This window comes from Styela clava, chromosome 15, assembly GCF_964204865.1.
Source record: "Styela clava chromosome 15, kaStyClav1.hap1.2, whole genome shotgun sequence".
Taxonomy (NCBI): domain Eukaryota; kingdom Metazoa; phylum Chordata; class Ascidiacea; order Stolidobranchia; family Styelidae; genus Styela; species Styela clava.
Genome location: NC_135264.1, coordinates 5957048 through 6029136, shown reverse-complemented (window position 1 = coordinate 6029136; position 72089 = coordinate 5957048). Strand labels below are relative to the sequence as shown.

At 35.2% G+C, this 72089-nt stretch overlaps 4 protein-coding genes, 2 long non-coding RNA genes and 1 pseudogene across 8 annotated transcripts in view; 2 read left to right on the top strand and 5 right to left on the bottom strand.

The window, feature by feature from the left end:
- Positions 1-8172, bottom strand: part of LOC144432429 (uncharacterized) — a 12882-nt gene extending 4710 nt beyond the window's left edge. The window contains exons 1-4 of one of the 2 annotated variants that reach the window (XR_013480638.1): positions 8099-8172; positions 7051-7166; positions 4326-4467; positions 2341-2450 (exon numbers count right to left, since the gene is read on the bottom strand). This is a non-coding gene — a long non-coding RNA (uncharacterized LOC144432429). Of the gene's footprint in view, positions 1-336; positions 2451-4325; positions 4468-7050; positions 7167-8098 lie in introns of those variants that run through there. The other variant, XR_013480637.1, reaches the window with a different exon arrangement.
- A 13903-nt stretch (positions 8173-22075) lies between these two features.
- LOC144432430 (microfibril-associated glycoprotein 4-like) lies at positions 22076-25280 on the bottom strand. The gene is made up of 6 exons (XM_078120565.1): positions 24981-25280; positions 24662-24718; positions 24060-24211; positions 23843-23939; positions 23460-23556; positions 22076-23377 (listed from the first exon to the last, which is right to left on the bottom strand). Exons 1-6 carry the CDS (start codon positions 25252-25254, stop codon positions 23053-23055), a joined length of 1002 nt encoding a protein of 333 aa, XP_077976691.1. The 5' UTR covers positions 25255-25280; the 3' UTR covers positions 22076-23052.
- A 5098-nt stretch (positions 25281-30378) lies between these two features.
- LOC144411821 (fibrinogen C domain-containing protein 1-like) lies at positions 30379-31718 on the bottom strand. Its single transcript, XM_078109424.1, has 5 exons — positions 31706-31718; positions 31476-31627; positions 31256-31352; positions 30666-30762; positions 30379-30589 (listed from the first exon to the last, which is right to left on the bottom strand). The coding sequence occupies exons 1-5, from the start codon at positions 31716-31718 to the stop codon at positions 30379-30381; spliced, it is 570 nt and encodes a 189-aa protein (XP_077965550.1).
- Positions 31719-34737: 3019 nt separating this feature from the next.
- LOC144411875 (uncharacterized) lies at positions 34738-38029 on the top strand. The gene is made up of 4 exons (XM_078109528.1): positions 34738-36684; positions 36873-36936; positions 37177-37342; positions 37536-38029. Exons 1-4 carry the CDS (start codon positions 36547-36549, stop codon positions 37636-37638), a joined length of 471 nt encoding a protein of 156 aa, XP_077965654.1. The 5' UTR covers positions 34738-36546; the 3' UTR covers positions 37639-38029.
- A 3450-nt stretch (positions 38030-41479) lies between these two features.
- LOC144411820 (ryncolin-1-like) lies at positions 41480-43451 on the bottom strand (annotated as a pseudogene).
- A 20-nt stretch (positions 43452-43471) lies between these two features.
- LOC144432441 (uncharacterized) lies at positions 43472-44279 on the bottom strand. The gene is made up of 2 exons (XR_013480672.1): positions 43976-44279; positions 43472-43579 (listed from the first exon to the last, which is right to left on the bottom strand). It is a non-coding gene; the product is annotated as an uncharacterized LOC144432441 (long non-coding RNA).
- Positions 44280-52796: 8517 nt separating this feature from the next.
- Positions 52797-55116, top strand: LOC144432353 (uncharacterized). 2 transcript variants are annotated; one of them, XM_078120351.1, is made up of 5 exons: positions 52797-52823; positions 52973-53055; positions 53468-53548; positions 54423-54506; positions 54586-55116. In XM_078120351.1, exons 2-5 carry the CDS (start codon positions 52992-52994, stop codon positions 54717-54719), a joined length of 363 nt encoding a protein of 120 aa, XP_077976477.1. In that variant the 5' UTR covers positions 52797-52823; positions 52973-52991; the 3' UTR covers positions 54720-55116. The 2 variants fall into 2 exon arrangements, with proteins under 2 accessions (XP_077976477.1, XP_077976478.1); XM_078120352.1 differs by lacking the exon at positions 52797-52823 and having other exon boundaries at positions 52859-53055.
- The last annotated feature ends 16973 nt before the right edge of the window (positions 55117-72089 follow it).

The window sequence follows — 72089 nt, the reverse complement described above, 5'->3', positions numbered from 1 at the left end:
ACTTAATTCAACAAAAACTTGCGGTGGCACAATGTGGTATTCGAAGATGGTAAATTTTACAAAAATTGATTGATTTCAGAAAAATATTAATTATTTCGATCTAATTTCGGCTTGGGGGTTGAAATTTGAATGTACCAAAAATTTTTCGAACTATGACATTATGTGAACGATATGAACTATGTCAAGTTTCGGGTTTATGAATGACCGAAAATGTAATTTGATAAATTAGATATGAATTAGATATATATTCAAACAAATCTATTTGTACCTGTCTGCAGTGGCGCAGCCATTCGGGGTCGAACCCCCCCCCCCTCCCTTTGGAATTTTTTCGAAAACAGAAAAAGTCGCCGATAACACGTGCAATTGCTTTCTGCTAAAATCGCCGTATATTTTCATCGAGGCGGCGTTATTTACGCCGTAAACGCCTTCTCGTTGGTATTTATTCTCTCTAAATCACAAATTTGTGCCAGGGGAACAATTATAATTATTTTATTTTTGTACTCGCACGGAATTGTGAAAACTGAAAAAGCGTGCAATTGCCTTCTGCTAAAATCGCCGATTGATTTCATCAGTGTGCTATTTAGGCGGTAAACCATTACTTTAAAATTGTCGTCGAAAATTTTAGTGTTATCATTAAACAAGGTTGAAAACGCGTTTTTGCCCCTGCTAGTGATGATATATAAGATAATTAATCTGAAGTATATCCATCAATTTTTATTCCACTGAAATAAATTTTACTACATGAGAATTTACAGCAGATTTACGGATTTTTCGAAAGCTTTTATCTTTAAAAATAATCGGAGTGGCAGCATTGCGATTGAACGGAGTCAATGTTACAAGCACATCTCAAATTTGTCGAATTCGCAAAATAGAAAAAATACGGATCAAAATAATACATAATAGGGCAGTTTACCACACAATTTTATGCGGAATTCCGTGATGTTTTAGAGTGGCTCTTGTTTTGTCGGCGCAACCGCAGGTTAAATTGAAGACAATTAAATTAATAAAGCAGGGCATTTTAAATATGCCCTTATCGGTCATGGATTGGTTACCTTGCGCAAGAGAAAAATCATTTTTCGTTAGAAAAGGCGGCTCTTTTAACAAGTGACGCAATCGCGGCGACTGTTCGGCGTGGATTTCGAGGCGGTGAATTAGTATTTTTGATTTACTGGTATACTTTATATCTATTTTCATTGTATGAAGTAAAATTGTACTACACGTGATTTTATATCAGATATCGAGATTTTACTAACGGCGATAACGAGGTCACAAGATTGCAAAAATACGTATCAAAATTAAATATATCAGGCAGCTTATCTCATTGTTTTATGTCCACGGCAGTAATGTTTTTATTTTGACGTAGAAAGTCGAGACCGCGAGTTGCGTTGGGGACAATAAAATTAATATATACGTAAGGACATTTTAGAATCTCGTGGTTGTCATGAATTGAATATTTTACGCGACAGAAGCTGAGAAGGCGGCTCTTAACGAGCGCGTGATCGCGGTGACTGCTACAGACGGCATTAGTAATTAGCAATAGCTAATTAGCCACTATCATATAAGCACAAACACCAAATCTCGCGACATCCTTGGAGATGACGGGTTCACTAAAACTTACAACTGCGCAACGCTATACAAACAGCAACGCTAATTTATAAGTTGTTGAAAGTGTAAGTTTAAATATCTGGGATGAATTGTAGTTAAATTTGCATAATTAGTAGACGCTGGGATAGAAATTCCCATAATAGAAAACTTGCTTTAATTTGAAGGAAGCTCATCGAACCCCTGTTACTCCAACAAAAAAACAAAAAGTCGATTGAACCCTGGTTAAAAACTACTCTTATAGACTATTGAATAGACTATTGAAAAACTAACAAAACGCTATGGCAACGAAATAAACCCATAAAGTACGAATACAAAAAATACTATAAAATGAGGCCCGACTAATTGTATTAATGCAGCCGCAATTGCCCCATTACCAGTAATATAACCCGATTGCTGGCGGACTGCCGCATACTTTGATACTTGTCAAACGATGGGAGAACGCCGAAAAGAAACATAACCCGCGGCTTTTCCGGGAATTGTGCATACGAAACTAACAAAGCAGGAACATTTATTGCATATCAGCTAAAAACTGCACACCTCTCGTGAACTAGCGGGTGGAAACCATTGCAATATATGACTTTACGAAATTATATAAATAAAATTGGGCGGAATATTATGGACATCTTGTGAGGATAATTCAAATATTTGCAGTTCTTCCTGACTAGCGGGATTTAACATGATATATCAGTTTATACCGGACAAAATATGAATTGAAAGATTTATAAGATTTCATACTTGCTCTTTACTCTTTACACTATATAGGCTTCCATCTCACTCCGTGAGGCACCAGACTAATAACAATGTCCGTTTGATGCAATGACTCTTTCAAGCAGTGACTTAGAAAACTGAAAATAAATATATAGTTTCATTATCAAGTTTTGGAGTTACAAATCACAAAAAATGCTTATTAACAGAGGTAAAGCAAAGATAAGCTTATATTAAAAATACATAAACAATATTATTTTAACCACGTGGAAATGCCATTATTGCCGATTCATTCATGGGTTAGTATCAATTAAAAAAGTGTTTTAACAATGTTGAGTTACGTGAACATTCAACAGTATTGTAGTGATTACCAATTTACGAAGTTCTTTAATTATTATTTAACACGAAAAGTAACACCGACTCGATCTAAAATTAAACGCATAGAAATGTCCAACTATCCGCTTCAAAAATATCGCACCCTGGGGTCAATAATGATGGTATTGTTCGCCTAAAATTGGGACCGTAATTTACTAACTGTGATAGAAATCCTACACAGAAGATAGAAATCATAATAAAATTAATTTGTGTTGTGAATGCACTTGTTGTACGTGATTGTGAACTCACAATCATGTCCGAAATATAAAAACTACGATATCAGCCGTGATAATTAATATTTACTAGTGGATAAAAAAGTGCTTTAAATATAGTCTAACAATATTAATTGGATTGTCGGCCGCCAAAAAGATCGCGGTGACAAATAATTCACTGAGGCCTTCGATTACGACAAAATTATGAAATAAAAATGCCACACTGTTCAAGTAAAATCCGAAAAAAAAAAGTATTGTCACGGCGATGGTTTCGGCGGCCGACATCCCAATTGATGTCGTTCAAAATGACAATACTGATTATTCGGTGTCCGTTAAAAATATTCGATTAACTCGATTAAAAAATACGATTTTGCCCGCCAGTGATCACGGCGCAAGTAAATAATCATTGAATGGAAATAAAACTTCAACTTCATAACAATAAATTCCAAGTAATAGTTTCATATTTCGTGCATTTGATCGGCGCTACATGCGAGCGTATTTTTGTACACATAAACCATTATGACACTACTGACATCTCTCTGAAATTAATTTTCCCGAATTTTTAATGTTTTATTTCCAAATGCGGGTACCCGCTGACTACGGATTAATAGTCGACGTTTAAAATACGACTTGTAAAATATTCACCAACACCATCAGGCAAAGAGAGACGGGCTACAACGTAACCTCCATTGAAAAATCCTGGCTGCATCCCTTGATGCGGCAATATTTAAAATGCGGTATTTATTGGCTTAATTGTGTTCAATGAAACCTGCAGTTGCGACGACTTACGTCTTACGACAATATAAAATCATTACAACTCAAAATTACCGCGTCAATCAGCGGACTTGAAATGAAGAACAATGAAACCAAGTGGAACAACACTGAATCCGCCCCGCCGCAGGCCTGTCACTCTGATTATTTTTAAGGTTTCACCGTTTGAAATATCCCAAGATATAGACAAAATACGAACGATTGTAATTTAAATTATTGCGAAAAAAAATCAATCGATAAATTTTGCATTAATTATTTTATATATCGTCACATACCGAGAAAACGTCGTATGCGGCTCCATAGGTAGTTAGTTGCAAAATAGACAAAAGGTACATCGCGTGAATAATTTACTGTGTTTCGATTTCAGTTACTATTATGGCATATATTTTGAAAAAATTCTAACATAACACCAAATTTTGTGATTTACAATGTCTAAAAAGCGTTTTCAATCTGCTGCAAAATTGCTAAAACAAAACTTATGGTGATATCTTCCGTTTTATATTTTAATTTTAATATTTTATAATGCCGCAATCAAGAAATTGGGTTGCGGATTCACCTCTATATCATTTATTTCTTCACCGATTTTTATAATATAGTATTCTAACTTGTTTGTGATTAATGTAAATTAGAAAGATTCAGAAGATTTTAAAAACATACCTGCTCTTTAGACTCGATGCATTCACCTCTCTCAGTGATGCATAATCGGACAAATAACTCCGCATGTCTTTTGATGTATAATGATAAACTGTCTTTTCCGCTTTCAAGTTTCAGAAAGCTGAACTTTATGCGAGATAATGAACTGCAAGTAAATTTTGTATAATATTGATTTGAATAAATATAGTTGTTCGAACTAAGTCATTATTAATTTTTAGATTTATAAGTTACGGAAAATGTAATTTGACAGGAGCACAGAGAAGCTATGCTTATACTTTGGATACATAAAATAAAAATATTAATTTCCAGTTCATTGACAAATTATTCAGAATTCCCCCTTATTTACTAACATTACTTTGGAATGATCTGTCAGTTTATAATATTGCAACACATAATATAAATCATATTTATATTCATTCAAAAGCACGTTGAAAATACGGCTATTAAGAAATGTAAATATAAAAAATAAGGCGGAAAAGATAAAATTTAACAAATATTTCTGTTTCTAATTACCTTTACGCCCCTCAAAAAATTGTCCACGCTCTTGTGAAAAGCTATGCTTATCCTAAAGATACAAGGACGACAACTTGTACTGATATTCATTTACGTTCATTCTATATTATTTGCAGATTTTCAATATTATAAATATTACTTATTCGGAATGATCTGTCAGTGTGCTATGTTGTATCTCATTATCTGAATCTTAACTAGTAAATTATTTATTAGTGTGTTATATTTTACCTTCAAGTTCTCTATAGTCTTTGATTCCCATCCCAGAGACCTGAAAATATACATCTATAAATAAATTGATGCCATCTATACATGCCAAAGACATTTTAGACATTATATATATAAATATAAGAACATGACAGATCATGACTAGGGAAGAAACGATAGCAAAATAAGGAATATATTCCCAGATTCAAACGCTTATGAACATAAGGCTACTAGCAATATAGATATAAGCTGACTATAGTAGATTTACAATTTGTGGGATCTCATGTATATAGTAACCTTCGAAATTTTAGTCTTCGACACAAATCCCATTGTTAACCAGTACTAAAGGGTGTACGATAACCGGTTATATTGATGCATATTGGTGCACTTGATTCTACTCACTCATATAATATCGTTATTGGAAACTTAATGCGATTTTAGTTCGAAACACATGTGAACACGAATGTCATGGTTAACTAGTACCAAAAGGGGGTAAGATACACGATTAATCAAGTCAAGACAAGTTTTTTTTTCCAACCAGTAATAAGTATCACAACCATAAAATACGACACGAAGAAAATTTACACCGTTTTACTGGGGAAGGGACGTAGCGGGGAACCAAACTGGTTATCGAGCAGCAACACCAAAGTTCCTAATATCTAATTAAAAAAGTAAGAATTCTAGAATTTTGAAACTACTATATCTTATATTGACGGGGAGTGACGTATATGAAAGAGACCATTCAGTAGAAATTATATAGGAGAGTTTATATTAATTAAGCTCTTTTCAATATACATGATTAGGCATAACATGACGTGACCCGCACTAACAATGGGGAAAATAGGACACGCATTTCTATTTCTCTATTTTTAAACAGACATGAACATGGTTGGTATGATAACATAAGACTTTTACCAAGGGGATAAGAACCAAAAAGGTGTTTACACTTGGTTGAATATACAGTATCGTTTTCGGAAAATTTAGTTGAAACGCGAGTTCTTTAAGGTGTAAGATTAACGGCTATCTTAATTCACATAGTATGACTCACTCTGATAATATCATTATTGGAAATTTGGGACGATTCCAGTTTGAACTAGTTGGGAACATCATTGGCATGAATATCAACTGTGAACTACCCGAGCGTACAGGTCACAATGAACCACAGTTACCTTTAAAAAATTAGCCTGATTACTTTATATAGTATGTTAGTTAGTGTCAACTACCATTTGTATTCATCAGATTAATGAAAAAGATCAGGACTACGATTTCAAAAATGTCAGACATACTAGTATATATAGGCATCCTATGATAAACAACAAGTTAAACAATAAGTTTTAATATTCGCATGGTTATTAAGTTGGGGTTGTGTTTTAACCGAATTGCACTTAACGAGGCATAGTTTTATTTATGCTGGCCTAATAACCTTTAAATAGACTGACTTTTCAAGATAGTAATTGGCCTTTTGGTTTGGACGATTAAACGAAACGACAGCAGATGGGACAACACAGCAGTTAGCCCCTGCGCTGTATTGACTATGTTATTATTCACCGGATATTGCTACAGTTAATTGTTAGGACAGAATATTTAATTCCGCGATTCTACGTAATGAGCATGGTTTGGTTTAACAGATTTTGCCATAAACAATTATGAGCGCGCATTGGTGGCCCAACTGACAAAAATAAGACCAATTTAATGCATTCCTGTATCTCGACTATTAGGCGGGAACGAAAACAAGCTTAATTTTTATTTCTAAAACATGGCCCTAGCCTTATTCACTCGGCCGACTCAATAGCCAGAATAAAACGGTAGTTGTGCGTATCATGTTATTATGAAATTTTGAGATTGTAATTTTTAGAAAATTTCATTTGACACACAAACCAAAAACTGAGCTCATACTCAATATATTGAACATAATATTTGTTTGTAGATTTCCCGAAAAAAATACAATATATCATTTATTTATACTATAGACATCTAAAATGAAAAGATTTCAAATGATTTGGTTACATACTTGCTTTTCAGACTTGATAGGCCTCCATCTCACTCAGTGATGAAAAGCTGGCTCTTGACGAATTTCTTTTGGTACAATGATAAATTGTCCTGTCAACTTTCAAGCAGTGTTTTAAGCTGAAAATCAATATATATGTCATGATTTTGTGCAAGCCAATTCTAAATTTGATTCAAACTAAATTTCGTTGAGCAAACTATGTCATTAGGTAGTTAATTCACACAAATGCTATTTGACAGAGACACTGCAAAGCAAAAAATATACGTTGGTTTCAATAAAATACGTAACGGGTAAATTTAGACGAATAAAATTTATTCAGGATTGCCATTAAATTTCAAATATTATAGATTACCATAGAAATTGCTTTTCATCGACTCTACAGTTACAGGTATTTGTAATCATTCAATTTTATAAATTCAGCTTAATATTTTATAACATATCAGGTGTAGTTTTTAAACTGCACGAGTTGCAAATATTACAATAACAGTAAAATACCCAATGAACTTTTATTACTGTTTCATGGAGTATATGACTAATTACCTCTGATCAGTAACTTGTAGAATTATCACATTGTTCACGGTGGGGATCGCAAACTGGGGATCGCTATCCATCAGAGAAGCGAGCAACGAATTTCAGGGGTCGCAAAGAGTACACCAATTTGATACAAGGTACTGTATTTATAGTACTATTTCGGACTTCTGCTTCAAAACACAATTATTAAAACTTGTGCAAAATCTAAATATTAAATTTCGATAGAATGCACAGGATAAAATAAGCGGCATAACAATGTTGGCTCGCATCGAACTATTTATCATTTTAAACGTGAACGTGGGTCTTACTTTTTTGGAATTTTGATTCGGAAGACAATTATTTAACTTTGTGAAAATATAAAACACACGATCAAATATGTGGCATGACTATGCCGACTTTGATCGCAAGACCCGAGACGCGGTGCGCTCGCATCTAATTGTTTAGCATTCTAAACGAAAACAGTGGTGTACAGGAATAAAATAGGCAAAAAATTCAAATAAAATGTTTAAATGATATTTACTTGTATTATTCCTCGTTCGTTACTTTGTGTCTTTGAATCTTCAACCTTTAATAGTTTTGCATCTGAAAAAAGTTGAAATATTGATAAATAAACTGTCGCAGAACTGTAGCTAGCATATTCAATGAACAGCGGGGCTGAATCTATCGGGTTTTCTGCACGAAGCTCCCGCCGCCTTTTAAAATGACATATTAGTAATTATCAATTTGGGGGTAGGAACGATTTATAAATTTGAATTTACAGCACAATCTGCATTCCTAACTTAAACTACCAAGATGGCGCACAACCTGAACCCTAACCAGGTACACATACTGTGTTCAGGTTGTGCGCCATCTCGGTAGTTTAAGTTAGGAATGCAGATCGTGCTGGAAATTCAAGATGACGCACAACTTGAACCCTAACCAGGTACACATACTGTGTTCAGGTTGTGCGCCATCTTGGTACGAATACTATGGGAGCACCCTATACACAATAAAATATGAAAGTGGAAAGGCTACGCGAATCTCTAATAAACCATTGATTTTGCGCTACATTTGCGAAAGTTTTGAAAGTTATGCAATACATTCATGTAAATCTTGTCCTGTTGAATGCAGCTTAGGTAGTGACGTAGATTAGTATATTACGTTTAAGTTTCTTAATATGATAAGTCTATGTATTGCCATATAGCTTTAAAGTTCGACCAGTTGTGAGGAAACGATTGAACCCGATGTTAGTGAGTTCGATGCAAAAGAGAATCACCCACCAATCAAGACTTCTGTAATAGGTTAATAATTCCAATTCGTATAGGCCCGAAAACCTCTAATTTACCACTTATACAATAGAAAAATGAAAGCAATAGAATAGCAATGAAAACAATAAATATAAATAACATTTAGCTCACCTGAATATTGTTTCGAACTCGCTGTCATAACCCAACAGTCAGCTTATCCATACATCCTACCAAAATCAGACCTTATCCTACGACAAACATTTGTGACTGCGATGTCGCTTGTGGCTTCCCGCGCACAAATATTTGACGAAAAAAGCTAACTGATTGTTGTAATCAAATATTTTTAACTGATTACTTTGATTACTCCAGATTGCCGTTACTAGCCGATCACGCTTCTAACGCATGATCTCAAAAATGCAGAATGAAGATGACGGTTGGGATTTGCTTCATACATTTTCTGATCGCATAATAAGGTATTTTCGGGGGTGTTTATCTCGGTGACCGTACATTTCAACCCACGTACATTTGAACCATGTACATTTGAACCCATGTGTATATCCGCGGGTTCAATCTATATGCGGGTGCTAAAACCCATGGGTTAGAGTTAGTATGGGTTCAGATAACCGTAAAACAAAAAAAAATCCTTAAGTGCAATAGTACGCAGGTGCAATTGTCGTAGGTTCAAATGTACACGGGTTCAAATGTAATGGAACCGTTCATCTCAGAGCTCACATTTTTACATCAGTGACGGGAGCTTAGTACAAAGAATCCAGCATTTCCATTATATTTGTCGTTTCATATTTGTCGAGTAAACGCGCACCTGGATGTCATCAAAAATGTAACCTTCCTTCCACTCAATGAAAGAAAAACGGCGTGTTTAGCGTTATATCAATGCATTCTCTAAATTGACGTACAAATCTTAGCTCATTGACTTTCGCAGACAAGAATGTTTTCATAAAATAACGTGCCGGCGATGTCCCTAAAGGTGGAGTCACAATGTGACGTTGTTTCGATGCCTACCCCTACAGTAAAGGTAATTTCTCCGCCCAAACCAAACGGCAGAGACATAACATCAGCAACAGCATTAATCACGGTTCTATGTGAAGTAAATACGGTAATTGACTGCTCAATACAAGTGCATACCGACGACAACGACTGATTCACATATTTGGTGTTATGGTGCTCGTGAAGAGATAGACTGTTATTTACGGAGCCCCACAATAAGAACGTAACAAAAACAATGTGTTACTTACCGATTAATATTAATGAGTGATTTGAAATTACTCTATTTTTATAACTCGGATGTATTTGATGCTTCTTAAATTTTATTAACGTCATTTTGAATAAACGAATAGTTAATGGAGACTCTAGTTCTGTATGAAGCACTTTGAGTCTGTCTCTACAGTAGACTTCTTGGTAAAAAGCGATCATGATACAGGTATGTACGGCCATAAAGAACAAACCTGAGATTTTGTCATCCAGCGTAAGGGTATAGACGTATATTAATGTGTTTAGTATCTATGTCAGTGCACTGCAGTTGACTACGTTCGCGTTGAGTGGCGCATTGTGCTAAGCCTTAGGACTGCGCTTGATTTCTAACCTAAGATTACCCCGCTTGGATTTGCAGGTTCAAATCTAGTAGGGGATAATTTAGTACCAGATGATTGCTGGCGGCTTCCTCCCGCTATCCCTACCCTAAGCTAGCGCTTTCCAAACTTTTTTTTGCCACGGAATATTAATACTTTTCACGATGTAATTTCAGTTTTTTCTCTATTTTCGCTTGAGGCACATAATATGCAGCACCTACGCCAAATGGATTTTTCGAACCGTCAGTAAATACTTGTACATAGTCTCGATATCTTTCGTGCGTATGGTCAAGAAATGGCGTTTGAAGTATTGTTGGTGAACATGTTGTACCATGAATCGTTAACGATGTATCAATTTGCGGTGGCTTCATTATCCAGGGAGGAATCTTGAAATTGCCATCTTTTGCAACAGAGAAGTCGGTAAAAAAGCTGTTGGTTGTTTTCATAATAAACGTTGCAAACGACGGTTTGCCAGGAAAATATTCTTCCTACGATTGTTTGAATAATTGTGCTGTAATTTCGCTGTCATAAAGAATAATTCTGCATTTGTAATGTAGACATTTTCTATAATGTATAATGTGTAAAGGCATTTCGTTACACTGGGATTGTAATGCTATAATAGGAGTACTTTTTAATGCAACCAAACATTGTGATTGGATGTATAATATGTAAAGGCATTTCGTTCCACTGGGATTGTAACGCTATAATAGGAGTACTTTTTAATGCAACCAAACATTGTGATTGGATGTATATTATGTAAAGGCATTTCGTTACACTGGGGTTGTAACGCTATAATAGGAGTACTTTTTAATGCAACCAAACATTGTGATTGGATGTATAATATGTAAAGGCATTTCGTTACACTGGGATTGTAACGCTATAATAGGAGTACTTTTTAATGCAACCAAACATTGTGATTGGATGTATAATATGTAAAGGCATTTCGTTACACTGGGATTGTAACGCCTTAATAGGAGTACTTTTTAATGCAACCAAACATTGTGATTGAATGTATAATATGTAAAGGCATTTCGTTACACTGGGATTGTAACGCTATAATAGGAGTACTTTTTAATGCAACCAAACATTGTGATTGGATGTATAATATGTAAAGGCATTTCGTTACACTGGGATTGTAACGCTATAATAGGAGTACTTCTTAATGCAACCAAACATTGTGATTGGATTACAGCCAGTTTCCGCAATATAGTCGTTGTTCTTATTGTTCCTGTTCTTGTTCTTTGACACGTTTTTAAAAAGTCGCTTTTCTCTTTGCTTACTGGACCAATTGCTTTGAAATTTTCAGTAGTTAAAGATGGAATTTTTTTCTAGAAGGTTATTACTTTTATTAATTTCAAATATTCTTGTGAGCTTTATGAGATTCGTTTTTATTTTGACCTATGACGTCATCAGAATTTGCCAGCATGTGGCGATTCCGCAAACATATATCGATCACTTGATCAACGAACAGGTTCCGTGGTCAAGCCTGCTGGTAAGTTACCGTACCGTACCACAGTGAATTTCAGCGTAACGTGTCTATATATTTGAGCATAACTCTCTTGTTTATTTATCCTGACTGTTGATTGTAATAAATTTGAAGGTAATTTTTGAAGTGTAACAAGTGCAGAAAACAAATTAACTTTTACTTTGCATACAACCGCAAGTTTAGAGCGGAAACATCAAACGCATTAAATGAAATAAAACTATAATACTTTTTCAGCACAAAATAAATGATGCCCTAATCATATAAAATGAATAATTCCAAAGTGTGTAAAATAAGGTCTCAAAACTGAAACCGTGGCGCCGTGATTAGTTCATACCAATATTCACTATAATACTTATTTTTGAAATACAAAGCTATTTATAACATAGTCTCAAATTTTTCAGGTATTCGATGAATCGGAGTGTATACACCAACATCATATATCCAACAGCGGAAGATCTTCTTGGCGCCAGGAATACTTTAATTGATTTGAATGTGACATCACATCTAAGCAGCGCCGGATTAACCATTAAACAATATAGGCACGTGTTGGGACCAAGCGAAGAGGGACACCACAGAAATTTTAGAGAAGAATTTTATATAGTTTATCGGTGTTTATTAAAATATTACGAGTTCACCAGGCGACTCAAACTTCGAAATATTCGCTTATTTTTTGTCTTCTAGTATCATATTACCCTTCTTTACTAAAAATTAACACTGAAACGTATTTATTGGACACGAAATGGGCCTATGAGTCGTTTTCCTAAATTGTTGTTGTTTTTTCTTTTTAGTATTCACCTTGTTGTCACACTTTTATTTTGAAAAAATTTCTATTCTCTTCAACAATTAGATCAATGAACTATTTACCCTATGTGGCGGTTCCACGATCGCATTTCAACGATATATTGGTCAGCAAAGTCGGGAGTTTCTTGATAAGGTAGACCAGGGTGGTCCAAACTCTGTGATGCTGATACATTCCGTGCGGCTCACAGAATAATTTTAGCGTATATTTGTATCTAATGGAGTAACGTTTTTGAGTTTTTTTTTTAGATATTCCAACTGGGGTTGGGATCCCGAAATTCAAACCCTTTTTCTAACGCTTTGTGCCTTTATTTTAGTAAAAACACTCCTCTGTTTACAAGCGTCGGCCATGTGACAGTAGTGACGAAACGCAGAGCCGACATAACGCTGCGTAATCCAGTTTTTTTTAGCTAGGTCCCGAAAACCAACTTAGACTGACTTGAATTTGAGTTGGGTTGCGCGAGACTAACTTCCTATCTTTTCTCTATGCCTTTATGCTAGTGGATCCGTATGCGTATACTGCAAGGATACTGTAGCTGGAATAAACATGACTATTCTATTCAATTAAAGAGTCCAGCTGCAAACTAACACAAATGTATTTCTGTAACGTATCGTCCGACCAGAGTCAGACTTCCTCAGACAAGCAGTTTACATCAACGATTGATTGTTGTAAACTGCTTGTCTGGGGAAGTCTGACTCTGGTCGGACGAAACGTTACAGAAATACATTTGTGTTAGTGTGCAGCTGGACTCTTTAATTGAATAGAATAGACTGACTTGGTTGGTATTTGACGATGTCACTAAGCTTGCTCACGCTGTTTTTAAATTACTTAATATAACAATTCGTAATAAAATGAGTGTCTCAAGAAAGGTGACATAAGAGAACACGGCGGAAATGTATTTCCTTGCCCATCACGCAGTGTCTGGTTTGATTTCAAGTAATATCTGTCACGAAAGAATATAATTTGAAGCGACATTGAACGCGAGATGCGCAAAATACAACGGTAATTCTCGGGAATTAAATTTAAAATAACTGAAGGCTTTAAATATCTTCTTTAAACGGACGCCAACCATGCAACATAATAATAGTCTGATTAGAACGGTAAACTTTCGTTGTTTATTAAATTTAAAGTAAGTAAACTCGCGGTATTTGATCACTTTTGGGTTTTCTCCGACTTGCGGCCCGCGAGACCTCCTCAAAAGTTTTTGCGGTCCTTCAACCTAGCAACCTTGAACCACTCTGAGGTAGACTACTAGGTACCGGTAAAATTTCAAACTACAGTTGTGACTTGTATCCTATGGCATTTCGATTCACGTTGAGACTGGAGGCATGAATCTTTATTGTCACACTTCCTCAGAATTAGAGCTCAACCGATATATCGGCCCGATATTGCGTGTTTGCATATATATATTATCGGCAGTAAACGGCCGATATATATATCGGCTATATATAAGAGTTAAAATCATCAATCATCAATCATCATTTTATTCGTCAGCACAAAATAAACGTATCATAGGAAAAAAAAAAAAATTTCAAACACAATATGAACTTAACTTAAGTTGTGTGACAGGAGTCGCGAGGGACCTCATACGGTCTTCAGGCAGCGACACCTAAAAATGTTCGTAAAAGTTGTTTATTTACTGTTGGTTGTGATTATTTTTAATGGATAATACACTTATGTGGTTTATTGTTTTTATAATTAAATTACACATGAGGGGGCACTAAAGTCTTCAGTGCTTAGGGCACCAAAGGGGCTTAATCCGCCCCTGCCCTTTTGCATACTTGAGACCGGAATTCGCGTTCCACAGAGATTAGGAAGAGAACAAATGTTTCGGATGTTGATGTGAGACCATCTCTATTGCGCTCTTCAAAGCAATTGGGAAGATCACGCCTCGAAGCTTGGTTTTGGCACCAGAAAGTACCTTCTCCACCTAGACGCTATATTCCCCGTTTTAGCAATCCCCCAGCTAGGTCATCAATCATCATTTTGTCGCCTTTGGGTATTGACGTTTGCATGAATGGTTCAGTTACTTCAAATGCTTCTTTTATAATTTTTGGTGCTGCAGTTTTGATTATGCGTTTTAGGTCCAAATGAGAGAGTTCAGAATTGTTCGAATATGGCTTTTGCAATTTTTCAATGTATTTAGCTGTCATTTTACTTCTGGATTCTTCCCTAGGATTTTCCATCATATCCGCTATAACATCTGCCCATAGTGTTGATTCCTAATTTAATGTGATGATCAAATCATTCAATGCAGTCTGCAGTGTCTTCTTGCAATCAACATTTCCGTAGTCGATTTCTACTACAGATATGCCCCATTTTCCTTCTATCTCGTCATCAAGCTGTGAAATATATAAAATCGGGTCTAAAACAGTGCCTAAGTGCTTGAATAAAGCAAAACAAATGTGATGTAAAAATACTGACCAAATTTTTAGCAAAACAAAAACGGTCTCTACTTTCATATATTAAACTACGGTAATATAAACTCTTACTATTCCTTCTTTCAGGATCAAAACCTATTTTAATAAGCAATCAGTACTATGTAACTCACGTCATCAAAAAATTCAAGCATTTCTTCCTCAGATAAATCCATTTTCATTCGAACTTTGAATACCGTTTATTGAAGAGTTAACAGCGAGCAGCCTAAAATATACTGCCGAAGACGCTGTGGTTATGAATTATCCACGCCAACACTAGATGACGCTGTGAACAACAGATCAGTATACGGCCTTCCAGACTAGTTATATAATGGCTCTGATATAACCAACAATTTTTGATGTGTTAAAAAAAGTAATTAGAGACTTGTAATCATCATTAGCCGAAGCTACAATGGCGTTTCTCTGTGTGAAACATCACCAGAGTTACAGATCTAACGATTGTACGTCAAATCTAATAAAGAAGATTTTTCCAGATTCAAATATTTCAAAAAAAATATTCTTGTGCTCGGACGAAAGTTGAAACTATTGTGAATAATATTCTAGCCTCGATGACTGTTCAACATGCCACAAATAATATTCAACAACTTGCTATTTTGTATCTCGGAATAGCGACAGACGGCAGTAATCATAAGGCTACAAAACTTTTCACGATAGTTGTACAATATTATGACTAGAAAAATGGTGGGTTGCAGTCTAAGTTGCTTGAAGTTAAAAGTACCACGAATGAGAAATCTTCAACAATTGCGAATGAAATTAAAGAAACTTCGACCAAAATGAACCTGTTTGAGGAATGTGTTTCATTTACTGCCGATAACTGTAATACTAACTTTGGCGGATTGGCTTTTAGAAAGGGCAATAACGTATTTTTTCGATTGCAAATCGACCTGCCAAATTCGATTGGGGTAGGATGCCCTGCACATGTTTTGAATAACTGTTTACACCATGGCACCAATCAGACGAGCATTGATGTGGAAAATATTATTTACAAAACGTACCAATATTTCAGCATATACACTGTACGCACAGAAGAACTAAAGGATTGTAACTTTGTGGATACACAGTATCAAAAAACTGCTTTCCCAATGCGTGACCAGATGGCTATCACTTTATCCAAGTTTATCTAGAATGATTCAGTTGTACCTTGCCTTGCAATAATATTTCCGGTCTATTGAAAAGCCACCTGTTGCTCTAAAAAGATTTCATGAAAATCCTGTGAGTGAGTTGTATTTAAAACATTTGCAATCGTTTGTTGCAGTGTTTAATGACCAAATTAGGCATATTGAACACTCAGAGGCCTCAATTATTAAAATCAAAGCTTGTCTTAACACTGTTAAATCTACGATTGAAGAAAAAAAAACACATTTTCATACAAATCCAAATTAAATCTGAATTGCGTAGACTCAGAGACGAATGAAATGGCCGCGAATGTGATGTATTTCTCTCAGATGTGGCTTTGTTGTACGAGTCATGCGTACAATACCTCGAAAAATGGACAGCTTCGTTTAAGGAATTCAAATGCGTTGACTGGATGCTTCTGATTCAAAACACCGAGTGGAGAATTGTTGAACCGTGCGTTGAGTATCTGCTTGCGAAAAATGTTTCGATTGATGAAGTCAAGTAATTCGGCCAATTCCAAAACTTATGCAAGTTCGTAGAAAAGCAACTTCAATCCAATTCAGTTTCCTTCTGTAAGCTTATGGCACATGAAAGATGGACAGAATATTTCAAATCCTGCAGCACCAGCGACTTTAACAGCGAACTGATAAAGATCGCACAATATTACTTCAGCATATTGCGCATAACGCCAACGTTGAGCGCATTTTCTCTTTAATGCAACCACAATGGTCGAAGGAACGCGAAAACTTCCTATTTAAGTCTGTTGCTAGCATAATAACTTTAGTTTACAATTTTAACGACAGTTCTTGAAGCCAGTTTTACGATATTGCAAAAAATAACCCAGCAATGTTGATTAGGATTAGAGGAACTTCCAAATACTCGTGGTCTAAGGACAAATCGATTATTCCGCACATGTTTTTTTTTTTCAATAAAGACAAAAATGCATTAACTCATTGTCGTCACATCGTCTATTGTCACTTCTATTTTTAATCCTAGAAAATTTAGTGGATATATAATAGGTGAGATATGGTTCTACCAAACAATATGTCCTCCTTCCAGGGAATAGAAATATGGTCACCCTACTAATAGCTGACGATTAGAGTTGCCAAAACTTACTCAAATGACACTCAGCGTGGGTCTTCAGAATCAACCAATCAATTTACTTCTGGTAAAATAAAACAACATAAAATATTACAACAAAAGGATAAACAAAATGCAGAGATACCCAGAATACGAGCATAGCTTTAGCCTTAAGACAAAGTTAAAAACATACAAGTACGCCCGTCTACAGTTAAAACGAACAACACATTTAACATATAGGATACTGTTGTGTCCCTGGCACTGCCTAATGAACTATACAAGAATCCAACTTGACAGAAACATCAATTTAATGAAAACAAACAATAACACCGCTCAGCAAGCAAACTCAGAACAGTGTACTGAATCACTAATATCACACAAGGCTCTACAAGAATGATGCAATAGGGGAACAACGTCAACTAGTGGAAACTTAAAATATATGAAAAGTCAATACATAACATATACAAAATCGGCCAATAACTTTTGAATCGATTTAAGTTATGAAAACACTGCTCAAAAGAAGAGCAGGACAACACTTTGCCCAAATAGAATTCAATACATTCGTGTAGCCGCGGTTGTCATATGGTGCAATATTTTGAATGAGGATAGAGATACATGACGTCACAAATTTTTTGTTAGATCTGTATGGAGGTTGATGTACTGCCAAAACCACAAATGTAATACAAGATTCTAGGGTTTATGAAAACTGCATATGGCATACACGTGAATTTCATTCGCACTATTCCTGTACAATCCGTTGCCATGGTAAGGAATATTTTAGTTTTTCAACCTTAATCTGTACAACACAAGGCTATCGTTGCTGTCCACTAGTAGTGACCAATTTTTTTTTTTATTTGAATGTACTGTGTCAACTTAACTGTACTTGATTTACTATTGTCGCGGACTAAAGTGTCCGTGTTGATATCGTGTGTACGGTATATATATATTTTTTTATGTTAATAGACTGTTATGTTGCGAACTCCCTCCGTTTCCCAGACATTTTTAAAAAACAGGCGCTGTATAGCAGCACTTAATACCACAGAAATCCGCGTAGAGATAGTAATAAATTTAGAATCGAATTTTATTTTATGTATAAAATTTCGGGTCGTTCGAGGGCTGCAACAAATTAGCTCGTGGGCCAAGTTTGCCGACCCCTGCATTAGAACATGGTTTTCAATTCACTGAGCGTGAAGCCTTTCGTCCGCGTTAATTTTGCCAATTCGTGGTTTATTTTGTTGAAAATTGGAAGGTCCCTCATTCTGATATAAAGTATGATCTATTGGAGGGAGGCCTACAGCCATGTATGTTTTGGAGTTCGTCATATCGCCGATATACAATATATATATATATAAATTGGCAGCGATGCTTGTTAAGTTAAACTATTGTAAGTTAGGTTTAACTTTATAATTGCACAGCTGCTAATCACAAACAATTCTAACTATCAAGATCCGAATAGTTGAATTGCAGCATGATGTAATATTTATTTGCAAGTGTAAATCAAACCAACAAATAATTCATATAAAAAGTGAACATTTGTGAATTAGGCTATATATATATATATATATATATATATATATATATATATAGCAAAAAATTTACGTAGGTAGGAGTTTCAATTTTTTGAATCTGCGAAGGAAACGTGCATATTTGTTTGTTGACTTTGTGGACGCCAACCCTTGGCTTAGTTGCGGTATTGATAGTAACAAATTCACCAATAAAGACATATCACACACCCTTTATATGTAAATATAGTTTGATGTAGTGAGTTTGTTTTGTAAAGATAAAATAACGAATCAACATACAACACTTGATGGAGTGAATACACCGTAAAAAAGTATATCTCAATCAAATTTATTTCTGTCGGGCAAAGCACATATCTTCCCATCCTATACTTGTTTTTTGGTTGTGACTGGCAAATGCATTCCACATATTATAAATTCCCTTTACAGTCGGGGCTAGGGTTTTGAAGTGTGAATATCCCATTAATCATGAAAAATGTTATTGCTATAATATTGCATGTACTGATTTTATATATCACAATGTAACACTATTATATTTACCTATTGGTGTGCAGAACCCCATGAACAAATAGGTGTCGTAATCTGTCATGAAGAAATACTCTCCTCGGAATAGGTTGTTTGCATCTGAAATGATTGTTATAGGCGAGTGCTAATAATGTGAAGCTTGTTCCTAATATTGCAAATTGGAAGGATGAAAATACTCAATAAAATATCATTATTTGGATTTTTTTATATATTAGCGGAAAGTCTTGGGATTTATTAGTGAAAAATAATCATAATCAGCGCAACAATTTCTACTTACACGTCTCTATATCATCACCGGTTGCGTCACCACCCGGGGTGTCAGAATACAACTTCCTCGATTTTGCCACAAACGCAGGTTCTAAAAGAACAATAATCGGTTATGTCCAGCAATGTTGAGAATACAAAGCAAGTAATATTTCTACACCATCAGAGGTATAATATGGTACGTCGATGCAAATTTGATTCGAGTTTGAATGGACATTGTTTATAAATGAAATCATTCAGATAAATTTTGTAGCATAGGTACCGCTTGACGTCATTATCAAGTTTTATTAAAAAATAAAATAAATATTGAAATTGCGATTTGGTGCGATGGCGTCTCGCTTGGGATAAAAAATTATGAAAAACGGTTTAGAATTATTACAAAATAAATTCAATGGGAACTATTTCTACTTGTGTTATGTGCGTGTCACGTTATTGATCATATTTATAATTCATATGATACAAATTTGCTCTCACTGAGTTGTTGATCTATTACGTATGTTTCGTCCTCTCTTCGTATTAGGTGTAACCGAAACTCCAGTGTATTATCCTTGTATACCCTTTTGGAAAGTAATATTTAAGCAAGCATATGAAAATGATACTAAAGAGGTCGTCAAGATTACTGCTAGTTTACCCGCGAACGATCTCAGTCAGGTTGAACATAACTCCATTTTCCACTAATTTGAAATGATGTATGTCATGACAAGTCCTCCGGAATTCATGTGTATCGCCGGGATTCGGGATGTCGGATCCATCGAACCATTTTCCTTTAGCTTTGCTGAACTGAATATATAAACACACTTTCATCAATTCGATGCTTGTAACGGAGCCCATCAGGTACTTTCCCTTTAAACGAATCTGCCCAAAGCGCAAAAACGTGTAGGCCTACAGTAGGCTAGCCTATAATATTTTGTTTTTTTATGTCGTACCCGATCGCTGATTCCATAGATTGTTATACACCGGACGTGAATATTAATGAGAGACATGATTTTAAAGGGGCATGTGAACCTACATTAACATATATATTCAGAAATTTGTATTATTGAAAAAAAATTATTTAAAAGATTTCAGTCTTTATAACTTAATTATAATGAATTTCATATTTAGTTCTGTAAGGAATAATGAAACTAAGTTATTGATCTATTTCCAAGGTTACCTGTCCCTGTCCCAGTCGATAGCTTGATATTCTTCCATTTTGGGGCAAACTTGGGAAATTGCGGTTCCTCCCAGAAAACATATTACAGAAAGACAACATTTTTTCAGTATCTAAAACCCATGGGCTATTTAGTAAAATACAGTGGCCCAGTGATATTTTTCTTCGTTGAACGTATAATGAGCTACAACTCTACTCAAACGCAGTCTACTGCTCGATTACCAACACCGTCGACAAGGAATATGGTAAGTCATATATATATATATAAATGTTCCCGCGACATGCATTATTTGGGTTGGTGGCGAAAGCCGTGTTGCTTTTAAGGAGCTAGAGCCGAGGATCTAGGACCTTTATGGCATTTTACATTTTCCTGAATTGTCTTAGTAAACGGGATTTGAATCTTTTAAAATAGGTTACTTGTTATCATGATTAATACCATCGAATTAAATGCGTGTGTTACGTTCTTTTGAAATTTCTTTGCATCTAAAAAAAAAAATTATCCGTGCTATATGATTTCTTAATGCTTGTCAACATATAGGGAAGTACTGTAATTTTTCTCTCAAAACTGCTCACGCCTATTTAGGTTAAAAATTGCAAGCGTCACATTCTGATACGACATGGCCCAGTTGATATCCTTTATTTTTTATATCATATTTCAGAGTAATTTAAAATACGTAGCTTGTTGTGACACCAAAGAAATGTGACAAGACTATTATGCAATATACAGAGAAAGATTATCGGCCAGACGCAAATAATTTTCAAAAACTTCGCTTCATCGTTTATAGAACATTTATATACAAATTTATTGCAGTCGTTAAATATCAGATTTCTCCTTCAAGACGCACGATGCCCGAGATCACGTGATATTCCATTACCACGCTTCAACTGCTGCAAACATTGCAAGATCAATCGTTTCGAAGGAGAGAAAAAACGATGCGATGCGATGAACTAGCCTTTGGTAATAACTCTAACTAAACTTTTTGGCAATGAAAATCCGTCACATGCTTGTGTAATAAAATGTTGCGTTACAGATATATGTATAGAGTTCAGCTAATAAAAATTACACAATTCTGACAAATGGGCTGACGTCCATTCAAGCGAGTGAGGTTGGAAACGTGCTATACATATACAGCCAAAATATGCATATACCGCTAACTCATATACATACAGAGCCAACTAAGTGTGCATATGCAGTCAATGTTATATGCATAAACAGAAAACCTAATACACAAATACAGCCATTTGGATAATGTACATACATAGCTTATCTCCTATGCATATGCAGCCAATTGAATATACATACTGTATACGTTCATTCATGTAATGTACATACACAGACAATGTTAGTTATATGTATATATCTATATATAGTCAACTCAATATACTCATAGGCCTACAGCTATTTAAGTCATGGACATAATAAGCCGATGCCATACGTATGTATAGTCAACTCTATATACAAATGAATGTGTTTATTCGATGCGAATATCTAAGTCAAATCATATGCATATACAACCAATGTCTACGTATAGTCAATTCAATATACATTCATTTATTTGGTGTACATACAAACGTGATATGCGTCCGAATATACTTATACAGCCATTTGAGGGACATATCCTATGCTGATTGATGACAAATTGTTGTATACTTGGAGTGAACAATCCCAATTAACATTTCTATAATGTGACTTACTGTTGTATTTACATGTGTAGATATTGTTGCTATTTCTCCAAGAAAGCGGGTGTAAGATGACACTGATGACGTCATTATCAATGCTTCACTTATGTCGCTCAAAGTCGCTCTTTGTCACTGTTAACCTCTCTCAATCAAAGACCATATATATGCTCAATCATCGAACTATGTTGTTTACGATGCGATTTTGGGTACGATGTGGACCTTAGGGTCGTTTTGTTATTATTCATGCTGTTGTTGGAACAATTGCTGAGAAATTTTCATTGGTAAAAAAGACCGTTGTTGTCTTCACAAGGCTTTCTCTTTTTATTTATCTTTAAAGTGTCTGTGGACTCTATGGGATTCGGTTTTCTATATGAAATTTTGTGTAATGATGTCATCAAAAGTAAAGAATTGTTGTTTATATAACTTTGTGTGGTTCATGAGATTTGCTAGTGTTAACACTTTTTAAATTTCCTTATGCCCCTTCTCTGATTTCTAAGTTTTCATTTTTTTTTTCTTTTTTGCGTGCTTTCGTTGAATATACTAAATTAAATCATGTCTACTATATATGTGTAAATTTACTTCATGAATGTAGTAAGTTTGTAGTTCACAGTTTTTGTCTCATTTTCATTTCAACAAACTTCAGAGAATATTCCAGGCCTTTCCAACTATACCAGACCACAGATATTCCATATTTCGCTTTCCCTCCTTTGATATACAGTCCATTCAAATTTGTTGCATGACAAGCTCCGTACCAGAATGCCCCCTTAAAAGTAACAGCACAGTTGTCAGATGATGTATCATGATCCGCGTCTTTAGTTGTGAAGGGTCGCCCTAGATGTTGAGAATGTCCAAGTGAATCGCCAGCATTTCCACTGTATTGACCAACCGTTACACGGTAATTTGTTGAAGAATCGCCAATCGAGAATGTTCTAGAAATAATAGAGTATATAAAAAGATGCAATTAAAAATTGATTAAAGATTTTACATTAAATTGAAGGTTCGATGTCATACCCATATTTTGCATAGGCTTTGTTTCCTTCCCAGTCTTCCATGTCTACTCTGAGTTCATACGTCTTGTCTTTCAATATATGATAGATATTTTCTAAACCTAAAAATCAGTAACGTGAATACGTTTTTTTTTTTGTCAAATTTGTTGTCCGCATAGCTATATAGTGCATTTCACATAACTGTCTGTTAATCTCTCTGTTGAGGTTAATATTGGGATATGGGCAACATGAATATGGATATTTAAAATGGACGGGATGAAATATATCTCCAGCATTTTTCCATTTTTTTATTTCATTTTTTTGTTTATTTTTTTATTGACAGCATTTATAAGTAACTTGTTGCAGCATAAAAGGTTGATACCATTTAAGTGGATAAAAAAAACTCACCAAGCCAAAATTCTCCAATCGTATTTCCAAACCCATTCACATAATCATTCCATCCACGATAAAAGTCTTCAGAGCCATCCATTCGACGTTGAAATACCTTTGTGAGAACATTACACTTTCAAGTCAAGTTTGAATTGGTTTGTTTTTATTATACATGGAGATTTTAGATAATTTTTCAACAAATTCTAATTTGATTAAGTGAATCGATTCAACTTACGATCCATCCACCTTCATCTGTCATGAGATCACAGTAAACTTCAGTCTTTTCAGAAACAGGGGTAGGATAGATTTCAAAAACTCCTCCGGTTTCATTCCACAAAAGTGAATTGAGTTTGTGTAATCCTCGACAACTATCCGGATAATAACGATCTGAATAAAATTATGAAATTTTGCATATATATATTTTTAATGTAATGTCGTTGTTTTTTCAGGAACAACGTATTACATTAATTGAAAAATGATATTATAATGTACAATCCATTCGCGTATAGTATTCAAATTTATTGGTATTTTTTCATACAGAATTGCCTAAAACAAAATTTGCCAGAGCATACATTTTATCGGTGTCAGAGAACGGAGGCAAGTTTAAATCTTTTATTGGTCAGACATTGAGCGTTCAGCAAAATTTCACATTAGTTTTATTAGTTGATTTAGCTCTGTCGATTTTATACCGAGAATATATTTGTGTCGCCGACATACGGTAACATGTCACGAATTGAATCCCAGTAGTCGAGGACGTAATCGCGACAGTTTTTATTCGGCGAAACCAAGTTGAGCCAATTATGGGATCGCTTCATGACTTCAAATACCCATTTTTACCTCTGTGCAATGCTTCTTCCAACTTATTGTATTTTTGATTCAGACGCATTTCCGCTTCTGCAATGTTGAAAAGAAAGTAATTGCTAAAACTAATTTACCAATATTACATGCGGATAAGTTGTAAATTAATCACAGGTGCCGAAAATTTGATGCTTGAAAATGGGTAGTTGATTGGGCGAGATTTATTTACTTATATATGATTGTGTGCCAAACTGACTATACTGTATATATTACATATTACGAATTGCTCGTCTGAATCCATGAAAATTAGAAAAGACCGGGACAAATGTATGAATTTAATATTACATATATATAGTACCTGTAATGTCCTCTGATATTTCGGTATTGACACGATTGTAATCAACGATTCCAGGTTCTCCTTTTTGTCCCGGCATACCACGTGGACCAGTTTTTCCAACCCGACCAGGTTTTGTTTTCTGATTGGCACATGATTCACTTTGGCCACCGCTTGTTTGGTGTATTTTGCAGTATTCGTAAATCGTTGTGCAGAGCCCTGTGTCTTCTTGACTAACGACTGAACTAATACCGTACAATGAAAGTACGAGAACGATGTATATGTCGTATGAGCTCATTTTAATATATCTGATAATGGAAATATATATTCATCCAATTGAACAACACGTTTTGTAGAAATATAGTTAGCAATATACAGAGGTATTCAAATCAGTAATCTATATTTGATTGAATATTTCCCTAAAAATACGCCTGTGTACTTCCTGCTACACTTATTGCTATCTAAAATTCATATATCATGATTGTGACTTGAATTCTGGATTACTATTCCTTGTTAATTGACAAATACAACTTGAACTGTATTTATAATGAATATTAAAGCATACAATGCGCTGGATATTGTTATCCTGTTTTACCCAGGATGGATGTCTGATTACTAATTCTACTACACGTTCTCAGCTGTTTATGAAAGTTGGTACTTCAAGTTTCGAATGCCTTTCGTTCGCTTTAGCTTATCCCCCGGGCGGTAAACACACCATGACGTTATTCTAATCTTTGCATTTCGGTCATTAAACTGCTTCACAGTATGCCAGTTTTTGTTTTTAAAAACATCCTACTGAATAGAACGTAATGTTAGATTCAATATATATAATGGTCTTCTGAAAGTGACGTCGAATGCCGTTTGGAGACAGTAAATATCTCATTGCGGATAGCACATCGTGGCCAATGAGTTGAGTGGACGTGTTTCCATAATACAGCTTCCTCGTTCATACTGCCAAATACAATTCGAATGTTTTTGAGATAGGAAGTGGCAGAAACTTGTGACCTACAAGGCTACAAAGCGAACGTTTCAATTTCTTACAATAACTAACTTTTCTACATAACTTAGAATTTTAAAGAAAACAATTTGACCGTAACAGGACTGAATGAGTCAGTTACAGCTGTTGGTGTTAAAGGCGCAGCAGAAAACGGCATTGCCTGAATTCACGGGTGATAATATGAAAACTGGGCTTGTTACGTTATTATTTACAGCATTTTCATGTAAATTTGCCGAAGTAACACATCGAAACAGTCTAGTAACTAGCAAGATGTAACTGGAAAAGTACTTCGTAACAGGAAGTACTATAATCATATGGATACGAAAATCAAGTATAACCCTAAATGCCATAATTTCGAGTTCAGTGGACGGGAAATATGGTAATTTGAAACCTTCGGCACTACCTCCCGAATATACTAATTAGTGTCATTTAATTATAGGTATATGACCAATATATTTCAACTGCCAACTAATTCTGAACTTATCATTATCGTACAATTATCACCAACAATCATATTTTTGATTTTGTATTTGTTAGGATTTCTTGGTGACGTCCATGCATTTTATTATTTTAAATTAGAGACCACCAGAAAAAATTTGTGCAAATTAATAATTATTGGGTAAGTGTAAATTAGAATAGGGAATATTACCTGGAATGGCCCGTGATCATCTTAGAACGATTTACTGATTACTTATTTCCAGTCCTATCTAAATAGAATATGACTACTTTTGAAAACTACGTTGTTTTTTAAAATCAATGTTTCCCCGTCTGAAAAAGATATTCTTTTTTAATTAACCATTCTTCAGTGGTATAGGTTGTTTGTTCAGACTTCAGAGATTTGTTAAAAAAATTGTTTGAAAAGGCTGTGATGAAAATGAGGTAGCTTCATCTATATTGACTTATGCAGCACCATCAACATGGGACCAGAGTTGGATCAATTACAATAATTCAGTTGAATTACAAATACCATTACAATTACTCCCTTAAATTTTTCAATCACATCAAAATTACTCCGTGCAAAAAATATCAAATTACATTTACAAATACATTTACAATTACAACAAAGCAATGCTCAAATATATGGACACGTTACACAGAGTGAAGCAGTTTTTACCCTTGACGCTGCCGATACCCTCAGAAAAATTCCGAGTTTCGCGTAGCAAGAATCAAATCAGACAGCCAGTGTTCCCATGAATAAAATAATACAGCAAAATCTTGGACGAAATATCCGATTTTATACGAAATTTAGAAATGAAAAAAGTAATATCCTTCTAGAAAAAAATTCCATCTTCAACCACTGAAAATTTCACAAAGCATTTGGTCCAGTAATCGAAGAGAAAAGCGACTTTTCAATAACTATGTCAAAGAACAAGAACAACAACACAAAATACCAAAAGTTTTTGTCAAAACGATCATTGTGGCCACTAACCTGACTAGTATATTTTGATTCGTATTTACAGTTTCACTTGCTTAAAAACTGTTGGATTGCACTGGATGAAAATTAGGCCGCGAAAAGTTTCTGACCCCAATAAATTTATTCTTTCTGAAGGGACTGATGTTGATGTTAGTCCCAAATAATTCTTGGCTAAAGAAGCAAGCCTGGGAAATTCTTCTGATTTTTTCTTCCAATGCATTAATGGGTTTTCGTCAAAATGCAAACTATCGAATAGCATTCGAAATCACAAAATGAGGTATTGTTTACGACCACGACTGAAAAACTGTCTGAGTGTCTTAACGGATGCGAAAAGGCATATTGTTACGTCACTTTTTCGGATCTTGCTGATTGACTAATGCTACGAAATAAAAAAGGAAGGCGATTCTCGCAAAACAATCCTTGGAAAAATATTTCGCCCTTTTCGTGTCATTGCGGGCCAGATGAAAGGACGGCGTAGTTTGGTGACCCCTGGTCTAATTGAAAGTGTAATTGAGCCAAAATTTTAGCAAATTACAGTTACACAGAATGAAAATGCCTCAATTACATTACAATTACACGAAAAACTGTAATTAATTACATCGATTACAAATTACAATTGATCCAACTCTGCATGGGACACGTGGAAGTGTGAGCCATTCGTTTAGCGTGCAATGCCTTGCGAAAGACTTCGCTACAAAGGCTGAGTCCATTCTAAGAATCCTAGTCTATCGGCAAGACGACGACATTCGTAAAATTGTTGCGTCATGCTAAGATGCCCTTTGCTCAAAAATATCTTCTTTCTATAAGGAAAATGCTTATACTCATGAAGCTATGCTCTATTTCAGGGTTGTACAACCTCCCATACAGGAGGGCCAGATACGAATAACTGGGTTGACCGCAGATCGCATCTTTGTTTAATGAAGATTTTGTAGTTTTGTAAAACACCAAATTTTCTGAGGGTTCTATACAGACTTGGCAAGATTGTGCATTCGTGAAACTGCACGGCTGGGCGTGATTTGGTTCCAATTCTCAATCAAAAAAGATGATTGACAAGCACTTAGCAATTGCTTTAATATTTGGTTATCAATGAAGGGGTTTATGAAATTTAGATACATTTGCCTACCTAGCGAATTTCATTTAAAATATAACAAGCTGACTTCTAAAAACTCAAATTAAACTTTCCAATAAAGCCAAACCTAATTTCAACAGGATGCAATTAACTTCCAATTACCTACCCATTTCCTCGAAACTTCAGATTTTGCTGTACTCGTTAGCATTGGACGTCTTGTTTACAATTATTATTGATGATTTATCCAGTGCTCATTTTTTCTTTTTGCAAAACTGCGAAAGTGGACTTACGTCTGGAATTAGGAAATGATTACATATATCTGGTTTGATAATAAATAAAATTAAAACGTAAAACATAGTCATGAGAACGATTGGATGGCGTTGTTTCAGTGGCTATAGTTATATGAGATTTTGTATAATTTGCCTGAAAAAGTGTCGGAGTATTCGTAGGATTCAAGCCTGAGTGCATTTCGGAAGCATAGGAAGCATTGAGAAATCCCCCGGCGCTGTGTAAAGTGCGGGAGACAAATTGAAGAAATCACTGAATGTTTCGGCGCATTCCCCAAGCCTTCGTCAATTTCATATCCACTTGCCAACGCTTCGTTTGTCAATTATCGCAATTAAACTAAAAGGTAACGCATTAATAGCGGGTATAATTTTTGTTAGGTAACCTATTTTTCAATTCAATTCATCTCAACGTGGTCAAAAAATGATAGTATGTTACTTGAGTATCACGGTATAATAAGAGAAACGAAACAAGTATTATGCCGTAATACAGGGGTCGGCAACCTACGGCCCGCGGGCCGGATTCGGCCCGCGACGCTTCACTAAATTATGGTAACAAAACATTCGTTTTGACAAATATATTTTTTGTATTATAACCTAACGATTATATAATTCACAATTACTCGTTTATTGAGCATATAATTTAATTATAATTAAGCAAATGGCAACAAAACGCAGAAAAGTTGATGCTAAGTGCAAAGGGTTCAATGGCGCCGAAAATATTCAAATGGAATTTTATGAGATGCAATGAGGAAATAAATCTATATTCTATTCGAGAGATGTATCACTGCTTAATTTTTATGATAAAAGAGTATCATCCGTTCGATTTTTCAACTTTCTAAAAATATGTGCGGCCCGCCAATGACTTGCAACCTTAATTTTGGCCCACGAGCGACAAAAGGTTGCCGACCCCTGCCGTAATAGATTTGTAGTAAGATTGCACGCTTAGATCAATGTATTCAATATACTGTGACCGTATTATTGGTTTGGGTACCCGTTCCGTAATGTTACCTTTAATTATCAGGGATGCCAAATAGTCCTTTAACGTAAGATTTAAGTCAATATATGAAAAAAATAATGAATTTTCCTCTCAAAACTGCTCACACCTATTTTTGATGAATTGAAAGCGTCACACTCTGATACGATGGCCCAGTTGATATCCTTTTTATGTCATATTTCAAAGCAATTTGAGGAACGTGGCTTTTTGTGGAACAAACGAAATGGCATGCCCATTATGCAATATACAAAAAAAGATTATCGGCCAGGCGCAAATAATTTTCCAAAACTTCCCTTCAACGTTTGCAGATCATATATATATATATATATATATAAATTTATTGCAATTTGTCAATATTAATATTGATTGATCACGTCATAGTCCATTACTTAGCTTGAACTTCTGCAAACATTGCAATATCATTTGCATTGGAAGAGCGACAAAACGATATGCGATAAACTAGCTATTGTTAATATAAAAAAGCTAGAGTATATCAAGAAATCTTTATGAATCTATTTAATATATCCATCATAAAAAAACTCTCGATTTGTATAAGTTATTATTAATATTGTTGTAAAGTATATATTTTACAAATGCTGGCTAATGGATATTATATGTAAACCATATAAAATTCGTCTATTGCTTCTGTCTCATTTTCATTTCAACAAACTTCATTCAAACAAGCTCCGTACCAGAACGCTCCCTTGAAAGTGACAGCACAGTTTTTGTCACGATATGTATCATGATCTGCGTCTTTAGTTGTGAAGGGTCGTCGTTGATGTTGGGCGTCTCCTAAAGAATTTCCAGCATTCCCACTGTATTGACCGACCGTTAAGCGATAATTCGTTGAAGAATCGCCGATTGAAAATGTTCTGAAAATATTAGAGCATACAAAAACAATCAATTATAAACGTGATTTTAAATTAACATGAATGTTCGAAGTTATACCCATATTTTGCATAGGCTTTGTTTCCTTCCCAGTCTTCCATGTCTACTCTGAGTTCAAACGTCTTGCCTTTCAACATCTGGTGGATATTTTCTAAACCTAATAAAATTTTGTAGTTTTTCTCAAAATGAATTAAAATTACACGTTAAAATCGGGAAATGCGGATTGAGAACCCTATGATCATTCTTTGTAACAAGTTAAAAACTCGAAAACTATAAATTTTACATCGACACAACCCGAGATAAATTCTTAAGATCCCAGATTAGTAAGATTCCCACGGAAATAACCTTTCCGTGAACAATCCTGATGAATGCGTTGATGCGTTTAAGAGGAATAAGTTAGGATATAACATATTTGTCTTATTCATCAATGGGAAAAATGAAATGTTTTTCAATAATTAAGTAGGCCTACATTACCGAGCGAAGCAAATTAGAACAAAATGATCAGAAACAAAAAAAAATCTTCTGCTGATTTTTCACGTATCCGGACGCACATTATCCATGTCCTTAAACGAAAAAAATGCACATCGCACATCTATTCGTATATTTATTGAAGGCCATCGATGGTATTTATGTGAATAGGCAAAACTCACCAAGCCAAAATTCTCCAATCGTATTTCCAAACCCATTTACATAATCATCCCATCCCCTATAAAAATCTTCAGAGCCATCCATTCGACGTTGAAATACCTTTGTGAAAACATCCAACTTTTAAGTCAAGTTTGATTTGTTTTGTTTTCATTATAAATAGAGATTTTAGATAATTTTTTATTTCTAAATTCTATTTTGATTAAGTGAATCGATTCAACTCACAATCCATCCTCCTTCATCTGTCATGAGATCACAGTAAACTTCAATCTTTTCAGAAACCGGAGTGGGATATATTTCAAAAACTCCTCCGGTTTCATTCCAAGAAAGAGAATTGAGTTTGTGTAATCCTCGACAACTATCCGGATAATAACGATCTAAATATAATTATTCAATTGTTCCGCGCATATTTTTAATGTCATGGTGTTTTTTCCTAAACAACTTTCCCATGACACCTTTTTCAGGCATAATTTTACTCTATGGTAACTATGGACAAAAGGGGGGTCGAATACACAATCAATTCGTGTCTAATATTCAAATTTATCGGTATTTTATTTTTCCATACAAAATTGCTTAAAACAAAATTTGCCAGAGCATACATTTATTTTATCGGTGTCAGAGAGCCGGTGCAAGCTTGAATCTTGTATTGGCTAAACAATCAGCGTTCAGCATATTTTCACATTACTTTTTCTAGTTGATTTAGATTTGTCCAAACGTTGCTGTCTTGTCGATTATATATCGAAAATAAATTTGTGTCGTCTACATATTCGCTAGATTAAAACAAGGCTCTATGTCAGGAATTAAATCCAATTTGATGAATGTATTGAGAAGATACCAACATAGAGTATTCAGGGGCGTAAGGGCAAAAGCTATTATTAGGCGAAACCTAACTGGGCCAACTATGGGATCGCTTTATGTCGTACGATTTAAATATTATTTTTACCTCTGAATAATTCTTCTTCCAACTTATTGTATTTTTCATTCAGACGCATTTCCTTTCTGCAATGTTGAAAAGAAACTAATCGTTATTACTAATTTACCAATATTACATGTGTATAAGTTGTGTGTTGATTATGGGTGCCGAAAATCGGATGCTTAAAAATGGGTAGTTGATTGGGCTAGATGTATTTACTTATTATACATGACTGTGCCAAACTGCATATACTGTATTACTTATTACTTGTTTAATTCTCAATTACATCTTTGCTATTCTAGCATGTAATTGCAGGTAATATTATTATTAAATATTTAATTTTGATTATATGAACTAATGGATAATCGTCTGCATCCATGAATATCAAAAACACCAGGACAAATGTATGAATTTAATGATTAATATAGTACCTGAAATGTCCACTGATATTTTGGTATTGACACGATTGTAATCAACGACTCCTGGCTCTCCTTTTTGTCCCGGCATACCACGTGGACCAGTTTTTCCAACCCGACCAGGTTTTGTGTTCTGATTGGCACATGATTCACTTTGGCCACCGCTTGTTTGATGTAGTTTGCAGTATTCGTAAATCGTTGTACAGAGTCCGGTGTCTTCTTGACTTAAGACTGAACTACTACTGTACAATAAAAGTACAAGAACGATGAATATGTCGTATGAGCTCATTTTACTGTTAATTTATCTGTAATATATAATATAAGTATATTTTTATTCAATTGAATAAAACGTTTTGTAAAATATACTCAACGATACTCGAAGATACATTTTAACTATAGTTAAAATCTCTAAGAAATGTTCGGTAAATTTTCCCCTCATTTTGTGGGTAAAAAATTACAAAAATGAGTCGGTAACGGATTTTACGAAAAAAAAACGGTAAATATTACAGGCATTGGGGGCGGGGCAGTATATAACACTGCGTGCGCACACTGCTAAAAGACAGCAGCCAATAAGAGGCGGTATTCAATCACGTGAATTATCACGCCATCCGATTCTTTGTCTTTTGACTTGTAAAATTGGACTTTGAGCGATGCTCTTTGTCCGTTTGTTGGTTATCGTCAGTTGTTATTGTTACCGTACCGGAAGCAGGATAGTTGGGCGATATGCAGATTTGGGTTTGCAAATGTCATAATGTATGTGTTGTGTTTGTTTTAGTGCCAACTATTACTGTCTAAATAGGATTCGATACTTCTGTACCGTAGAATACGATACTGATCTATCGTACCGTACCCTGGTACGGTACCGTACCCATCACCGGTCTTACTACTTACTGAATACAGCGCGAAACACCGCAAAGAGCGCGAAACAGCGCAAAAGAGCGCGAAACAGCGCAAAACAGAGGGCTCGCGCTGTTTTCCTCCGTTTTGCGCTGTTTCGCGCTATTTTGCGCTGTTTCGCGCTCTTTTGCGCTGTTTTGCGCTCTTTGCGGTGTTTCGCGCTGTATTCAGTAAGTAGTAAGACCCCCTTGTTTTGAGTTGGATTACCACGGCAGCAAATTAAAAACACAAACCAACGTATGTAGCCAGTAATGCTGTAATGGCCTGCTGGTGACACATTTTGGGTACTATAATTTAGAACATTTTCCATGTGGATATGGTTGGCTTTAGGGTTAGGGTTAGGTAAAAAGGGACCTCCAGAAGTGTGTGTGTGTAGCGGAATCAGGTTGTGCGACATATTGGTGCACATACTTCTGGAGCACCAAAAAGATAGATAAAATTTCGCATGATGACCAATAATCCGGTACATAACCTTGTAAATATACCGGAAATAGCGCCATAAAACCATGGCGAGAGGCGCCGTGGTTCTTTCGTGGCAGGAGGTGGTAATGACTGCGTCTCCTGTTTTGCGCTGTTTCCCTCTGTTTTGCGCTGGTTTCCTTCTGTTTCGCGCTGTTTTCCTCCGTTTTGCGCTGTTTCGCGCTATTTTGCGCTGTTTCGCGCTCTTTTGCGCTCTTTGCGGTGTTTCGCGCTGTATTCAGTAAGTGAGGCGCAGTTTTTACCACTTCATGGCAGCTCCTGCCACGAACGAACCGCGGCAGCTCTTGCCATGGTTTTATAGCGCTATTCAGTATTCAGTAATCAGTATTAACGGTATATTCACAAATTAATGTACCAGATTTTAATTGATCATGTGGAATTATATCTACTTAAACCCTAACCCTAACCCCAAATCAATCAAAACTGTATCCATAGGAAAAACGTTCCAACTTACACAATATTTGTCACCATAATAGACAGCCCTGTCTTTACGGCCCACCTGCCGCGGTTACGGCAGCAAAATTTTACCTGCCATTGGTTTTCAATTTGCTGCCGCGGTGACGGCAGCTCGACATTGGTTTGTGGCAGCTAAAAAGTCAGTTGCCATGAGTTTGGCCGTAGCGGCCACGGTATGGAAATACCGCCATGGTTTTGCGGCAGCTGCAGATGCCACAGAATACTTGAAACTGCACTTGCAGTAAGTAGTAAGACCCCCCATCACTGCATCATGTTTTGGATACCGGTACGGTACGGTACCGTTACATGTTTTTGAGATCAGACAAGAGCTAGGGTTTCCTAGTTTATATTTTTCGGACCTGCGGACTTGCAGCATTGCTTTTTACCCATTTCTGCATTTACAGATTTAGACTAACTGTCTGACTGTACCGATATCGGCCACGTTAAGGTCAACGGTACGGTAACTAATAAAATTTTGGTGATGTACGGTACCGGTACCTAACAGATAGTCTTAACTGATTCAGTGATTGCCGGTACATAAGTTCAGTAGTTATTGAAGTATTTTTTAAACTTAAGAATAACTACCGGTACAATGACTTCTGGACTTTATCAGACTGTATTGGTATAAGGCTGCAAGTCACATTAAGTGTACCGGTACATCCCTTTTAAAGTTTGATTTGTTCCAGAGTTCATATAATCTGCAGCGAATGCCGATAATGTAGTAATAGAATATCGTATCCTGATAGACTACAGTTGTACAGTCGTAGCGGTATGTTCTGGTACATTCAGCATTTAAATGTTTGTGTATATTGTCTACTCTCTGACACTTTCTATAAATCGAAGGGCAAAAATAGCTAACAGTATGGTACCGGTATGTAAGCTGCTGTTTCTGTTTAAAATCTAGTGACAAAAACAGCCGATTGTTATTTTCCAGTGATATCTGGATATTGAGACCGCTGCTCTATTGATTGATTGATTATTGTCTATGGTATTACAATATTGTAGTAGACTAAATATAAAATCACAATTTTATTTTTGTTAACACAGTAACATCACATGAAAAGTATTTAAATTTTGATAATCCATGGAAGTTAATAAAATTGCTGCATTGCTTCCTGTAGTTTCAAAGGAGATAATTTGAAAGAAATTTTGAAGCATTTGAAGACTCATACTAAATTTGGATCAGTGATTATTTGCCCTTATATAAACTGCTTGAAAGATTACAGCAATTATAGATCACTCTGTAGTCATATTTATCGTTGTCATAAATCCATACATTATCCAATATGTGGAGCAACATCTTCATCCATAGATACTGAAGCTGAAACAAACTTTTCCGACGTGGAACCAGTGGCAATATCAGAAAATCCTTCAGAAATATTTTATAAACAAAGTGCGCTTTTTTATGCATCTCTACAATATAGACATTTGGTTCCCGGTATCACAATTGACAAAATAATACACCAAAAATCATTGCTCATAATCAAACAAAGTGAAATTGTGTTGGATGTCATCAAAAATATCTCAACCAGTGGGGGTGTTCCTGAATCCGTAATTGAGGAGCTGCAGAGTTCTGTTTCTAATGCACTAATGTCAAATCCAATCAGTGATGGCACTCTCCGAACGAAATATTCTCCTGAACAATTTTACAAACGACAATTTCCATTTGTTGAACCAATATCTTTCAATATAGGGCGTTCTACTAACCGTGAATATTTGGAGCCGGCAACCTATGAATATGTCCCAATTTTACAGTCTATAAGAGCTTTGTTCAAATTTTCTTCTATCAGACAACAGTTTTTGAATCCCCCTTGCAATGATGGACATCAAGTAGATGTAAAGGATGGAGAAACTATTATGAATAATACATTTTTTCAATGTAATAACTCGTTACCTCGACTTCAAATAATCTTATATCAAGATGCTTTCGAAATTGTTAATCCCTTAGGATCTGCCAAAAGAAAGCATAAAATTCTGGCTTGTTATTTGTCTCTGGGAAACATCTATCCATATTGTCGATCCAAAATAAACTCTATTCAGCTGGTATTGCTGGTGAAAGAAAAATATCTTGAATCTTCGAGCGTTGAAGATATTTTCAAGCCTTTGCTGAATGATTTGAAAATTCTCGAAACTGATGGTGTTGATCTTGGCTTCATCCATAAAGGTCGAGTGTGAGAAGCATCAGTCTAAAGCTCCAAAAACTTTGAGATTTCTGGATCTCTTGGCATGTTATTTCAAAGAGGAATTATCATCCATTTACCAGATATTTGATGTGGGTACAATTTTGGAATTGTGTAAAAAAACTACTTATTCTTCCTAGTGAGGTTTATTTTAAATTTGTAAGTTAAATATTTGGTCAGGTCCATCTGGCAGTTAACGATATGGGGTGTGATATTTGGGAATTTTAATGATATATTTTATCATATACATTACTCAATCCTTTATTTTATCCATCTATAGGAAGATGTAACAGACGAGAGAATATGTGAGGTTGTGCAGCCAACACCAACAGTTATCATTCGTGGTAAGAATGTTTTTTTTGTTTAATTTTATCAGAAAAACGTTATAACCTATACACTTCATGATATTGGTCTGTATCTACACAGACATCCCATGCTTTTTGACATAATGTGAATGATCACGGCTAATATCCAGAACGCCATTTGTGCCCACAATGTGGAAAAAGACAATTTCTTTATATCCGGTCTTTAGGCATATATGTTGATAAAAATTGTAATAGAATATAATTTGAATATATTTTCAGGCACCTCTCTTATCAATGCTAGAAAGCTACATGTAATATTGGAAAAGTCTTTATATATTGAATGTGCAGATTTCTTCGATGCAGTGACATGCGCCTTTGGATCTTATTACGTTTTCAATATGCAATACCCGAAGGAGGCAAAGAAAACGTACGAGTTTGTACAACGGTGAGCTATTCTGAATGCTAGTTTAACAATCATATTATCACTTAATTAGATATACTCTGCGAGCATTCAGGCTTGCAAGGGCATTAGATTGGTTGGCGGCAAGTATTTAATGCTAAAAATATTAGAACTTAGTCAAAAGTTATTTTTATTTTTGTATATTTGTCGTTGAACCTGTTTACACATTCCATTTCAGATACTTCGCAGGAATTGGTGACAATGCCCCCCGCTCAAAAAAGAAGACTGATGAAAATAGACTACACCCAAAAGTTCAGGCCCTACTGGAAAAATTCCAATAATTCAATATACCATCAACAATGAAAACTTCCACAAACTTTATACAAAGAAACTTGCACTGCTTTGGACAGATTACACTTTTTCACTGTTTAAATTATATTTCAGATGATAATGTGACTTATCCATTTGACATATAAAAATTTGGAATTTTCTCATTTTCAGGTTTTAGCTGTTTTTATGAAATTTAGGTTTTTTTTCACTCATTCTATTCCTCAGTGTTTCTATTTTATGGTTTATCACTGTTTTTTTTATACAATTTTTTTCTTCAGGGTTTATTACTGTTTTCACCATTTCTTTCTTCATGGTTTATCACTGTTGTACAATTTCTTTCCGTTTCATTCGCATAGTTTCCAATTTCATTTTATTTGTAAATAAATTCGGTTTCTTATAATAGCCTGTAATATTTACTGATTATGTCCGGTAAAATGTAATGCCAGGAGGATAACGGTGATTTTTACCGGGTTTTTGAATGTAAGTTCACCGGATTTTAAACGTAAATTTACAGGATAGCGTCGGTAAATATTACTACGGATTGCCGGTAATAATTACCGGAAAAAACTTGTAAGGATTACTAGTAACATCCTGCGAAATTCACGGGTGATTAACGGCGATTTTACCGGAAATTCCTGTAATTTTTACGCTAAAATTGCATTAAAGTTTCGCAGCTGCATCCCTGTCATATGTAATGCCAGGCGATTACCGGTAAAAATTTCTTAGAGTGATAGTAACTAGTGGTTTATATTTAACTGGAATTTTGTCGTTCAATTACGCCTGTGTACCTTCTGCTACACCTAATGCTATTTAAGATATTATTATGAATATGAACTTAATACAGAAGTCTGATCTTAATTTTCTACACACTCTCAGCTATTTACGAGAGTTGGTAACTTAATTTTCGAATGCATTTAGCTCGCTCCAGTCTGTCCCTGGGGCGGTTAAATACACCATGACGTTATTCTAATCGTTGTTTTCCGGTCATTGAACTGCTTCAAGATATGCCTAATTTTGTTTGAAAAAACATCCTACTGAATAGAACGTAATGCTAGATTCAATGAATATAATGGTCTTCTGAAAAGTACGTCGAAGGCAGTTAATATCTCATAGCGGATACCACATCGGGGCCAATGTGTTGAGTTGACGCGTTTCCATAATACAGCTTTCTCGTTCATACTGTTACAGACAATTTGAATGTTCTTGAGATAGGAAGTGGCAGAGACCTGTGATCTACAAACCGAACGTTTTAATTTCTTACAATAAAAATTCTATTCAGTTATGGAAATCATCTCAATTCAAATCCATAAGCAAGTTTAGCTTTTCTACATAACTGGAAATTTAATAAAAAAACTTAAAATTTGACAGTTAACTGGACTAAATGAGTCAGTTAACAACGGCTGGTGTTAAAAGCACATGAGAAAACAGCATTGCCTCAATTCACGGGTGATAATATGAAAATTGGGTTTGTTAAGTTATTTTTTACAGAATTTTCATGTAAATTTGGCGTAGTAATACTCGTAACTGTCCTGATGGATTAGTCTAGTAACTAGCAAGAATAAAACTACTTTATTATAATGAGAAGTATTATATTCTTATTGATACTGAAATCAGACATAATTTGAATGATAAATTTAAGTCTAAATTTTGTATTCAGTGAAGCGTCGGCAGCACTTTTCGTAAATATTAATTTTCGTTTGCAGAATCGGCATTTGTAAACTTGCATTCAATAGCCATTGTTAAAATTATTGTAATTCGAATATGGTTGATTTATGAACAATATATTTTGATTGGGAACTATTTATTCACTGTCATCATCAGTCATAATTTCCGAAATATGTATTCGTTATAATTTATTGGCAGCACCCATTAGTTTTATTACAAGGAAAAATATGTGCAAATTAATTATCATTAAATGAGTGTACATTTGAAAAGGGAATGATACCTGGAATAGCGGTTAACCGTCAAAATTATTTGTAACCCGAGACCAAGAACGATTTACTGATTACCCATTCATTCCCTGTCCTAGTCTCATCTAATCAAATTATATCTATGTTTGAAAACTATGGTGTTTCTTCTTCTCCATCCTCCTTCATCTGTCCCTAATGTAACACAAGGAAATAGAAAGGAGCAAAATACAGTTTCGTCACAATTGTTTGCACTGGTTTCACAAATTATACGAATCAAAAGTATACAAAACTCAAATGGAACATTTCGGATAAATACTCAAGACCGTATACTATGAATGAATTAGTAATCAGGCTTGAAACCTGGGTAGAGTAATATCAAGAAAAGAATTAGGCGCATTGTATGCTATCATATTTTCTAAAAATAAAGACTCGTATGTAAAAAGGAATAGTAAGTCATTTTCTTAATCGAGTTGATATTCGTGATATCTGAATTATAAACAGCAATAGGTGCAGCAAAAAGTAAACATGCAAAATTTTACAATAATTTTTCACCCAAATGTGGAGCGTTTATTTCCTGTGTATATTTATCCTAATTATTTTGCAAAATATATAATTCTATTGAATTAACATAAACTTCTGCCAGCATATAATTTAGTAGAAACCCGAGCTCGTACGACACAAACATAAACCTATGTGTTAATCAGATAAGGGAATCGTAAGGTTCACTTACGTGTCATCACATATCTAATACATTATGTCCATTTCTTGATACTGTTAAATGCTCTGTAACAAATTAACCGATAATTTTGAATAAATTGACATCAACACTAAAAATAGTTTTCAACGTCATAATATTGGAAAATTCGATAACATTCTATTATTGACTTCCGAAATTAAATGTAGCCAAAATGAATATTTCGCATTTGATTATTAGCAATATGCATAATTCATCTTCTTGTATATGGATTTCCATCATGTGGATTGTTTTGCAACAATTGAGCCGGAGCAAGATCCTGCCCCGTGAAAACGGATGGTTTTAAGAGAAAAAAGAGAAAGACGATTTTAACGAGTAATATGAAATATATGTGATCCTTTTTAAAAAGCGATTCTCGAAAACAATTGTTTAACTAATTTCATCTGTCAATAATAATAATTTAGAAGTATGAGTTGTCTATGTGTCATAAGTTTATTGTCATATAATATCGATGGAAATAAAATCTTATAGAGACATTCGCTTGATCCTTACTGTTATATCAAATTAACAGCTATTTCAGTTACACGCTAACCCATATTCTTTGATATTCTGGAGTCAGATTGGAATCTAGTTTAATTAGTAGTTAAAATTTGAGGCGTTTCAGCTCTTAAATTTTAACACCTAAATGGCTAGCGTTAGCAAGGTTTTTTGCGTTAGCTTGCAAAACCTTGTGTATAATTTGTGAAATCTGTGCAAGAAATTGTCGCGGGACTGTATTTAGCTTTTTGTTATTCACTTATATTACATTAGGGACGTGTACAGTAGTGTGTCGAGTCAGAGTCATAATATAAGCTGATAATTTTTCCACCAAAGTAGATATCCGGTTATTCATGTTTGACTCCGAACACCCCTATCAATGTAACCCAATACAGGCTCCTTTTGTATCACTGATATTAAGGTTGGTCGTGTTTTTGTTGCCCTGTATTTTATCTAATCAATACATTTCTGCTGGATATTAAAGTTTACCTATGAGAGCAAACCATCGAACTAATTATGTGGCTTTATAGCAAACCAATTCCTCGGAGGGTTTTACTTGCTTGGCAAGATTGCGTGTTCGTGAAACTGCACGGCTGCACAAACGTTGGTTCCACCATGGTTGCAATATTCAGGGTTATTGCACATAAATTTGAAAGATTTGGTTGCCTATGTTTCTAACGTCTACTCACTTTAATTATTTTTACCTTAGCCTATTAATCGAACGGATGTTGTCCATTGTCTCTTCATACAGGCGATGTTCTTACGCTACATCTTTTTCGACCTATTTTCTTTACTTTTATCTCATATTTGTTTGTATTAGTATATCTCATATTTTCAAGATTATCATCACGCTCAAATATATTGTTTTCAGAATTGTAAGAACAAGCATTATACAGGTCTATACACATTTATTACCATTTTTAATTTGGACAAGTTTTTACATAAAGCACTGCACTCCATTGGCAGTATATATCTTGTTCAGTTGCCATAAAGTCCAATCTCGCTGTCTATATGACAGCGATAAAGTATGAACAACACTCCTTGGGTGGCTAGACCCTTTGTAAACAGACTATCGGATTTCCAAAAGAGCATTGTCACTTCCTAAAATCATATATATGGCCATTGTGACCATTAAAACTACTTGAATCGCGGAGATAAAACGTTTGTATTTTACAAATGCTGAATAATGAAATATTGTATGTAAACTCATCGCATAATTCGGCTACTGCTTTTGCCTCATTTTCATTTCAACAAATTTCAGAGAATAATAATAGCCTTTCCAAGCTTTCCAGGTAACAGATATTCCATATTTCACATTTCCTCCATTGATATACAGCCCATTCAAATTTGCTGCATGACAATTTCCGTACCAGAACGCTCCCTTGTAAGTGTCGGCACAGTTGTAAGATACTATGTCATGATCTGCGTCTTTCGTTGTGAAGGGTCGTCCTTGATGTATAGGGGTTGTCCTTGATAGGAGTCTTCTAAAGAATTTCCAGCATTTCCACTGTATTGACCCACCGTTAAGCGATAATTTGTTGAAGAATCACCGATCGAGAATGCTCTAGAAAAAATAGGATATATAAAAACATACATTTATAAACTTGATTATAAAGTTTACATTAAATTGAAGGTTCGAAATCATACCCATATTTTGCATAGGCTTTGTTTCCTTCCCAGTCTTCCATGTCTACTCTGAGTTCATATGTCTTATCTTTCGACATCTGATAGATATTTTCTAAACCTAAAAATTTAATGTACTGGCTTCATAATGTATATCAGTAACACAAATACGGGCTTTTAAAATTGTTGTCCACATAGCTATATATGGTGCTCTTCACGTAATCGACTGATGTCATTACGTCTAACAGTTGCCGCGAGTTAATTTTCATTTTTTACCAGATTGTATAGATTCTATAGAATATCGTCATCCAGTTTCTGGTTTGCATAAGTTTCATGTTTCATACTATGATCAGGAGTTTTTCGTCAACCATTGAAGGTTGCATGGTAGGAAGCAATATATATATATATTTAAAATGGACGCGATGAAGTATATCTCGAGCATTTTTCAATTGTCAACATTTTTAGGAACTTGTTGCAGCAAAATAAGGTTGATGTCATTCAAGTGAATAAAAAACTCACCAAACCAAAATTCTCCAATCGTATTTCCAAACCCCTTTACATAATCATCCCATCCACGATAAAAGTCTTCAGAGCCATCCATTCGACGTTGAAATACCTTTGTAAAACATTCTATTTTTAATTATATACCTTATCGATTTAGTTTTAATTGTACGAAGATTTGGGATAGTTTTAATCTGACACCTTTGTCTGGATGAGTGTGCTTGCATGAGTTTTCATGGAAAAGATTGATCAGATAGATTTCCGATCACTGATGCGCTCGGAGATTTATATTAAAATATACGGTATATACTTGCGATAGCGATCAATTTTTCAAAAGAGTTCCACAGTAATTTTCGAAATAACTAAAAATAGTAGTTTAAGAAAAATGCAACTAGAAGAAACTACAAAAAAGAATACAACAACAATAACAAATAATAATATCAAAACTATCCATACGTCCATTTCGTGTTCAATATTAGAAAAGTACGCGACAAAATTGTTAAATTATAAATAACAATGAATCGATTTAACTCACAATCCATCCTCCTCCATCTGTCATGAGATCACAGTAAACTTCAATCTTATCAGAAACAGGGGTAGGATAGATTTCAAAAACTCCTCCGGTTTTATTCCAAGAAAGAGAATTGAGTTTGTGTAATCCTCGACAGCTATCAGGATAATAACGCTCTGAATTTTAAATTTACAATTATACCGATTTATTGACGAAACATATATTTTTTGTAGTATTAACTTTGAGCAATGACTATGAAGGATACAGGAAATGTGAAATGAATGCACGTTTAATCACTGTATATATATTTAATTTTATTTTTAATACAAGCTAGTTCATGTAAAACTATTAAGCCCTTAAGAATTTTATAGAAAGGCATCCGTAGTAAAATCTATAATGTAATACAAGCAATGCAATATATCGTTATTAAAAGCGACGTGATAAACATAATTACGATGCTGGCTTTAAAATATCACTCAGAGTAATAAGAGTAATAATTTAATATTCCAGATGCATAGGAATAAGTATTGAAGGTATTATTGAAGGTATTGAAAGTATTATCTGATTGGTACATCATTCTCCTCGTTCAACGTTTTCTTGATGTAGTTTGCAGGATTCGTACTTCGCTGTACAGTGTCCAGTATCTTCTTGACTATAATGGCTAACGACTGACCAACTGCATAATAAAAGTACAAAAACGATGGATATGTATGACTTCATCTTACTTCTAATTTATCTGTAAACAAAAAAGTATATGATAACTAATTCGAAGCATATTTTTATCAAAGACATATAATAATAATTAATACTTTAATGAATAGATACTTTGCAAATTTGCTATTCATATTCACTTGGAATATTACGGTTAATTTTTTGCTTGTATAGTAGGTCGGGGTAGTTCGGACACCCGGGGTATGATGGTCAGTCAAAATAAAATCCTCCTACTAGCGACACCTCGCGCTTTTTCGTCGCTCAAAACGCATCGCGTGAAAGAGCGACATCATGCGAACAACGACAGAACCAAGATTTTACATTTCAGGCTCGACAACTTACAAGGCGGTGCTTTTTGGGGAAGGGGTGTTTCTGTTGGGACAGAAAAACGTCAAATTATAGAGTCCCATGGTGGCGAAGAATAATTTTAGCCGGAAAAGTCTGCGAACTCGGTTCTATTTTGTTTATTTGTTGAAAGTAGTTGCATTAGATCGAATAAATTCTTAAGCAAACTGCCAGTACTCATTTTTGGGCTGGCAGGGTCACTTAAGAGGTAGGTTGAATTTTGAGTGGGGGAGGGGGGAGGATTTTTTTCAATATAGTCTGTTGGGAATGTCAATGGGCCGTCGTCATCGAAACTTATAAATAATTATTTTTTGGTACTAAGTACCCTTTTACAACAAAGATCAAAAGCACACCCATCGCCATATTTATATTGGATCTCTTAGAAGTTAAGCCCGGCGTAAAATTTCATCTTACCCCGTCAAATTGTTTTTTTCATATGCGTATAAAATACGCCCAAGGTTATGCCAAGAAATTACAAAATAAATACTTCTAGAGGTAGTCCGTGTAAAGAAGATAGAAAAATTGCAGTTGAAAAAGCGCAAACTAAATTTTAAATTCCTAGTTTTCCTAAAACTGTTCAAACTCTTTTGAAAATTGCCCTGTTATGTCCTTTATGGGGTAAGACGGACATACTTTTTAATATGCAAGAAAAGTGATCTGTTTAAAAAAAATTTAAGAGACATAATCCTGGGCCATCTAGGCGTTGATCGAAGTCTTATGACCGAAATCTTAGACACCATCAAGTTAATTTTGGTGTGTGTCCGTCTTTCCCACAAAGTGTCTAACTTACCCCAATATTTTTTTAGCTGAAAATCGGGCGTAAATTCCGATTCGTTGCTATGGCAACAATGTGCAAATGTGGCAAGATAGCTGGAGGGTGGGTGCATGAATCAATCGTAGAACGAATGCAGCTGCGACATTATTTGAAGAGTTATTCAAAATAACTTATTAGTGGGTCCGACTTCCCCCGACCTACTATATATTCGCTATACCTATACAACTGATTAATTAGTACTCTTAGCGTAGTTTTTTTTTCATTACTGTTTCAATTGCATGTCTTTCGATCTTTTTTGTGAATGCCACCTATACTGGTAACAATAAATCTTGATCCATCAAAAAATTTCAACGTTGTCCAAATTTCTACATATTTTGACCACGTTGAAATAAATTAATAAAAATGTTACCAAACGTAAATTACGCGTTTTTTGCGTTATCTTCTAAATTAGTTTTATACTCTCTGATTCAAATCCTTTATAATCTGTTAACTATTTCAAATAAAACTACAAAAAAAAAAATTATACAAAAAGAAATCGGAAGGTTAGGCAAAATGCTTAACCTCGCCTGTTTTTTTTTTTATCAGAATCAAATTGCGTACACACGCGTCTTTCTCGTCTATTTACTTGTTCTAAGAAGGCAAGCTAAAGTCTTTACATTCTGAATCTAAGGCATTGGGGAGTACGACTTGGTACTATCTCAAAAACAACCGATGCCTAACATAGTGTTACTGGTCATGTGAAACAGACAGCCTCTGCGATATATTTATATTTGTTCACTTACCGGAATTGAGCTCAAAGATTGCATGAGTAAAAAAAATAAATTGAAAAAAAATCTTAACTATAATATATATATAAAAACGGATCTCTAGTTTCAATAATTTAACAGGAGGCGCCACATTTCGCATGAAATTCCTATCATATGAAGGGGGATGGCGCCCGTGAATGTGCAATACAATACAAATGCAGACAAAATTCTATGGGAGAAACATAGTAGAAATTGTTCAAGGAGTTTAATTTTGTCCGATATGTCTGTTTAATGTATAACAACTTCCTTGATACGATATAAAATTAAATTGAAACTAATTTTATTTTTCATTATGTCAAATATCGGAAATTGTTTATTTTCTAAAGTATACAATTCATTCACCACACCTGCATAATTGTCATGAACTCAAGGGTTCCTCATTGTTTTCGCGATTTGTGAAAAACAGAAGACGAAAGGTTAATTTTAAATATGAACTGTAAAATTGCACAATTTACAACGGTAATATAATAAAGCTTTAAATCTAGGTAAAGCATATTGCCCAAGTTTGATGAGAATTAAATAGCTAAACAATTCACGTGGTGGCGCGTTTAGAAAACCAGCAAAATTGGTCCACGAATGGCCGAATATAAAATAGAAAAAACCAATAGCATTTTGGTGACGTTTGCACTTCCATTGCTAACTGACTCCGTAATATGTTTTTGTGGGCGATCACAAATAATTTGTAAATATAGTTGGATGTCGTGTATTCATTTCACTTCACTGAAAGAATTGGTTTTTAGTCGACTTTATTTCGTGGGGTAAAGCACATATCTTCCCATCCTATTATATATCAAATGAAATCAGCTTGCGCCATTAATCGTTAATCAGGAAACATTAGTCAATTTTTTTGAAAGCGTAGGCTGTTTACAAGAAGAAAATAAACGCAAGATTTCATATTTTGAAAAAAAAAATGTATTATTTGAAGGTTTTTGTAAAGATGTTGTCGAATCAAATTTTAACCATGAGGATTACCCGTATCATCTTGTTAATATTGTTATGGCTATGATTATAGTTCTACTCTCTTTTTTGTTCGAAGGAGACTGATATGGGACTGATTATTCCAACCATTCTTGTACAAATATGTTGCAGGTATACTGTTCTCAAATGCGCCCATGAAAACTTGGTATTACTTAAATATTTTTTCCGAAATGAATGCCGATATATTTAGATTAAAAAATGCTTTTCAAAGTCAACCGTCTAAGCAAGGGCTATTACTATATGACCCTATTTCCACAAGTGAGCAATTTGTTATACATGAACAATGCCTCAAATCTAATGTGGCCGTTGTTGTTTTTATGTGCAAAGGAAGGCTAATAGAAGTAAAATTTTCGATATTTGAGTATATTTGGTATAACACGAAATGCTAAAGTTGTTAAAGCAGTAAGGGTTGGACAATTACCAACGGTTTATAATATTTGACTATTCAAAATATGAAAATATGAAAAAATATTGAAATCATCAAAACAATACGTTTTGAATAATTTTCAACTGTTTATGGTAATTGACTTTCGATATGTTATCTATTTTTGACTGTCGCATAAATTTGCAAATATTATTACTGTGACACCATTAAATGTGAACGTCCGGCGACATATTTCTTGACTATTTGCCAAGAACGTCATAACTAGTCGTTTACATTTATTTGCTACGACGACTATACTGCTTTTCACCAACGTAAATGATCTCTAGTGAGAATGTTATTTCTAGCAATTTAATAGTTAGCAAAGAAATGTTTTTGAATATTCCGAGAAATGAGTGATTTTATATTCGGGCGGGTCATGAACGTGCGGTCCCACTACTCGCAAACTCAAATCGAACATCGAAGTAACCCCGCGACGGTGAGTAATCCTACCGCACATTGTCACAGTTTTCATGAGATTCGAACTTAGGTAGCAAGCTGCGTTGCTTGCCACCTATCCAAGTGTTACGTTGTAAACGTACGTTGTTTACAATTTTATCGTACATTTTGCCTCTGTGTACAGTGCATCGTGCGCTGCCTTGTAAATAATCATTGTAGAACCGTTATTACAATTATTCCCTTTGCTTGTAGCGTAAATTAGTAATTTTATCTGTTGTCTGGTTTAGCGTTTTCCTTTCCGTCATTTTTGCATTACGTATTCGTCGTGTAATAGCCGAAGATATTTGTCCGTATTGTTGACTGTTAACTTATCTTTTATATATATATATATATTGTAATTGTATAAGCCACTCGGATCGGAAAACGTTTGGTAAGAAATTAGCCTTTTGTTGTTGATAAATGCTCTGTGACTTAAGTTAATCAATTGTGTTTTATTCATTTAAGAAAACCGCTGTTATTTGCCAAGTGTATAAAGAAGAAGCTGATTTATGCATGTGTCTTATTTGTGGATAGAGGGGCTGAGAGTGGCGCATTCGATACGTTTTCATTGCGTCTTGTCTATATAGATTCCGGGCTATCAAAAGACGTGACATCAAGAATATCCTCCGACGTTGTATTAACAACACACCCAGATTTAGGCGAATAGCGGTCTTCTATAAACTTGCTTTTGACTGTGTTCAGCAAGACCGTGAGCTATGTTTCATGATTTATCTTGCCTTTTTCAATCAAAACTTCTCTCTAATATGTCGAATAAACATTGTTCTTAAAATCTTATGACTTTGGTGCAGGCAGCCTAATAACTTGGCGATAAAGCTACGCGATAAGATAGGAAGTCGGAGCAAAATTTTTTCTTACATTTTTAAAATCATAATTCTGGCAGCGTGCGCAACTGCTGAAACGCACTGACTTGCCCTAGATTCACCACGATTCAAGGGATATTACAATAAAAATTAAAAAAAAGATACAAAAATAAAATATATATATATATTTAAAATCAAACCCGAATTGTAATGAGCATTCGTTGCATTCCCTTTTTCAATCCTGTACCAAGTTAATTGAGAATGAGCGTGAAAATGAAATGGCGCGTGGTAGAAACATTTGAATTGAGACTTGTCTCGCCGTCTGGTGAGTAGTTGGATCATACGCCTTTTAACACGAACGGATATATAACCACTAATTTTCCATGGTGGTAATCCAGAAATGTGTCCATAAATGTTTTGCATGACGTTCACATTTAGCGATGTCACAGAAATAATATTTGCATATTTATGCGACAGACAAAATAGACCATACAGTATTTGGAAAGGTAATTACCATAAAGCGAATAAAATAATTCAATCCTTACTGTTTTGACAACTTTAGCATTTCGTGATTTACCGAACATGCACGTACATGACCTTTACATTTACCGGCTTCACAGGAAAATTACTTGCAAATTCATGCGATTTTTTAATTCATAAAATAAATAGCTTCAGTTCGTTGAACAGTCGGGGGATTTCAAATGTCATATTTTGAATAATCAAATATTATAAACCGTTGGATATTGACCAACCTATACTGCTTTGATAACTTTGGCATTTCGTGTTTTACCGAATATCCTAAAATGTCAAAAATTTTACTTTTATTAACTTACTGTTGTGTGCGCACAAGAACAACAATGGCCATATTAGATTTGATGCATTGTTTTTATATATTGTTTCAATGATGGAAATACGGTTATATAGTATTAGCCTTTGCTTAGACGATTAAGATTAAAGCTTTTTTTTTCCATCTAAATATTTCGACATTTATTTCGAAAAATATATAAAAGGATACCAAGTTATTATGGGCACATTTGAGAACAATATACCTGCGACATATTCGTGCAAAAATGGTTGGAATGAAGATCGACATATTTTTGGCTGCGATATATTTTTCGGGAGAAACGGCAACTTCTCAGCTCTGCTCCAAAACAGATTAATATCAAGCTATTGACTGGGACAGGGTAAGAAATCTTGGAAATTTATCAAAAACTTTTTCTGTTGGTATAATATTTTGACGAAGTCGCACATTAGTCACTTTTAAAATGAAGAATAAAAATGAAATATTTTAACCTTTTTTAATAATGTAATAATTCTAACTATTGCTAATAATGCTAACATTGGATTATATTTAACCAAGGCAACGAGATTTAAGAATTTCGACGATCGTTTTTTGTTTTCAACAGTTCAATATTCTCAATTTAACTACTATTAAATATCAAGTATGAGCCAGTGTGTTTATTCTGTGCGAGAACCATTTTCAATTATAAAACCTTGATGTTCTGTTACCGGTTTTATCGTTTTATATCAGTCCGGACTTGTCCTTGCTCAATATATTTTCCACAATGCCTCGCAATATTTCGGCCAAATATGATTAACTGTCTTTACCAAATGCGGCAACTTATTTTGATTCTTGAATACCACCGACACTCGACCAAATTTGTGTCAATCTTGGCCGATAGGATCGTCGACTTGAGTTGGAAAAATAAGTCGATTTCTTCGTGAGTGCAAAATAAATGTCACAATATGCATTTTTTTGCGATATAACCTCGTATTTTCGGAAAAGCCATGTCATATAAGTACGTTATTTAAATTATGCGCAAATAATTAATTTTTGATCTAAATTTGTCGCAAATAATGTTACAACATTTAGGCCGCGAAATGATTTAATGTAATATGAAGCATGGTAATGGGAATAACGTCAATAAGTCGGCATCAATAATTATTATAAAATGCTGACTAGGTAGTAAAGTCGAATAATGTTAAAAACGGTGCAATAACAAGTCTTCGTCGCGAGGCAAGCGCAAGTATAATCAAACGAAAGAATACGCTCGTCGTGCCATTGATAAATTGGAAACCCGACGTTTTTTTTTTAATACGATTTAAAAAAAGTCAACTATCGTTTCATAAATATCCGTATACCAGTGTCGGTAATGATAAAATTGATCGCATAAAATTGGGACGGTTAATTTGCAAAAATGATAAAGGAAATCAAAGCTAGCACAAAAGATAAAAATCGGAATAAAATTAATTTGAATTCACTCTTCTCTTGTCTTAACATCTGTCGCCGGCGTGTAGTACTGTCAGCAATATGAAAACCCAAACTCGATGTCCCAATCGAAAATGAAGTGGATTCAATTGGTTGTTATGATAGGTTTAAATGTGTGAAAAAATATCGCAATTACGGGGTCATTACGAAATCGATTTGGCCGTAATTACGGAATTGATTTTTGTCAATTACGTGCAAGCCTAAAAAACAGACGAGGCCGTAATAAAACCTCTACAATCTAACCACAAGCCCTACGACTAAAAAACAGCACTCAACAGTAAACCAGACAAACACAACATTGAGAGTCGGCAAACTGCGGGCCAAATGCGGCCCGCGAGCTAATTTGTTGCGACTCTCGAACCACTCGACATTCAATACATAAAACAAAAATTGATCCCAAATTTATTATTGTCCCTACACGAATTTATGTGGTGACAAGTGCTGCTGTACGGCGCTTCTTATGAAACAAGTGGCTTCAGTTGTATGTCGTTCGAGTTAATTTCGATTTTTAAAATTTAAAAATGTCCGGAAAACGGAGCGACAAGGGTCGAGCATTCCAAAGTGCTAGGACGGAAAAGTATTTTCTTTCGTGGGCATTACAAAACCAGTTTGCTCGATATGCCCAGTCAGCATCGCAGTTATTAAGAGTTTCAATGTTTTAATTAAACTCGTTACAAAACGAGTCGTCGAAATTTCGATCCCGAAACCCGGGACTGCGCCACAGCTCATCTGTGCGTTAGGGCAAAAGGTGTAAAGTCCACGTTCGGAAGAACATATGGCCTTGAGCAGCTTTATCTGAAATGCATTAAACTTAGATTAAAATTTGTACTCGCTTGTCAGATCATCACTTGGACGACGAGTTGCCATAAAAACATCATCTTTCACATTAATAATAGATAAATAGAAACAATGTATTGTTGGATAATATATTAAAAAAACGCTACATACACATCTCATTGGGACAGGCGAGAAGGGCAGCAATGCAAATGCGCCATAAATTGAAGTTTAATTAATGTAGCGATTGTTCGAAGGCGGAAATATTGCGGCCCGCGCGCTACCTGAAACGTGTATATTTGGCCCGCAAGAACATGAAGGTTGCCGACCCCTGCACAACACTATTGATCAGCAAGTCTGACTTCATAAACAATTGCCATGTCAGTATGTTGCAATAATAATAATAATAATAATAATAATAAGATCTCCCCAACAATTTGATGCAAGCATTGTTAACCCGAAATCTTAATGTGAGGCCTGGTTATCAATATTAATAACTACAAAAACGATATAATATCGAAGTAGGTTAGATGTACGAACCATGTTACGTGTGTCAATGTCTCGAATATGAGAACAGTTAATGGCCATCAAACAAATACAGATATCGCATTAAATAGCATAACCGTCGTTTTTAGTAAATTTCCTAATGCGTATGATTTATTGCATAGGCTTAGTTTATTTGTATAAAGGTGGTCCGCCAAAGTTTTGTCAGGCTTTACCGGTCCGTCAACCGAAAAAGGTTGCCGACCACTGGTATAGTTGACGAATTGAGAAGTTGAATTCGACAATATACAGCTGTACACATTTTCGTTCTTTTTCTTGTACACAACCTTCGTATTCAGATAAATTAGCTATAGGACCCCGATTAACGAACGATTCAGGGCGGTACATGCAGTGGAATTCAAATAATTTTCAAGTGTATTTGTATTTCAGTTCGGCAAAATAAAAGGAACATGGTTTGATGGACTTGACATTCCGAATCCTGGTAATACTGGTAAATTTCCGAGAACATGTCATGATATACATCATTTCGAAACACCAGAAGATGGAGTTATGTTCAACCTAACTCTGAGCGTTCGCGGGTGAACTAGCAGTAATCTTATTCAAATATAGACTGTCTAGTTTGATCGATTTGTGTAAACTGTAAAGTTCTATGAGTGCATTTGACAGAGCAAATCACGTAGCAGCGTTTTTGTTTATTTGTTTGCTTAATTTATAACCTTTGTTAAAGGCTATTCAACAAGAATACAATGGATTTCCAGTTACACTTTATCCGAAGAGAGGGCGAAACATACATCATAGATCAACAACTCAGTGAGCGCAATTTGTATCATTGTGAATTGTAATCAACAATGTGACAAAGACACAACATACAGAAAAAATAGTTCTACATTGAATTAATTTTGTAGTATTTCTAAAAAAGCATTTTATAATTTCTTATCCTAGGCGAGCGCTAATCGCACCAAATCGCAATTCCATTTACTGTTCCATTACTTGTGTATCTAGTAAACTTTTCAGCCACACAATTTATCGAATTAATTTCATCTGTAAAAATAGGCACTTAAGCTCAAACCCGCATTAGCAATATATATTACTGATAAGACAATGTCTTATTTACCGAAATTCTCAAATTTGCATCGACGTAGCGTATTGAAAACCTGCTGTTAGAAATATAACACACTGTATTCTCGACATTAATGAACATAACCAATATTTTTTTTTTTAGAAACTTCGTTTCTGGCAAAACTCAAGAAGTTGTATTTTGATACCCCAGGTGGTGGCGCAACAAATGAAGAGCTAGATACTTGTAAGTAGAAATTGTTGGTTTAATTGCGGATATATACTAATATATAGACCCAAGACTTGCCGCATTCTGCTTTGACCGTCTAGAACAGGGTGGTCTGAACCCAGGCCCATTTTCCCAACCTTCATTATCTGTAGCCCGCGTCGCATTCGGCGAGTAATCAAAAAATCGCATTTAGTGTTGTTTCGTAATAACATTTACCAGAAAAAGCTTTTGTTGTTTCATCGCTAATGTCACTGAATTGTCTGAGTTATGACTAACTGAGGCAACTAGCGAAGTTGAATGATGTTCTCGGCAGGCTTAATTGTTATCTGTCTGTCTATCTTTTTGGTCAGGAATATATGCTAACAATTTTGGCATCGCAGAGAACTTAAAATTGAATGCGGATTCTGATAGCTTAGGTTGGCTATGCCTGATAACTTAATATTAATGTTAAAGTCTAACAATATAATTAATGCCAGGTGTTTTTTGCAACCAGCCTAAACATAATTGCAAAAAATGCTGCCTATATATATTAGAAATTACCCTCAATATTCGGAAGCACTTACATTAGCGGAAGCCCTTTTTCAGTTTGAAAGAGTTTGAAATCTTACGCTAAATATAAATATAGAAACACATTTGCATGTTTTAGTAAGTTTTTGGTGGTTTCTGCATGTTTTGCTGGATAAATGACTACTTATCAATTTGTTTCCCTAATTAAAGCGTTTGTTTTGTATTGAACTGTTTACCTATTCTTGGCACTATTGTGGCCCGCGAACAATGCCCCTAGAGCCGACAATCTTTTATTAAGTATTTCCATGGTTTATCTCCTTGCAAAATTGCAATATTTGGACCAAGGTTTACATTTATTAGCTCCCACTTACAACTATCATTTCAGATGCAGACAACCTATTTCGAGGCGAGTATTTCTTCATGACAGATTACGACACTTATTTTGTCATGGGATTCTGCACACCAATAGGTAAATACAATAATGTTACATAGTGATGTATAAAATTAGTACATGCAATGATATTGCATTTTGCATTAAATATTTTCAGGATTGAAGGGATTTTCACACTTCAGAACCATAACTCCGACAGCAAAGGCAATTTATAATATGTGGAATGTATTTGCCAGTCACAATCAAGTAACAAGTATAGGATGGGAAGATATGTGCTTTGCCTGGCAGTAGTAAATTCGATTAAAATGTACTTCTTTTGATATATTCACTTTATAAAGTGTTGTATTTTGATTCAATATTTCATCGTTATAAAACAAACTCAACGACATCAAACTATATTTGAATATGGAAGTTATTGTATATTAATATCATGTCAGTAGCAAACCTTTATTAGATTCAACGTCATCAAAGTAAACAAACAAATGTGTACGTATAACTCGCAGATTGCAAACTGTTTTTCAAAGTACATATTCGAAATTCGGCAACATTAAAAACTCCTACATGGGTACATTTTAGAGTCTAATATATCTGGTATTTGTTACCGAATTCATAGATTGAACTTTTTATATGAATCATTTGTTGCTTTGGTTTACACATGCAAATAAATGACAACTCATGCTGCATTAAACTATTTGTCTCTTGGTCGTTACAATTGTGTGTGATTATTCTCTGTTTAATGCAAGATCTACAGGTTTACAGAATATATATACTATATACCGTAATAGCCAATAGTCCATAGCTAACCTAACAAGCATCGCTGCAACGGCTAGTCGGTTGCGGCCTTCTCGCCAACCACGTTTGTTGACGTGTTTTTCTCAGCGTGAGAGAACGTGTACGGGAAAGTCAATCATATCTTTGGCGTTCCGAAGGATATTGACGTCAAGGATCGATTGGGCAGGTTTTCACATTCACTTTTTTGTTTTAACCGGGGTAGTTCCCAACCTTTTTCTATATTTTCCTGTATCGGGTAGAATTTTGCGATGGAGAGACTTTATACAACTTCTTTTCTGCCAGAAATACAGTAAATACTTCGTTACAGTACCCATCACTGATTTTAATAAACTGGCGCTTTGGCACGACATAGCGTAATTAAAGCCGAAATTGTTGGCGCTCGGAAATTTGGCGGGTCAAAAGTCCAACACGTGGTGGTGTGGTATGACACGAGCGGTACGCTCCATGTTAAGAAGGCGTATACGGTCAAGTCATTCATACTTGTTGGTTTTTGAAGAGGATTAACAGAACGAAACAAGTGAAAAAATGATTCAAATCAATTGTTTTAAAACAAATCTTTTTTAACGAGTCCCTAAGTAAAATCAGGTTTATATATAGGTTTACCATCCGTCCCACCCAGAATGACCGGGACAGTCCCGGAATTGACGTCTGGCGTCCCGTGTCCCGGACTGGACTACAGTTGTCCCGGAATTTACTGAAAAAAGGCGTTTTAAAATAGAAGGACATCGGATTCGTTCAAACTGGAAACGGATGTTATTCACGCGAATTTTTTTTTAAATAAAAATTACGTCTGTAGGTGTCACTCAAACAAAGACATGTTTCGCCAACTGTGACTTCCTGGTGACATAACATTCAAATAAGTTAAACAATTGCAAAATGGATGGTATTATTACATACAGGTAGTTTTAAAACGGTTCCGTAGCTGTAAGTGTGCGCTGAGAAAGGTTTGCAGTGAACTTTTACGCTTAACTGGTGGCCAAATACTTAGTTTAAAGATGATTCTTGAAAAGATCAGGGAGGTGGGAGGAGACATCCTCCTATGTTTCATCAATTATAGAAAAGCTTTCGACACTGTAGTACACGATGTCCTCTGGAATGCGATGGTAAACATGGGGTCCCCTATGCTTACCAAATATCTGAAGTAAAAAACCGGGTCGATGCGAATTGGACAGGCCAAAATCGGTTCAATTCAAGAGGCTTATTTATAGTTTAAACATTTTCCACACCATTGTGGGTAGATTACGGACATTCGTTACGGACATCCATTCAAAAAGCAATTTTGTAATAGTATCAAATTGAAAAACTATTTTTACTGTCATCACGGCGGAAAAACTTGCAAAAACGAGAATTGTCCCGACTAAATCGGGACGTGTGGTGGGCCTACCTATGCATATAATTGATCTTTTAGAGAACCTTTATCTGTTTATGACTCTCAAAAGGCAGCAGTAAGATCGGCTCACGGGATGACAGATTTCTTTGACATTGGCCAGGGTGTCACCCCACCTCTTCAAGCAAGTCATGCGAGAAACTCTCAACATCATGTGGATGGGCCGCAACTAGTTGGAAGGATAGTTAATAGACTGAGATAAGCCGACGATGTAGTTCTGAAGCAGCACTCTTGTTCATTATCAAGAAAACTGAAGTGATAAAAATTACAAAGGTTACAAATGAGGAAAACTTAATTTTGGAAAACCAGAGCGTTGAAAATGTAGAAAGATTCAAATATCTAGGTGTAGTTCTAACAAACAAAGTAGACGAGACAAAAGCGGTAAGACGAAGCATAGCAATGGCGAAAGCTTCAATGATTTCTCTGAGCAATATCTGAAAAGACAGATCAGACAGATCAGCAGACCTCAGCATGTCTCAATTGTTCAAACTGTCTCTGAAGCAGGACCAATAGCGTCAATTTGTGAAGAGTGTCAGCAATGACCCTTCCGTATAACCCGGCTAAAACGCTTAAACGAGAGATGACGTTTCAAACAGATAGAGTGAAGATCTTTGCCACTCAGTAGCCAGACGATACACAACCTTACGTATTGTACCATTTGCCCTGCCAATTCGAGTGTCAAACGCGAATTGTGAAAGAGTGTTCAGTATTATGAATGCGGTTTGGACCAATAGTAGAAAAAACTAACTTTAATCCCGTCAAAGTTGAACTGAAGATGAAATTGAATTTTCATATTATGTCATGCAATGAGTTTATCAGCCACGACAAAGATCTTCTTGAAGCGGCACAATAACAAGAAAAATACAAATTTAAGTACCAGAAAGACTTTTTTTGTGATTTATTGTTAAATAATTAAATTTTCAGTGGTTAAAGATGGAATTTTTCTCCAGAAAGATATTACTCGAGTCAGTTGGTATTTTAATTCACGTTGAAACGGAATTGTCACAGAACCTGGAAAGTACCTGTCCTGTAACAGTTCCGCTTTGACGATATGGATGCCCAGACAGTCTCTTGTAAGCGGGGCGTGCAGTCACAGTTATATTCACTGTCCTTCAATATGGGGCACAGTCTCTCGAGAGATGGGCCTATAGTCACAGTTATAATTAATGTCTTCTAATATGGGGGCTTTTTTGGAAATAGGTAAACTGTGCCGTACTGGGTACGGATACTGGTAGTTAGTTTCACTGTTCAGCTTCGTGTAGGATACCCTATGGATTTCGGTGGAGCGATGATAAATTATTCTACGGGTTCATATATTTAAGCATAGCTCGCTTGTGTTCTATCTAATAAATTTTGAGGAAATTAATACAAACCCATTTTTAATTTTTTAGCGTTTTAGATGATTCGAAATTTATCAAAATAAGTATTTTTTTCCAAATTTCCAACGGTAGTCCCAGTAGATTTCACGAATAGGCCCCTTATGTAGTCACCATCGTTTACTCATTGTACTGTCATCGGTTACGGTCATTCACAACCTAATCATGCCGCGAAAAACAGCAAAAAGGGCAAATTTTAAATTTAACATTGTTGTAGGTCCCATTTGATGCCGCCCTCACTGCCAAAAAAGCCAGTACTTTTCATTCATCAGGAACTGTTGTAGTGAGAAAATCTGTCTAATATCAGATTATTAAAATTAAAAGTAACATGAACTTATACGACATATACATCGTTCTTGTACTTTTATTGTACAGTCGGCCAGTCGTAGGTCAAGAAGACATCAGACTCTGTACAAAGCTGTACGAATATTGCAAACTCCAGCAAACGAGTGGTGGACAGAGTGAGCCATGTGCCGATCAGATCTCAGAACCGGGTCGTGTTGGAAAAACTGGTCCACGTGGTATGTCGGGACAAAAAGGAGAACCTGGTGTCGTTGATTACAATCGTGTCAATGCCAAAATATCAGAAGAATATGTGTATTGTTAATTCCATACATTTGCCCTGGTCATTTTTATTTTCATGGATGCAGACGACGAATTGGTGATAAGTAATACAGCATATCAAGTTTGACACACATTGTCTTGTATAAGTAAACACATCTTGCCTTATAAAATTGCTTTCAAGAACATGCATAAGCAATACAATATTTGATTCAACAATCTGACTACAAAAGTCGAGGGATGTGAGTGAACTTTTTTTTTTTTTTTTTAAGTATAAAATTTATCACAATTAAAAACTGTAACCTAAAATAATCACAAATAATTCAATCAATCAAATCGTTTTTTATTAGCCATCCATGCAGGCAAACGGGCACAACAAAGTTAAAGCAAAATGAAAATATATATATATACATATTCATGACTTTGCCCAGAATGGACAGGATAACCGCGAAATGACCATTCGGTATACCTGTCAGCGGCTACCTTGGTTAGGTAATTGTGATTACGGTAATTCTGTATTCCCTACTATAACTTATTGTCTCCAAGACTGTGCCGATGATGCATCAGCAACTGTGTTGTCGGTTTATGTATTAGCAACGACCAGAAAGTAAATTTGAATATCAGCCTGTAACAATTTGATGACCACACAAAGGAACCCACGTCTTAATCAACTTCCATATAGGTTATATCTTTATACTATATACCAAGCGTGGAGTATACACGTTTTGATGCATAAATAACGTAAACCATGCTAAATCTATTTTACCTCTGCTCGTGATCACCTTACCTTTCATGTCATAGACAAATTATTATGACTACCCAAATAAGAAACCTGCAATTGCTTGGAGTTTCGAAAAAAGGATTTTCATCGGCCTTACATATCAAAACACTGTCTATAGCAGTGGTTCTCAACCGGGGGCCGATGGCCCCCTAAGGGGGCCACAAAGCAGTTCAAGAGGGGACACAAGACCAATAATTGATCATAAAGCAACTTAGTTTGCATACTTTTATTTTAAAACAAAATCTCCCGTTCAGGCGTTCACCGCAGTTTCATTACATGAACAGGTTATTTGCGATTTCAGGGTGATTTCCCATACGTGAATTGTTTCATCATATTGCTCACAATACGAAAATGGAACAACAGTCGCATTGGCGTTGGCTTCACCAAAGTAAATCTGGTGCTCCCGAAGTATGCGAACCAAGATGGCGGACATCGGAACGTAACATGGGTAACAGGTTAGGGTTAGGCGATAATTTGTTTTCCAATTTTCCTTATTTTAGTCCTATTATCAGTTCGATGACTAGCCAAGAGCCTCCCGTAGTATTTATAGCTAAAACTATGGCTTAACCCTAACCTAGTACACATATTACATTCCGATGTCCGCCATCTTGGTTCGCATACTTCGGGAGCCCCGTAAATCTAGATGACAGAGTGAATGTAGCTATGAAGTGGCATTTCGTATTCTTAGCCACTACTTAGCATGAAAGCTTCTTCACTGATAGTAGGCCTATGACTTGCCACAGCCCATCTGGCTTTTCTGATCTTGTCACCATCAAAACAAAATCTAAAAACCGTTTTGATGTTGACAGTGGCATTCGTCTCTGGCTGTATCAAAGACTGTGCTCCATATAAGAAACCTTGCAAGGCAGTCCCAAGTGCAAGATTCCCATTGATTGTATACTAAAAAGCTTGGACTTTTTTTGTCTCTATATAGTTTGAGTTTTTTTGGATGGTGAACACGGGGGCCACGAGTGCAATAAGGCGCCAGAAGGGGGCCACGAGCCATAAAAGATTGGGAACCACTGGTCTATAGGTTTGAGTTATAGAATGTAAAGCCATTTGGTTGCGAGGTCGAAACCATATAAAAAGGTAGAAACTGAGCGATTAAAAAATTGTTGCGAGTCTTAAGTAAATATAAAATAAGCCGTGCCGGAATGTCGAGATGAAACGTTTGTTGTTGCGGAAACTCAGTAAAATTATAAGATAATCTAAAGAAATTATTTTAAAGTGCATAAGGAAGTGAGAACAGATACCAAATTATAAGTCGCAAAAGACATTCCAGGTCAGTGCGTAGATTGAGGTTATCTTGAAAGAATATGATGAATAAACAAACAAACATATTGGTTTATAAATGATTTTAAGGTAAGCTTATTACGGATAGTTTTATTGTCCAATTCGGAATCGGAGTTTAATTTTTAGTTTCAAACCATTTTCAAGTTACCCGAATTCAGAATTTTGAGTATCAGTCTATTGAAAGTCCATACCAGTCCATACCTTTTCAAAGATTTGTGTCTTTATATGTTTTAATGGAAAATTAGGATTATGATATAGTGGTACACAGCAGGTGAAGTTTAAATATGTTTTGACATATACATATATACTAATTAACTTATGCAGAGTTTATATCTATAGAGTACTAACATATAAAAAATACCTAGTCGGTACCTTCAACACTTTACTACCGTTCACGTCTTCCGCATGTTGAATGTAGCTGAGTAGTGACTAATAATCACCTTATGTTATGTTATGACTACCTAACATATATAGAGTATAATAGCAAATACCTTTGAAAAGTTTGCGAATAAAAAAAAAGAATATTGTTTTATTGGATAAAATGTGTAGTAACTTTATATATTTTGCTCATCGAAATTCACCTATAATTTAAAAACTACGTAAATGCAAATTATGGAGAAATTCGTGGTTGTATAAAAAAGTGTGTCATCAGTGACCTCTTAGCTCATATTGTTTCAAAATATATCGGTCGAAAGTTAAATTTGGTCAAGCCTTCATCTGATGCATGCAGCATTGAGTGATGGAAGATGTTCATTTATATACCCGTTCTTAGTTGTACTTTAGGACACAGAGAGCAGTTTAGAATTAGGCTGTACATCAATACGTCTAATTACTATAATATGTTAAAATGGAATCTATAACATTCATACAACAACAAACCCGTGTGGTCTCCAATCGTGATGGTAGTATACATTCAAAAATCGGAAGCTTCAGAACAGTGTTTCCCAACCCGAGTCCGCGGTCCTAAAATGAGTCCGCGGAGCGTTCGAATGAGTCCGCAACAAGCCAGAAATTCACTGCGCGCCGCAAACGTTTTTGCGAAACCTAACTATCAGCCAAGTTACAAATTACGTTAGAATTTACATAAAACATAGCAACTTTATTCGGTTCCATTACATTTGAACCCATGACAATTGCACCTGTATGCTATTGCACCTATGGGATTTTTTTTGTTTCACGGATAGTTAAACCCATACTAACCCTAACCCATGGGTTTTAGCACCCGCATATAGATTGAACCCGTGGATATACGCATGGGTTCAAATGTACATGGGTTCAAATGTACGGTCACCACTTTATTCACATAACAATAATCAAGTCAATAATAATTGGTTACTGAGTAGGACTGGGCATATATTCGAATATTCAACTATTAGAATAGCAATTTACTATTCAAAAATTTGATGCCAGGTGACGCAACAGGTCACTCGCGCGTCGCTTAATTGAACGATGAGATTTCACAACTCGCTTGCGGATTTCCGACGAAAACAAGAGTCTGCTGTGCACAAGCGTCGATAGATACCTAAGTGGTGTTTCTCGCGAGTTCGAACAACGAGGAATAAATAATTTATTTTTTGGTAGGTGTAATGGTGGCGACCCAAATTTCCTAAATTGAAAAGCGGCAATACAAAATACTGAAAATGAAACGAAGAGCCCATAATTTTTTGTTTTATGGTGGTCCGCGACCAATTGAAAACGCTTTTTTAGGCAATTTTCCCTTTGTATTCTTCGCTTTACTGCCGCCACATTGGTACGTGCAGTACTGCCGTAGGTGTTGTACGAACAGCTCAAATTTGTAGAATTCACAAAAATACGAATCAAAATATAATCGGGCACTTTACCACGCATTTTAGTGTCCACGGATTGTCATGATATTTTCTGAGTACTATTGCTTTTATTTCGTCAACACAAAGTTAAAATGACCACAATTAAATTAATAATAAAGCGAGTCGACGAATATGTATTTTTGATTTACAAATATACTTTGAATATATTTTTATTAAGTACTATAAAACAAGTTCTTTCTGGAAATTTATAGCAGATAGTAAGATTTTTCTAACAGCGATAACAAATTCGCAAGATCGCAAAAAATATGTATCAAAACTAAATATAATCGGGCAATATATGCTCACATTATTATGTTCGAAGATTGCCGTGGCATTTTAAAAAACTAATGCTTTCAACCGCAAGTTACAATGAACACAAATAAATTAAAATAGAAAGACATTTTAAATTCTCGTCGTTGTCATGGATTGAATGTTGTGCGACAGAAAAGGCCATTGTTAAAATTTGTGAAAATTATGTTGTGCTTGGTTTTATTGCCCCCTGCAATCAACGCACCTTGAGTCCGCAAAGGTTTTCGCCGGTGAAAAAATAGTCCGTGACCAGAAAGGGTTGGGAAAAGCTGCTTTAGAAGACATGGATACCAAACGGAATTATATGACCATGGAAGGTTAGATGTTTCGCAAACAATTTTCTCTTATTTTATATATCTGGCCTTACTTTGTTTTAACGTCACATCTCAATATCTAAAAACGCCTAAAATTTCTCCTGGTTCAAAAGTCTAGTATAAATAAGTATGTGTGTTCAAAATTTGAAAGATTTTACAGATTATCATCCCTTAGTGTCGTCATCATCTACGTAACAATTGTTCATACACTGGTACAAATATCTAAAAAAAATATTGATGTTCTAAACCTCACCTATATATAAATGAATATGCAACGGGTAATAACGGATGGTTACCATAAAACGGATCCAAACTAGTAGGGGAATCGATTAGGTAATAGATTAGATTTTAAAGCACAATACGTACAAGCGGGCAATGTGCTATTTTTGAAAATAAATAAAAGGCACTCTATAATCAGCCCATCGGTATTTGAGAAAAACCAAGATGGATAGATTTCAATCATCGAACAGTTATCATTTCTCTTCAAAAAACATGAATCATAGACAAAGCGCCCACTGATTTGGCGACTGTATACGAACTCGACTCGAATTTGCGAAATACAATGCAATACTAGTTGTCGAAAAGTTTGGATCGATAGATGCATCATCACTGAATAACGACAAGTTCAGGGGAAAGGCAATTTACTCTCCATTTCAGGCTCTTCTTGGTCTTGGTCCATTTTGAGTTTATTTTAACTCGATATTTTGTATTACAAATTAAGCAAGTGACTGACTGGAACTTGTTGATGAGAGACTTGATATTAAAGTTAATCATGAGCTACAACGTTTTGTTTGGGTACACCTGGTGATAAAAAGTTAAGTTGGCGGGACTAATGCATAGTGGGGTAAATGTAGTTTTTATTCAGCGAATAGGAAATTTCCTCGCGACACACATCTTACTACCAAAATGCTTTGAAAAAGGTCTGTCAAGTGTCCCTCTGTACCCCATTTGTGGGGCACATCCGGACAGACCCTGGGGCACAATGGGTCAGTCTGTCAAAGTTCAACGAAGTATGCCCTAAAAAATAAGCAATTAATCAGCATAATCGTCTGAAGAACAGGGAGACTTCAAATTTGAAGATTTAATATTTTTAAAATCAATGTTCAACTGAAATAGTTTCAATATTTTAACAAAAAATTGCGCAAACAAATTTGATTATTTCCTAAAATCTAAATCGAATCTAAATCTGGAAATATTATTGATTCTGGAATATATTCCATATTGGGCCATGGGTCGAAAGAAACCATAACCTTACACAAAATATACCGCATCTCTAGGTCTCTGAGCACTTATTGTATCAAACACTCTCGAATTTTGCCCTGTAGGGCATGTCCCACTGAACCCCGGTCCATTGTTCCCCATAGGAAACAAATATTTTCAGACCATCCCACGGCGAAATTCGGGAGGCACATCCACTCGCCAACGTTATGAATATTTTACAGTGTACTTAAGCTGAAAAATATCAGACGGTGGTTTCTCATGTTGAAAAGGTTAAAAAAGAAGAAAGAAAAAACTGGAACCGTTGTCCGTTCGCGGGGACGCTGTAACTCACCGAAGGGCGGATAGAAACATCGACCCGCGGACAGGATTGCGGATATAGTATCAGTGCGAGATCTGATTTTCCACTGTGCCCCATGTCCCAACGTGCCCCATCTTCCCCTACAATATTGGTTATAACCACATTTATTTATTAGCACATTTGATCTGTTTCTGGCACTGAGCAAAAGCATGTTCCGGCCACGGAAATGGGATGATTAAATGTCCTTCAAACTAAACAATATTATTTTCACGATGACTAACCCCGAATAATAGTAATGTTTTCAAATGAAACTTCACAGCACCTATGGAATCGTTTGTAATATTTTTATTACTTGACAATTAACAACCTCCGAAAATATTTCATCTAAAGATTTAGTTGAAAAATACCACTGAGAAATAAATTCTTTAAAAGAAGTTGAAATAATATTAAATCTTAATCAGTGCTGGGTTCAAAAATTCAAAATTGGGTTTTCTCTCGTATCGCCCCACCAACAACAGGTTCTACGGAACGCCAAATATAATCGTAATCGTTAACTACGGTGTTGCATTTCTTTAACGTCTATAACAAGAACGCGTTCATTCCAATAACGAGTTCGCACGAACCCGCTGAATCGTACCACGAATCTTAATCGCAATTATATTTTCGGGTTTTCCCAAGTCCTACTTTACAATACTAGGTTTCAAAATCACAACTGAAAGAAATATATTCTAGATATTTCAATATGCTTTGTATGAATGAAAAAAAAACGTAAGGCTCATAAAATCAGATAAAAACAACGATACCACAGCAAGCAAGTTTTTAATATTATGACGGTATACAATTAGCACGGATAGAATTTAAAGGAAAACTCAGTCACGAAGGGGAAAAATTTTGTTTTTTTTCCCGAAGCTAATTTTATTTTAACCATATTATATATATTTACTCATTTCTTCGGACTAAATCTCATAACGATCTCATGACTCATAACGATGTCAATAACGTTCGGGATAAAAGCTGTCAATGTTCATATATCTCAAGTTTAGTAACGTTTCATGTCAGACATCTTTGTATGTAAAATATATTGTTGACATATTATTAAAAGTTGTATATTTATATATGGGTCGTAAATACAATTCCTCGCATAATTTGATGAAAGATATTACAAGGTCTGATTCATATTATATTCAAAGAGGTGAAGAGCTCTTTTTAAGCCAAATATAACAATGATTGGAAAATAGAGCATTACTCGAACTATTCACTTGATTGCCGCTGTATGGAGTATCGTTACAACATTTGCGCTGGCGCTCCTAGTACTGTTAGTAAGCTTCATGACCGATATCAAGAGTTGCAAATATGACCGGTCTCAAACTGTTTCGGGATGCGTCATTTTTCCCACCATTGAAGTAGCGAGGCACATTAGCTTAAAACTTCGATGGTTAACAGCAGCAGCAGTAAAGGCAACATTTTAAAATAAATCCATTTCCTCAATTTGTTTATGATTCTTACAGCAGGGGTTCGCAAACTTTTGATGTTACGGAGCCCTTGAAGAGGTTGGTTATTCTTCACGGAGCCCCACAAATAAATTTGGAAAATAATGCAGACAAAAACCACATTGTTATTTACTGATTAATATTCCTGAGTAAGTTAAAATTACTTTGGGCTAATGACAATACATACTTCAAGTAATTTAAATGCTCAAACTTTTTTATCTAAATATCACAGATAAAGTATATATATTGGGGCTGTAAATTTGAAAACTTGACAAATACATTAATGAACTCGGGGTCGAACCCTCTCCCTTTTGATATTTTTGGAAGACTGAAGAAGTTGCTCATAACATGCGCGATTCCATTTTGTCAAAATCGTCAGCGTGGCGTATTTTTTAGACCGTAAACATCTTTATGTGGATGTTTATTCTCACTTAATCACAAATTTTCCTTGCTTGTATTGTTCCCCGAGGACGACGATAATTACTTTTTTGTTCTCGTGCGGAATTTTGAGTTCAGTATGGAAAACGAGTTAGTATGTTATAATCATCGGCGACGAGATGTGAGGTTCACCTAGAAAATGTGCAGATATATAACAGTACATGGAAGAGAATTGTAAACAAAGCTGTAGAAATCATGTAGCATCTCTGGATACGTCATTTCCTATCACGTCTGATATCTATATGGAATGACTTACATCTGACGATATAATTCTGAAAATCTTGCTGGAAGAAGGTTGTATAAACTGCATTATGTTGACATGCAGCCTATTTCTAACAGCGTGCATTACTGTGGTTATAGATGTCCATAGCCATCCAACCTCGTTCATTTATGACAAATGTGGTTTGACACCAAGACACCAAAAGAGAATGTAGACTGGTCTCAGATACCTTCTTCAGTCTGGTATCTGTCATCTAAATCTCCAGATGGAATGTTTTCGAGAGTAGTCAATTGGCAAGCTATAAAAAATATCACAAATGACTTCCAAGTCATTTCGACCCGGCGTATTGGTATCTGAGATTGCACCACAATTTTCAGATTTGTTCAACGTTTCTTTACTACGAAAACTCTTTGCAATTCCGAGGATTTTTTTCGTTAAATATGTCATTCAAGAAAAGAACTTGGTCTGATGACTATTTGCAGTATGGCTTTACCTGCTCAACTGAACGTGACTCCAATGCGAGAATGGCGTGAGAATTGCCCTTTTTGAATTGAAGCCACGTATCTCTCAATTGGTTACCAAAAAACAGCAGCAGAAGTATCACTAATAAATCTAATGAATAATTGAAGTTTACTGTTTGTTGCAATTTATTCTGCTACAACCAATGGAGCAGCCAGTTTTTTTTTCGGTGGTTGATACTCTCTTGACAAAGCATTTCCTTCAAATTTAACTCGTAAAAACAACCTATAAGGCAACGAATTCATTTTTTATCAATTGAAGACAGTCAAATTTCTATAAATTTGTACAAAATCGACTTACCCTCAATAAGTTCAGGTTGCGCTTTTATGTTCAAATATTTGGGGTTCGACAGAAGCTTGCAGAATAGCGTAGGGGTTCGGCAGGCTCACAAAGTTAAAGAACCACTGACTTAAGCGGTCCTCGAAAATTCCTTCATCGTGGAAACTTTGTGGAAACGTTAGGCACTACGTTCTAAACAAATATATAGAATCAATTTCCCCAAATACATTTTTCGTAATACCCCGCTATTGAAATAGAGTGAAAGAGAGATTGATAGAGAGATCCGATAGTAAATAAAGCAAGTATTCCAAACATTGTCTATCAAACAAACAGTGAAATAGGTGAATATTTTTTTGTTATGTGTCTGAATATTTATTTGCTATATCGTTCTATAATATGATGAGTGGATATAATATGAGTCAAACAATCCAATTCTCGGCCGTGGCATTGAGAAACATTTAGAGGCGATGTCACATTCCTGACGCCAAGAAGATCTTCCGCTGTTAGATATGGTGTTGTGTGTAAACACTCCGATTCATCGAATTCCTGAAAAATTTGAGACTATGTTGTAATTAAAGTTGTAATATGAAAATAATTACTATAGTGAATATTGGTAAGAACTGATCAAAACTAAGTACACCAAGGTATCCGTTTTGGTATCAAATTTTACACAATTTGGATTTTATTTCATTTTATTAGATTATGACATCTGTTATTTTGTGCGTGTCTGATTGCTCTGGAAACACAATGCTACTATGTTTTTTTTGTCTCATTTAACGCATTTGACGTTTCTCGAAACGGGAACATGAAATATAAGATTTCTACTCAATTTTAATTAAACGCAAAGTAAAACTAATTTGTTCCCTGTAATTGTTACATTTCAAAAATTACCTTCAAATTTATTACAATCAACAGCAAGAATATATGTTAAATAATCTGATGCAAATAAGATCTTTGTGTTGCTATTCGCATGAGATTCAACTGTAAGAATAAACACATAAGGTATACAAATGTTTGTGTTACAAGTGGTCACAATAGAAAGTAATGTACAAGTATTGATTAAATCAGATCATAACATAGGATTTCCATTAGATTTCTCCCGTTTACTAATGGGTTACTTGGTATATTTTATACAACAGTATTGCATATCGCCTTTTTGTTATGGCGATAGTTTGCAACAGTGCTTAGTTTGTTTTATTAAAAAGGCATAAGTTTCGGCTTTTTGTCAAATATATGACTTTCTATTTTTTAAAACTTTTCCTTAAAGATGATAAGCTGGGGTATATTAGCGTTTGATATATAGTGAGAAACGAATCAAGAACATGCGAATATGCAAAAAAAATCGACGCAAATAATTAATTTCTGTAAAATCCCTTAAGAAATGCATTGCGCGCATCGGAAAATTTGGAAGCATATCGTCAAAACGAGAGAGACTTCAAACGATCCCGCGAAAACGAGAGAGAAGCACACTCTATATTTATATATCTCTGTGAAAAAAGCTCACAATGTAATAGAGGTTATCATAATTCATTTGATTATGGATAGTTTGAAATAAGTTACGCCAGTTAATGTAATTAGTATCATGTATTTCCAACAATGCGAAAAATCATAGTGACGCCATATGGTTTTCATAGTGAAATTAATTTTGGGGTCATAACAAAGATGTTCATGTAATATGATGTCATAAATTAATATAAAAATTTCCGTTGTACGGAAGATCTGTATGTTAATCACGCAAGTATACTAAATAATAAGTTGAATATAAAAAACTAATAAAACGCATTACCTGTAAACTTGAAGTCAGAGTAGCTATTTCTATTTGTGCCAAGGGAGCAGGAACTTGACCCAAATTCTACCCTTTTTGTATTTTTTATGAAATCGCTCATCTGGGACTTCAAAGAGAGGGGTGTAGAAGTATTATTAAAACGTATCTGGGCATTATTTAATATGTACAATAGAGATGATATGGCAATATTGTTATCAGCGCAATGCAGATCGTGGCTTTTTATGGAAGTATGTTTGAGCAGCATAAATCGCCCAGCTTTACAAAACTGCCAAAATTATCAAAACCAACTGGTAACGTGACAGTAATTACAAGTAGAAAAGCTCTTGTACAAGAAGACCAATCCATTTTTTCAACTGTTGGTACGTCGCCCATCAAGATCCGTCTGTCAAAATCGGTGACAGCAAAGTTACTTTCGCTGACCATGAAGTTTAGAGTGACAGTTCTGTACCATTGTCCGGCAAACAATTCCATTGTGAGAAGATATTACAAGTCATCGTTGTATTAAAATCTCGATTTGGGCACAGATAGCAAACGTCAGCTTCAATAACAGATGCTTCGTATGCCATGAAAATTACAAGATTGCAAAAAAATCTTAGCCCGCTGCTTCAGGCAAATACTTGCTTCGCCTATGTTTGAATTTTGTGACAAAGGCCCATGTCTAGGCAAAAAACAAACATGGGTGGAAATATGTTAGAAGTCTTTCACGTTCATTATTATTCTGGTAATTGTGAATAAAACTGCAAGCTGGTTCCTATTCTGCCAATTGCCATAAGTTTATAGGATAAAGATTCCCGTAGTATGTGAACTGGGTTAGCGTTAATAAGCAATAACTTTATTCAGATTTTCCTTATTTTTGTTATATTTTGAAATCAAACTGCCTGTGTTGGCCAAGTAAATATACCCCTTACTGTAAGTTTCAGTCCTTGATGTAAAGTGGGCAACAAAATTAGTTACCTCCATATTTGTACACACACTTCTGGAGCGCCGTTTATGGGGCTCAGCTGGCATTTTAAAACCTTGTGCAAGCTTTGAATGACTGTCATCGGGTTAAATAACTATCTTAAGCAGAGACTTAAATTAATTAATTAACACATCGACGTAACATGTTACAGACAAAGTTTCTTTGTTTTATTTTGTACATATTTGACCGTGTTTATTTTAAGAGATATCGGTCATTGAGCTTTGTTTTATGGTCGACCGCTCATAAATTACTCCGTTTTTAGAACAATTTCACCATCTGTCCGTGTGCAGGAATAGGCATGTCGGCGTAAACAAAACCCTTTATCAATCTTTTCTTTTTCTCATATTCTTGTTTATTTAATATTTCGAATCATTGCCAGTCGGCCGTTTACTATTTATTTATTGTTAGGAGTTTGCCGTTGAGTAGTGCTAATATACTTGCCGCAATTAACGGATATGTTTGCTTGATTTTAAGTTAAATGATGAGGTTTGATTTGTTTTGCATAATTTAATGTTGCTATTGTTTGCATATTTTAGAATGAAGTATTTTAATAACCTGCCTGTTGGGTTTGCCGTAACCTTTAGCAACCCTCAACATTACTATATATTTATTTGGACCTCTACATTACAAGAATTATTTACAGGTCTATATCTACGATACTGGAATCATTTGTTTTTATCACCACACAATTTCGTCGTTTTAATTCATCACATTTACATATTCAAAGTGGTTAAGTTGTTAATTATCGTGAAACCTGGCAGGGATACATAAAAGGAAGTTAATAGCCCGAAGTGTCACCGCCCAACACGTTATAGGCTTCTTGTGGAGCCTCATCATTAATACTAAGTCGCTTATATTCTACATAACATATTGACACTCTCTGTTGTATTAGCTTAACATATATGTACAAAACTGCGTGACGAAACTAAGGATTGGCTGGTATAAATTGTCACGTTTTTTAAAAAAAAAACAAGATCTTGGTCAAAGTGACCCTAGAAAGAAAATTCTCTATGCATGACGTTACAAAGTAAAATTGACTATGCTCACTCATGCATGAATGACATTCTAAAGTAAAATTAGCTACGCTCACTCATGCATGATGTTACAAAGTAAAACTGACTACGCTCACCCATGCATGACGTTACAACGTAAAACTAACTATGCTCACTCATGCATGAAGTTACAAAGTGAAACTGACTATGTGCTCACTCATGCATGAAGTTACAAAGTAAAACTGACTACGCTCACCCATGCATGACGTTACAAAGTAACACGGACTATGCTCACTCATGCATGAATGATGTTCCAAACTAAAACTAACTACGCTCCCTCATGCATGACGTTACAAAGTAAAGCTGACTTCGCTCACCCACGCAAGAAGCTACACAGTAAAACCGACTACGCTCACCCATGCATAAAGTTACAAAGTACAACTGACTACGCTCACCCATGCATGATGTTACAAAGTAAAACTGACTATGCTCACTCTTGCATGAAGTTATAAAGTAAAACTGACTATGTGCTCACTCATGCATGAAGTTACAAAGTAAAACTGGCTACGCTTACTCATGCATGGCGTTCGACTAGGCCCACTCATGCATGACGCATGAAGTTACAAAATAAAACCGACTACGTAAAACTGACTACGCTTACTCATGCATGACGATACGAAATTAAAATGACTATGCTCACTCATGCATGAAGTTACAGTAAAACAAACTTAGCTCACCCATGCACGGCGTTACAAAGTACAACCCGATGAATAAACCCGACTACGCTCACTCATGCATGAAATTACAAATTAAAACCC

Coding starts and splice junctions, on each gene's coding strand:
- LOC144432430 (XM_078120565.1), bottom strand. CDS start 25,254: ATGAGCTCATACGACATATACATCGTTCTCGTACTTTCATTGTACGGT. Junction 23,557..23,842: donor GATTGGAGAATTTTGGCTTG/GTGAGTTTTTTT, acceptor ACTGATTTTTAG/GTTTAGAAAATATCTATCAT. Junction 23,378..23,459: donor AAAGCCTATGCAAAATATGG/GTATGACATCGA, acceptor TATTATTTCTAG/AACATTCTCGATTGGCGATT.
- LOC144411821 (XM_078109424.1), bottom strand. Junction 31,353..31,475: donor CAGATGAAGGAGGATGGATT/GTGAGTTGAATC, acceptor GTTTTCACAAAG/GTATTTCAACGTCGAATGGA. Junction 30,590..30,665: donor AAAGCCTATGCAAAATATGG/GTATAACTTCGA, acceptor TAATATTTTCAG/AACATTTTCAATCGGCGATT.
- LOC144411875 (XM_078109528.1), top strand. CDS start 36,547: ATGGTGTTGATCTTGGCTTCATCCATAAAGGTCGAGTGTGAGAAGCAT. Junction 36,685..36,872: donor CCATTTACCAGATATTTGAT/GTGGGTACAATT, acceptor ATCCATCTATAG/GAAGATGTAACAGACGAGAG. Junction 36,937..37,176: donor ACCAACAGTTATCATTCGTG/GTAAGAATGTTT, acceptor ATATATTTTCAG/GCACCTCTCTTATCAATGCT.
- LOC144432353 (XM_078120351.1), top strand. CDS start 52,992: ATGGATTTCCAGTTACACTTTATCCGAAGAGAGGGCGAAACATACATC. Junction 53,056..53,467: donor CATCATAGATCAACAACTCA/GTGAGCGCAATT, acceptor TTTTTTTTTTAG/AAACTTCGTTTCTGGCAAAA. Junction 53,549..54,422: donor AAATGAAGAGCTAGATACTT/GTAAGTAGAAAT, acceptor CTATCATTTCAG/ATGCAGACAACCTATTTCGA.